Source organism: Pelmatolapia mariae, linkage group LG10_11 (assembly GCF_036321145.2).
Source record: "Pelmatolapia mariae isolate MD_Pm_ZW linkage group LG10_11, Pm_UMD_F_2, whole genome shotgun sequence".
NCBI classification, from domain to species: domain Eukaryota; kingdom Metazoa; phylum Chordata; class Actinopteri; order Cichliformes; family Cichlidae; genus Pelmatolapia; species Pelmatolapia mariae.
The window spans coordinates 38771469-38832416 of NC_086236.1; the positions used below are offsets into that span (position 1 = coordinate 38771469).

Here is a 60948-nt window from a genome sequence, read left to right on the forward strand (position 1 = left end):
ATCATGGGAATCCCCCAAAAGCATAGACCTAATGCAGAGTAAATAAGTGAGAATCACCTGATCCAACCCTAACTATAACTAACTGCTGTATCAAAAAGGAAAGATCTTAGCCTATATTCCAAAAACTGAGAAGATCTCTGAATCCAAACTGGAAGCTGGAAGCAAACAAACAAAAAGACAGTATGTGCACATTTCATAAACATTACAGGAACTTTAATCGTCTTCTTAAATACATGAAATGTAAGAAGGAATAATAATAAGTAGAAGACAGGGAACTAATTTATAAAAAACAATTAAATATTCTTGAGATTAAAGTCATGAGGAAGATTTATGAGGAAAAAGTCCACAATATAAGGCAACTGTCTTTATTTATTTATGTAATGAAATGTATGCAAATGTAGAATAGCCTTTTTTTAAACTCTCGTTAAAAACATCAGATATATCAAACATTTTCTTGCATTTGTTGTAACAAACTAACCCGTGTGATGAACTTTTGCTTTCAGACTATTTTCGTTGGGTATGGGCCTACATTTAAATTCAAGACTAAAGTTCCAGCCTTTGAAAACATCGAGCTTTATAACGTAATGTGTGGTGAGGATTCACTTTTTTTCCATCTGCATTTCTGTGTTTAGGTCGGTGTCTCGGTGTGTAGCTGCACATCAGCTTGAAATCTGATATTTTTCCACAATAAGAATGTGTTAGCTGATGTTTACGTGTGATGTCTTAAGTCTGATTTCAGTCACATTTGTCCCATTCTTAGATCTTCTAGGTTTGAAACCGGCCCCTAATAATGGAACTCACGGCAGTCTGAACCACCTGCTAAGAACCCCCCCGTACAGACCCACCATGCCAGAGGAGGTCTCCAGGCCAGCAGCGTCTGGTGTTGTACCTGCAGGAACAGACAGCTTGGGGTGCAGCTGCGACGAAAAGGTCAGCCACGATGACTCAGAGGCAGACCTGAGCCCAACTTCCTGTCAATCCCTAAAGGGAATTGTGTTCTTCTATTTTTTTAAACCTCTTCTCTTCTATTTTTTGTCTTTTTTTTTTAAATTTCTCAACTCAATCATATGTTCAGCAGATGCAGCAAAATTCTTGGCTGTACATCCATATTGTGACTCTCCTCTTCCATCGTATCCCAAAGCTGTTCTATCGGATTGAGATCTGGTGTTTGTCAAAGCCATTTGATCACAAAGGCAGCGTTGATTCATGTTATTTATGACCCTTCTGTCTGAATGTTGCAGCAGATATCACACTAGGCAAAATTCCTCCCATCTTCTGTTGCTTAATTTGGTGCTTGTATGAATTGCAGTCTCAGTTTCTGGAGTAGCACCCCACAGTCTGGGCATTCTCCTCTGTCATCAGCACACCATGTTCACTGAGAGAACTCATACTAACTGGATATTTTCTCTTTTTTTGGGCCAAACTCTAAAGATGGTTGTCCAGGAAAATCCCATGAGATCAGCAGTTTTTGAAGTGACCTCAGCGGTTACGCCTCTTTTTAAAACTCCCTCTTCTTTACTTTTGGCCTAAAAGAGTTGACTCTAAAATTGTTTCCATAGGCCAAATTAGACCCTTACAAAGTATGACTAACCTGCATGTATGACTGGCCAGATGCCAAACATTCGCTTGACTTTAAAATCCCACAAAAGGATCCATCTGGTCAGCTTATTTACTTTTATTTATAAGGTGCCATATGACAACAGCAGTCCCCTCAAGGTGCTTTATATTTTAAGCTAAAAACCCTACTATAATACAGAGAAACCCCACACAACCAGAAGACTCCCTATGAGCAAGCACTTTGGCCACAGTGAGAAGGAAAAACTCCCTTTTAACAGGAAGAAACCTCCAGCATAACCAGGCTCAGGGAGGGGCGGGGCCATCTGCTGCATCTGCTGGTGGGGGTGAGAGGAGGGAGACAACACAAAAGATACACCATGAAAGAGAGATCAACATTAACCATGATTAAATGTGTGCTGTATAAACACACAGAGAGAGAAAAGAACAGCAAACATCCAGTGCAACTCATAAATGAAAATTTGTAGCTAGAACAAGGTGCTGTGAGAGATTACAGAGAGCCTGAAAGGGCCCTGACATCACGGAAGTGAGCCTGGGATGTCACGAGACACCAGACTGAATCCAGAGAAGAACAAGTTCTTTAGGATTCTGAACCATCTTCAGGTACCCTGAAAAACTAGACTTTATTTACCATGCTAATAACAGGATCATCACTTGAATCAAAATGCAGCCAGCATTTGGAGTGGGATGACAAACATAAATTCTGTGTTCACACAGACACTGTCCACACTGCAATATATCCACAGGAACATAACAAAGACCCTGAGGGGTCGACCTGAGCCGGAACAAACCGGACCCACTGAGGCCACGAGCCGCAGGAGGCAAAGAGTAGCTCTTTGACTGCCCAAGGTCAATCAGGAAATATCAGGACACCAGAGTTCAGGCATATTTAGTATTATGGCTTTGTTCTGGTACCTCTCTCTCCATGTACATACATGAAATCTAGAGGAAGGAAGAGCAGCAACAAGAGCTGCTCACAGAAGAAAGCAGGCATCGGTGCCCAGAGATACGAAGCTCACGAAATCTAATAAAGTGTGAAAGGAGGTGCAGGGATGCAGAGAGGCTGCAAGAACATGGTAACTGTAGGCTGAAGCTTTCAGCGTGTCTTTGTGGTCCGACTGAACTAATGAAGGATTTTGTTCAAAACTGAGTCAAAAAAGTGAAAGTCTGATTTTTTATGAGTTCTTTAAGGAATGCAAGAAAGTCAGCTCCCGGGCCTGGCAGATCCTCATGGACTAAAATAGAAATGAAGAAGTTAAAGAATTAAAAGGGGAGGGAGGGTGGGGCACATAAACGAGAGCGAACAGCTTGTGGAACTGGGGGAACATATACAGATGAGGACCAGAAGGAGGCGTGTTTGGAGGCGTGGTCCCGCTGCTGAAATTCAGATACTTTATCTTCAGTTAATCCCTGAGATTTGGTAACACACACCCACTGTAAAAACAAACCAAAAAGAAATTGTATGGTAATTACTTTTGTAAATAGTGAAAACATTTTATTGTTTATCTGTTGGTTTCTGGCCCTCGGACCTTATTTTTAACACCCTTAAAGTTCCCTAGCTACTCCACCCTGACCCAAGCTTGTTTTTTGACAACAAAATAAGAAATTAATTTTTGTGTTGGTTTCTTTTTGATCCCGATTGTAACAAAATCACACATTTGGACATTATACGATCAGTGGTTTGGGTTGGGGTACTTAGTGTTGATGACTTCCTCAGATTAAAACTCCTCAGTCATTGTGCAAACGGAGAGTAAGAAATCAGCTGTGGCATAAACCTGGCATGAAAAATAAGACCCCAGATCCATGTTTCCCTGCCTGTTCCCAGCAGGATTTATTAACCATAACTGGGGTTAACTGCTCGTCTTGTTGTGCAGAGCAGTGTGTGTGATTGGTCAAATGTGCTATCAGCTGATCTATACCATAGCAGGTGACTGAAGGGCTTTTTGTTGCAGAAGTTTTGCTTTTTTGCAGTTTAACTTCATTTCACACAGTGTGAAAAGATTCATCTGCATGGGCCTGTCATTCAGGACGATTTGATTGTTTGTGCCTTTTTTACTTTTAAAAAAAAGTTTCTTAATGTGTGATTGCTGTTTTCTTTTAAGCCTAAATAACCTTGATGCTTCTTTGCTTTCTGCTGCAGAGCTGGGGTCGGCTCACCTCGTCAAAATCAATAGTTTATTGACAATTTTTGAGATTAACAGCTTTCTTAGTGCAGATATTGTGTGTGCAGTTGTTGTATTGAGGTGAGTTAGACCCAGCTCTGCCCTGCACTGTCTCACTTTATGCTGTGTTTGTGATTCCCATGTAGATCTCTGGCAAGAGATTGTTTCAATCTCCGATCTTTTTGCAGTTGCGTGTAAAAAGTAGGGGCCAGAGAAGTTTGAAAGTCACCCTTGTACGAGGCTATAACCTGGAGTCACTCTGGCTCTGTCTCTTACAGAACAAAGTGGAGGAGCTAAACCAGCGACTGAGGCAAGCTATGGATGGTCAGTCTTTAATGCTCCTACTGAAAATGTCATTAATAAGTGACTTTTCTTTTTAGTCCCACCAGATAAAACTAAGCTTAGTTGCAGTGAAAGTTTGGATTTGTAGCTCGTCTTATTTTATTTGAAATTTCTTCATCATTCTGTCATGAACGCTCAGTCGTGGTTTTCATGCATTGATCTGTAAATGGCTTTTGCTGCATTCCTGCTTGTCTGCACTCTTCCTCTCATAGACAGCAGGAACCTGCCGTTCGGTCGGCCTGCTGTCCTCTTCCGTACCAAATACTGCATCCTGCACCACAGCGACTACATCAGTGGCTACAGTGAAACTCTGTCCATGCCCGTCTGGACATCGTACACTGCCAGCAGACAGGTACTGCTCTCTCCGTCCTCTCTGTCTTTCAGTTGTTGGAAGTACAAGTGCTTAGTTAACTGTTTAGCAGATATTTGATGTTTCAGAATTTTTTCTATAAGTTCATCTCCTGCTTCCAGCACCATTGCTACTATTGGGGAAACCTCTTCTGAGTGCCTTCATGTCACTGATTTCACAACAGACTGTAGTTTGGGGAGGTTGTAGCTTAGGAGGTAGAGCTGCTCATCTACTGATCAGAATGTTGGTGGTTCAGTCCCTTGCTACTCCAGTCTTCATGCCAACACACTTACCCCAGGAAGCTCTCTGATGCGTCCGTCGACTGTGAACGTTAGATGGAAAGCACTGCTTGTGTGAATGGATGCAAGTTGTATAGAGCAGAGTAGAGCCAGACCATTTAACATTCAGACAGAGAAAACACCAACTCCTGTGTGAGATCTTAATCTCCGATTACCGTGCTGATGATTTGCTGGTTACTGGTCTCCAGCTACGATCCAGACACCAAACAGCAATTTTTATGCCTGAAAGGCTGTCTTCCGAAAAAAACAGCTTGTACTAACAGTATTTTGTCAAAAACTGGATGACATTCATTCTTGGTGACTTTCACTAATATTTCTCATGAGTCTGGTTGTGCACCTGGATCCAAAACATTTCTGGTTTCACTGTGAGCCAACGTTGTTGCAATAATGTGATAAAAGGCTGAAATAATAACGGCTGTCGTTCTTATTTTGTCAATTTCAAGGCTTCTTACTTGCCCTGAGTTTGTTTAAAGTTAGCTTCTTAGTTCAAAGAGATCTTAAAAATCCATCAAAAGATTTTGTTTTATTTCTATTCATTTCCATTTTCACTCATCTAACTACAACTGTTGTTCACTTGACAACTCTTTGACAGACAGGTGGGTCTCACACACAGCCACATTTTACAGGATACAGTCAATCCTTTGTTACACACCGGTTGTCCTCACATTCAGCCCCGAGCTCCATCACAACTCTAGGGATCATTTTCAGTTCACTGTTATTAAAGGTGAAATCTGGAAAAGTCCAAATTATTTTCTTCAAGTCAAATTTGTAATTTGTACTGTAAGTTGCTGTAGTTATATTAAGTATCTTTAAACAGCGAAGGACGCTATGAACCTCCTGTACAGCAGAAAACGTGCAGGTGCTGGACAGTGTCACCTGTCTCACCTGAATGCCTGCTGACTGTATCTCTTCTGTGCCATTTTTCTTTCTCTGGTCTTTGAAACAAATCCCCAATATGTTTACCAGAACTTTGTATTCTGGTGGTCTTCCAGGTAGAAGTGTCTCCTCTGCCTGAAGCTCTGTCCAACTGTGTGAGACCTGACTCCAGAGTCCCTCCAGCTTACAGCCAATCATGTACCAACTACAGAGCAGATAAACACATCACGTACGCCTTTCTGTACCCACCACGTAAGTGAGCCCCCGCAGCAGAGTAACACAGCATGTCTGGTGAAAGTTTTACTGGATTCTTATTCCTACAATAATAATACAATCATATTATTATTCTTTTTTCCCACACTTGATCGTATTCCATGACTTTATTTACCACATTAATCCTGTTTTTTTCCTTGCTGACAGAACTGTCGTCAAATCTAGAGAAAAAATCCGATGCTGTCCTCATCACTAACACTGTTCCCATGTATCCAGCATTCAAGAGTAAGTCTTTACCCCAGCTTTAGTGAACTCTCTGTGTTATGCTTTTAATCCACCACCATCATCTCTCTCCCTCTCTCAGAGATATGGGGTTATTTCCAGAGAGTGCTGGTGAAGAAATACGCCACTGAGAGAAATGGAGTGAATGTACTGACTGGACCCATATTTGACTACAACTATGACGGTGTCAGAGACTCAGCTGAGAAGATACGAGAGTAGGCACACTTAATATTTCGACGTTTCTGTTAAACCTCCTCACTCCAGGGTGAATTATATGCATGTATATTTTTAACTGTGGACAGTGCTAATGTTTGGAAAGTGTGTGGAACAGCTTCCTGACCTTGATCTTCTCTTGCAGGTATATAAGTGGTACAATCCCAATCCCCACTCACTACTTTGTGGTCCTGACCAGCTGCTTAGACTTCACACAAGCTACAGACTCGTGTAACGGACCGCTCAACAGCGCCGCCTTCATCCTGCCGCACAGACCCACCAACGATGAGAGCTGCAACGTACGGATGGTCACATGTTTACATTTTCCTTCTGCTCTTTTCCTTTTCCTCATCCACAGCAGACCAATCTTGCAAACATAACACGAAAAAATTTTCCCGCACCAAACAAATAAATTTTAAAAAACCACACAGCTGCGCTGCAGCCACACCGGGTTGCTCCTCAAGCTGCTTTTGCATAATCTTGTACCTAAAGAAACAGCACTGACAAATACATACTCAGCTTCAGTCCGACAGATGAATTGGAATGCTCTAATGCGTGGGAGTTCTTGCAAACACGACTTCCTGAACTTATATTATTATTTTTTACAGACAGTCTTTCAGGAAATCCGTCTGTCAGACCCCACAGAGGCTGTACAGTTAGGCCAACTCCTCCAGTATTGCACAGCAATAAGTGCTATTGCCAGAAGCTTTGCTGTGTCTCCAAGGACAGTGTCAAGAGCATGGAGGATATTTCAGGAGACAGAAAGTTACTCTGGGAGAGCTGAACAGAGCTGTAGAAGGTCCTTAACACATCTCCATATTTGGAGGGTTAGAGGGTGGAGTATCAGCCAGCAAGTTTAGGAAGAAGTATTCATGTTCAAACTAGTAAAATACTATAATTTTGCCTTTCAAAACTGGAGCACCTCCTGCCCTGTGGTAGCTGGGATAGGCAGATGGCATTGTGTCATTTTTTTAATATTCCAAAATGAAGGTAAAAGGTTCAAAACTACACAAAAGTGCACACCAACACTGCTGAGTGTGCAGCGATCTCGATGCAGTGACCACAAGCATGTGACTGTGAAGGATTGGTGGTTCGTTTGACGGTTGAAGACGGCTACATAAACAGATCACTAGTCATTCTGCCACGTGCAGGTTATTCTTCACTCCTGTGGCTGTTTCCTGGAGAAACACCTGAGCTGTTCAGTTTTAGCCCCAGTGGTGCCCACCAACGTCACAGCTGATTAACTCCACATCCATTTACATGTGAGGTTTAGAGCATTAGCTGGAGGGACAATAAATCAAAGACATTGTCCAAAAACTGAATGAAAAGCTGCACTGTTCACATGTCTTTGAAAGGAAATAATAACTCATAACAACTGTGACAAAAGCTCAGTTTTTGTCATGGGCCAAACTCAACAGTTACTGAGCTTTAACTCTTCTCCCGGGACCCCAAACTACGCTCACGTTCTTGTGAATAAGAAACTTTGTATGTGCAAAGTCTTAAGATCAGCTGAAGACAGCCTTTCAAAACATGAACCAAAGAAACATTTTCGATCTGATGTCCATTAATAAGAGGTGACTGCTGCTAACGCTGCTTGTCCTTACTGCCTCCACAGAGCTCAGAGGAGGAGTCTCATTGGGTGGAGAGCCTGATGAAGATGCACACAGCTCGGGTCAGAGATGTGGAGCTCCTGACAGGCCTGGACCTGTACCGCAGGACCAGCCGCAGCTACGCTGAAATCCTCTCGCTCAAGACCTACATGCACACCTACGAGAGCGAGATCTGAGTCCTGCTAATGTTCCTGACGTTATCTTCTGCTGTGGTGGCTCGATGTGGTACCAGGAGGAGCTGCAGTCATCTCACCCCACCAGCTGCTCTGCAGCACCTATGTTGTGGCCTCTTCACTGACTCCTTCATGTGCTTTCATCTCAGTAACTGTTATTTTGCATACATTTTGAACACCACTCAGCTAAGAGGCCACTCGAGTTAAATATTTAGCTTTTCAAGAGATCGATATCCATTCGCAGAAATGCTGCTGCACAATTTCATCCATCCAGCCATGACTGTACCCATCTATGTGTCAGAGGGCTGGCTGTGACTGGAAATGAGCTCCACTGATAATCACAGCATCACTAAATATGTCTCGAGATATTCAAGTAGAGTTACACCATAACAAACAGATCAGTGTAGAGACATGGTGTCAGATTCTGACCAATCAGATAAAAGCTTTTATTTGTCTTTAAATATAAGTAAGATGTTCTCCTATGTGTGTGTGGCTGTATCACATGCCAAGAGAAACGCAAACTTTCTCACTTCCCTTCATCTTTAAGCAACCACTATTTTTGGATACGCTCAATGAAATCAGTTTTCAAAAGTCAAAAAAAAGGCCATTGTGGATTTTGTTACATTGGTTATGTCCTCACGTTTGTGTATTGTCAGGTACACAATGATCTACATGTTGCACCAGCGCACAATCAGATCAGTTGTTTAAGTGGTTCACCAGCCTGGAGGCTGTTAGGAGGCTAAATTCTGCTATAAAGAAATGATGTTTTTCCACGTGGAGGTGCACATGTTTGTACAGCCTGCCTGAAACAGCACGGTGTAAAGAATCCAAGATGAGATTCGTTTTCATTCCATATTCTGGACATTGTAACTTCAACATGGCTGACATTCATCAATAAGACCTGTTGTCACATCATTAAGAAACCTGCTGTGAGTCAGGTTCTCAGAGCACTGCGTTTCTCTTGACATCATGACATTTTTCATGGTAGTGAAGAAACAAAGGAGGTTTGTATTTTCACTGTTCCCACATAGACTGTTTCCTCTCTTCCTCATTGGTCTCCTTGGTCAGAGTGCGGGCAGTTTTCCTGTGAATGCACAAGCATTAGAGCAAGAAAGTTTATCTGCTGTGGTATTTCACCTTCTGTCTAATTCAGTCAACTTTCCAAATCAAGTGAAAATGAATTCAAATTATGGAAAGCAAAGTGAACGTGAGGCTGTGGGATTACACTAGGTCCATCCATAAACTCTTTTACAAATCTGGGACTGCAGATGTAGAGAGCTAGAATCCACGTTACAAAGAAGCGATGTTTGAATGATGTATAGGGAAAGTGCCTTGCACCACAGAGCTCTGACAGAATCCCAGACAGAGTCCCAGAGAAATCAGCAGTAAGGATTGTAAAAGCAAAGCTGTCTTCTGTACGATGTAAGCCACGCCATCATTACAACGTGTCTGCATTCAGCTCTTCCTCAACATGAAGAGTGCTTTAAAAATGCCTTTAGTGTGTGACAGGGAGTGACACTGGTGTTTGTGTGTGATTGTGAAGGTAACTTCCAGATTTTTCTTTGTATTTTTGATTGTCAAATATGTGGGTTTCATTGTGAATTGTGTCCAATAACAGTGTTGATGATGATTTATTGTTTTTGAAAAAAAAAAAAAACACGTACCACCTGTGAGACTGACTTATTTAAACTTTATGGAGATTTCTCAATAAACAAGTGTTTTTACTAAAAGAGTTGTGCTGTTTGCTGAGGTTCTGTCAACAAGAGGAAATCCCTGTTGTGTGTCTGCGACTCAGTGTTTTGTCTTTTTGGTTCAAGTTTTATTCAGTGAGTTATGGTTTCCTGTTTATGTTACATTTATGGTTCCTGGGTTTTGAGGTTCCTGTTCTGTTTCTGTGCCTCTGTGTTCTTGGGAAGGGTCATTGTGTTTAGCTTACGTGTCTTGAGTTCAGCCTGTGTGTTTCCTGTTTTACCTTGATAGTCCTGGTCCTTTGTCAGTATAGTCTGCTTTACTTCCTGCGTCCTGCAATGTCACATTTATCCCAGCTGTGTCTCCCTCCTGTTGTGCATTCCCACTCGTTGCCTGGTGTGTATTTATTGCTTGCGTTGTCCTATGCTCTTTGTCGGTCTGTCTGCGTGTCGTCCCTTGTGTAACCTCTGCTCTCCGTTCCCTCGCGTTTCCAGATGTTTCTAGTTTCAGGTATGTGTTTGTTTGTTTTTTTTAGTTTTTGGCTCATTTTCTGTGTTCCACCTGTTGGTTTTGTTCTGCCGTCAATAAAGGCTGACTTTCTGTTAGTGATGGCCAGTGTTGGGGAGTAACGGAATACATGTACCGCTGTTATGTATTTAGAATACAAAATATGAGTAACTGTATTCCGTTACAGTTCCCGTTTAAAAAGGTGGTATTTAGAATACAGTTACTTTGTTGAAATAAATGTATTACACGGCGGTACTTTCCTGTTTCATATTGTCGCGGGTCAGGACTGTTTGGGTTTTGTTTGACAGCTATGTCCTGTTGTTCTGTTGTTCCAGGTGGCAGCGTTACGGTTGCCATGGTTACAGGGTGACGCGCTCTCTCTGTGTGTTTCCTGGGTGAGAGAGCGCCTTTTTGTTGTTGTTGTTGTGCTAAGCTAATAGGCAGAATGCTACAGACATCACTCTAAAGAATGTAGCCTCATGGGCAGTGTAGTCCGTGCTGCAGCGAGAATGGACTACCATACACGTTATGTGTCTGTGAGCGCGAGGAGGGAGAAAAAGGAGAGTGGAAAAGTACGAGCTGTCACCGAGCAGAAACGGGAGCTGGAAGCATGTAAATATAATAATAACCACTGCAGCCAAAAAGAGTGCCTGACGAGCCCAGTTGTAAGTAAGCTATTAAGACTCAACTGTACACCGTGTTCGTGTTTTCCTCCGGAAACAATAAGTTCCGTTGGAGAAGCCTTTCAACACCTCTCTCTGTCTCTCGCTAGCAAAGTTGACCCAGACAACAAAGTAAAGCTAGTTTTCAGCTACGAGCCCGACACGAACCCGACGTATTAGCCAGAGGTCCCTTTACTACGGTTCGGAGCCGCGGACCTTCAGTAATAGTAATAAATCACACAGCAATAGTACTTTCACGTAGTTGTAAAAAGCATGATAATATATTAAGTAATCCAAAGGATTCAGAATACGTTTGTGAAGAGAAAATCCCAAGTGGAGAGCTGCCAAGTAAACAGAGACGCAATGAGATAATTCAGTTAATCACATGTACATGGGTGAACATCTCGTAAGAGTCACACCGCACAGTTCTTTATTGTGGGTTATATAGGCATGTAGGTTACACGACGGGGCGGAGGCAGTCTCCGCCTGTTGCTTAGAATATAAAGTTTCTTAGAATATAAAGTTGTAATACAAAGAAATGCATATCTTGCTGGAACATTCTGTTCAGGGTGAGCTCTGTGAACTCTCAGTTCCTCCTTACACAGGAGCTTATCTTCTTTCGACACACTAACAAAAGGAAAAGGGTGAAGCATTCTGTTTATCAGGCTTTTTCTCTAAAGCTGGGTCAGCATTCAGCATTCTTAAAAGTACAAGTAGAAACATGTAATAGAATAAAATCTTCTTACAACGTTACTCTCATTGAGTAACGTAACGGAATACGTTACACATTTTAAAAGCATCCTTCCCAACACTGGTGATGGCCAAACAAAGCTTTCTAAAGCATTGAAGCTTGTGTTGAAAAACGGTTCATTACTCAAAGCTTTTCAACACAGCCCTCTCTGGTGACATCTTATATGTTTGGCCATCTCTGGCCAAACATATGACGAGCAGCTTAAATCTACAAAATAAAATCAACTGCTTCATTATGATTGCCCACTCTACAGAGTGGAGTTCAGTTCTGTCTGATGTTTGGCTGCCGTTGTGCTGCTTTTGGGGGGATGAAAAAATTGCCATGTCTATTTGTTTAATAAATAATTTTGATCAATAAACATTCCTTGTTTAAACATTTGCCATGGTGTGGTCTTTCTTTGCTCGTGACTCCTTGACGTTTGTAAATGCAATAGATTAAAAATACATATAATAACGTACAAAACATTATGGAGTATGCTTCTGCTGTGACGTCCTGACTCCATGTACTTATGCAATCAATCACTGGACAGCTGAACAGGTATGTTTATAAATAATATTAAATTAGGCCAATTTTCTTATACGTATTTTTGACCTGGGAGTAGAACTGATCATGAACTGGAAAGGAAAAATGCTTATGAACCTGTAAAGTAAAAATATGATCCATTTAAAGTCATCTTGTTTGGTTTTTATTTAAGAAGAGAATTTGTTCCACTGTGCGATGGTAGAGTCTGTTTCTTTTCTTGGAGATAATTTCTCCTGCCTTAGAGAACATCCTCTCACATGGAACAGAAGACGCTGGAGTGCACAGACTATCAGCTGGGTGAGTCCTCCTGAAAACCCACCTCTTTAGCCTGGCTTTGACACCACGAGAGATGTTGTTTTTTTTTTTTGTTTTGTTTTTTTTTAGTTGTTTTTTAGTTGATTCTATGCAGTTTTATCTCGTTTTAATATAGGGCTGTTTTAATTTTGATGTGTTTTATTTAGTTAGTTTTTCTGTTATTCTATTGTTTTTAACTTATTTTCTGTACAGAGCTTTGGTCCTGTGCTGGGTATTTTAAAGTGCTTTATAAATAAAATTGGATTGGATTGGACAGTGCTTCTGAAGCAGTGTGTTATTTTTGACACGCACCGGAGCGTCAGCTTCAAGCGGGCCATCACTTCTTTGATGTTATTGAAGTGTTGAATGTGCTGAAAAATGAAATGAGTGTAAGCTGATGAGTTAGAAGTGGGTGGTTATGAAGTGGAGGAGGAAGACAGGAAAACAGCAGAACCTGGTTTCACGACTTCCAAGAAAGTGAAAACATATCAAAAGAGGAAATTTGAAGTTAAGCTAAAAAAAGCGCACACAAGATCTGTTTTTCTTGGTTAAAGGACAGTTGTTGAAGACTTTTTGTAGGGCTGTCAACCTTAACGCGTTAATGCTTCATCACGATTAACCCTTGTGTTGTCCTTTGGACATTTTTGTCCTCTAAAGAAATCTTTTGCTATCAAAATGTGTTTTTTATTCATCAAATGGTCTGAAAATAACAGAAGTTATTCAGTACTATGCTATGTATGATTGGAGTTTTAAGTAATTAGATTTATTTATGGGGTTTTTATTGGATTTTATGACATCTCTTGTCCTCGGGGACAAAAACGTCCACAAAGTACTTGCAAAGGGCCATATTTTCACACCATACTGCTTTCAAACATCTTTGATCTTGGATCGCTGATGTGTGGGGTCAAGCAAAGGTCATAACAACAACAACAACAACAGGCAGCTGCTCTACATTCAATTCAATTTCATTTATATAGCACGAAATCACTACAACAGTCGCATCAAGGTGCTTCATGTTGTAAGGTCGACCCTACAGTAATACATACACAGAAAGTTCCCCTCCAGTGCACTAGAGGCTTGTGAGCTAATTTTTTTTACCATGTTGTGCAAAGGAAAGACCGGTAGAACAATGCATATATTGTCCTCTGGTGTAATGAGGAGGAAGAGTTAATGTTCAGGAAGATCCAGGGTTAGAAGATAAAGAAAATATTGCAAATATTTAGATCACATGCTACCCTTTCTCTGAAAAAGCACATCACCCACCTGCAGAAGTGGAAGAAGGCTATGAAGTGAAGCAAAGTGATGAAGAATCTCCCATCCCAGCCTTGCCGTAATGGTCCATTTGATTCACCTTTTATTGTTTATTTTATTTTCACTTGCTGAATACGGGACAGACTTTACTGGGGAAAAGAAAAGTGAGAAAGAAAGAGGGAAAGAAAAACAGCGGGGAAGAGGGACGGGGATAAAGGGCAAAAAACAAAAACCAACAAAATAAGCAGACAAAAAATACATATATCGATCACCTGGATCACCTGTTGAGAAAGAAAAAAGAGAAAAAAGCAGAAAAAAAGAGCAACATAATAAACAACATCACGATGATATATGGGAATATAACAGTAAATACTAAATATTAAACATTATTGTGCAGCACGTGAGATCGACAGCGCACAGTGTGCTTTGAGGTAGGAGCCAAAAAGGGTGTAGTTTGTGTGTGTGATCACCTGTGTGTACACCTGTGAGCATGAACGCGTTTGTTTTTAAAAGGTTCCTTCATGTAATGATCTGCTAGAGGGTGTGGGGGGGCCACTGCCCCGTCCTCCAGGGCATGAAGCAGGTGTGGAGGAGATCAAAACTCCAGACATCCAGAGGCCCCCAGAACACAAGAGACCAAGGAAGACCAACAGAGGGGCAGCTGCGCCACTATCCCAGAAAGAGCTGAGGAGAGTCCCAGATGAGGGGTCACTCAGCAGCCGCGGAGCAGAAGCCAGGGGGGGTTGCAGTGACGTGCCCGTGAGCTCTGCCGGCAGCCAGCTGTGCCAGAGTGACCGAGCCCCAGGCCGAGAGGCTGAGGGCACTCCACCCCCGAAGGGGCACGAGTGAGCTCCAGGCTCCAGGCCCCGACAAGCAGCCACCAGGAGTGAGCCGGTGTGTACCTGGACGCCCATCCCCGGACACAAAGAACCACCAACGCACCGATGTCTGAGGGCGTCTGCCACTTGCAGGGGGAGTGCTGGGGGGAGATAGGCCTCCATACCTTGGAGGGCCTGAGATGTCCCCAGAGAGGTGGCGTCTGATACCCAACCTGACATATAGACACAGACATACAGGCACACACAGATACAAACATCCATTCCCACCCTCATGCTCTCATATGCAACTACTCAGCACTCACCCAACGTGGAGACAGACATAAAGAGACACTGAACACTGTCACACTCCCCAAGCGTACTCTAAGCCCCAGGTCTAGGTACCCTTGCCCCCGGAGGGGGAAACTGCACCCAGACCCAGGTAGTGTTACCCTCTTCCCTGGGGTGGGGAGAAGCAGACCGCCCCGACTCGGCAGCAGCAGGGAGGCCCCACATTCCAGACCCCAATCAGACGGCCAACTCCTCCTCCCAGCCCCCCCGCTCCAACAGGCTGCAGAGAACGGGGGTGTGTGAAGACTCCAAACCTCCCTCCGCCCGCAGCGCAATAATTTTTTTTGCATATGAAACCGGAGGAGTTGTACTTACATCTTATGCCATCAGCTTGTCCTAGGTCACAGTGTTCTTCCACATACAGCTTTGCAAAAATTGCATGAAAAGCACTTGCAGCAACAAAAACATAATATTCCAGAAACACGCTTTGCTGATCCGATCAGCTGTCCATAACACTTCCTACGTTGGAATAGACATCAGCGCGAACTATCGCATGTCCGCCACTACCTGCCCGAAACCGGAAGTGACGTCATGTTCGCGGAAATGTAATTTTTTACCTTTAGGGCCTTATAAGCCTATACTGGTGTTTTTAAAAGTAATGTTTGACTTTATGATTTCTGAATAGTTTCTGGGATGCTTAGAACTCAAACTGCACTGCTGGAGTTAGTTTATTTTGATGCATATGCTGTTTGTTTTTGTTTTTTTTGCAAATTTGCATTATAATATTTATTTTCGTTTTTCCTGCAGTTTATAAAAATTGGTGTATTTTGAAAATAAAACTATGAACACACTCAAAATTAATTTCCTGTTGTTGGAAACTATTTTGTGCAACTTATATGTATTTACAGTTTTGAGGGATAAACCTCTTAAATTTCTCTAACTAGAAATATATGTAAAAAAACAAAACAAAAACGATTTTCAATTTTTTGTAGTTTATTGCACTTCTTTTTTGCAATTTATGTAATTACTATGTACTTAATGCATACATATTATTAAAATTTGGGCTATAATGGTTGTATTGATGTATAGCAACTTGAAATGCTCCCAAAAATGGCACTAGAGCATGTACAAATATAATATAATATATTATATTATATTATATATTAGACCTACCACAGAACCAAGTTCTGTGGTAGGTCTAATATATAATATAATATAATATATTATATTATATTATATATTCTTAAAGGGTTAATTACAACAAAACTGCAGTAAAAGGACAAATTCAGCAAGTGTGTTTATGAAAGAGAGAGAACGTACAGGTGATTGGGAAAATATTCTTTTAGGTTTAATAATGTCAAGGACCCTGGGTCTGAGGGACAAGATAAAGATAAGATAAGATAAGCTTTATTAGTCCCACCCGTAGGGATGGGTATTGATAAGATTTTCACGATTCCGATTCCATTTTCGATTCTGTTTAACGATTCGATTCTTTATCGATTCTCTTATCGATTCTTTTTAAAAAAGGAGAACACTAAGGTCGATTAGCTTAGAACTTTGTTTTATATCTTCTCTTTGAACAAGATAGAAATTTAGGAGTAACATGGCCTTACAAACCCAACAGTGAGATCTTAAGAGATCCACAGCCTACGGCTCTTCAATGGGGTGTCACAGGGTCCCCGGGAAAAAAATTGTAAATGTAAAACAATAAAATAAATATTCTTCTGTAGCAATAACAAAGTATAACATAAATTATTCTGTAGCAATTACACAAGAATATCCAGTAATGTCCCTGCCTACAATTAAACACATTCACTTACCGAAAATTGGGGGCATCTGCTGTGGCAAATGGGTGCAAGCCTTTGACCACAAACTCAGTCACTGCTCGGTGACATTCGTCTATCCTGGCCTGAAAGGAGACGCTACCGGTAGACTGCAGCGAGAACTGCCAGCATCTGAGCCAGCCAGACTCTGTCTGTCTCTCTCATCATGGTCACCTAAATGCACAGTAATGGCAGGTTTTGTAATAAGGCAGATCGCGCTAACATAATATGCACAAGGAGGTGTTGGCTGTCCGATCGAGGAGGTGTTGGCTGTCCAATCGGCCTCCCTGCTGCCGCGGAGCCTGGGGCGGTCTGCTTGCCTCCACCCCGGGGGAAAGGGTCATATCTCTTGGGTCTGGGTGCCGTTTCCCCCTCTGGGGGTGAGGGTACCTGGACCCAGGGTATAGAGTATGTTTGGGGAGTGTGATTGTGTGTACATGTCCATGTATGTCTGTCCCTACGTTGGGTGAGTGCTGAGTGTTTGTATATGTGTGCATGAGGGTGGAAATGCATGTTTGTGTCTGTGTGTGCCTGTTTGTCTGTGTTTATATGTCAGGTCGGGTCTTAGACTCCACCTCTCTGGGAACACCCAGGCCCTCCAAAGTGTGGAGGCCTATCTCCCCTCACCACACTCCCTGCCAGTGACTGATGCCCTCAGGGATTGGTGCATTGGTGGTTCTTGGTGTCCGGGGCTGGGCGCTCAGGTATGCACCAGCTCACTCCCGGTGGCTACTTGGCGGGGCCTGGTGCCTGTCGCTCGGTCAGGCCTCTTCCGGGGCAAAGGGGGCCCTCGGGCCTCCGGCCCCGGGGCCTGCGGCTCGGTTCACTCTGGCACAGCTGGCTGCCGGCAGAGCCGGCGGGCACGCCAGTGCAGCCCCCTCTGGCTTCTGCTCCGTGGCTACTGGGTGACCCCTCGTCTGGGGATCTCCTCAGCCCTTCCCAGGAGGGTGGCACGGATGCCCCTCCGGTGGTACTCCTTGGGCTCTCGCACTCTGGGGCCTCTGGATGTCTGAAGCCTGGATCTCCTCCATGCCTGCTTCATGCCCTGGGGGACGGGGCTATGGCCCTCCACACCCTCTAGCAGACCGTTACATGGGGAAACCTTTTGTATACAAGCGCGCTGATCCACACAGGTGTGCACACGGGTGTTCACTGTTCGTAGACATAAACTACACCTTTCTTAGCTGCTACTTCAAAGCACATTGTGCGCTGTCGGTCCTGCGTGCTACACAATAACATTCAATATTTAGTATTTACTGCTGTTCACACTTAGCTAGATTAATGTGATGGTGTTGTGTTTAGTATGTTGCTTTGTTTTTTTTTGTTGCTTGTTTTCTCTTCTTTTTCTCTCAACAGGTGATCCAGGAGATTTTTTTTTCTTTGTCTTTGTAAGTGCCCTTTCTCACTGTCCCTCTTCCCTTCTGTTTTTCTTTTCCTTCCTCTCTTTCTTTCTCCCTTTCCTATCCCCCAGTCATGTCTGTCCCATCTGTAACAACTGAAAATAAAATAAATAATAACAACAAAGGTTGATCAAATGGACCAATACGGCAATGCCATGATGATCCATTTGGCAAAATAAATCCATTTGGTATCCTTGTTGGTCTTCAGACAGCAATTCTGACGGCTAAAGAACCAAATGGGACAGACCAAAAAAAAAACAAAAAAACCCCATAATATGCACTGTTAGTTGATTATTTACCTGCTGCATTAACGGGAGAAGACGTGCAAACGTTACCGCTGCTGCTGGGTTGAGCTGCACGAGTCCGGAGCGGAATTAAAAACACGACATTCATTTAAGGTCATCGTGTGTTTTGTGAGCAAATGCTTTTGCATATTCGTAGTGTTTCCTCCCTTAAATGAAATATCTACTTTGCAAGTATTGCAAGTTGCCCTGTTGTCATCCATTCTCGTAAAGTATAACCAAACTTTTGAGCGTTTGAGCCGCCATGTTTCCTACCAGGTAAATGACGCTCCGCTACGTGGTGATGTCATTCGGGGCGACTGGAATCGATAAGGGAATCGTTTGTAAAAATGCCAAACAATTCCAAGGAATTGAAACAGTGGGAACCGGTTCTCAACAAGAACCGGTTTTCGATACCCATCCCTACCCACCCATGGGAAATTTGTTTTGTTACAGCAGTGGACAGTGCAAAGTTACATAGAAAAATTAGAGAAAAAAACCCGAAAAACACTGGAATAAGATATCAATAAGATACTGTACACAACTGTACACAATAGAATAGGATAAAATAAAATACTATAGACAATCAAATAAAATAGAATAAAATAGAACACAAATGCTATATACAATTGAGTATACCCAGGGTTCATGAGCAGATTATGGACTTGTTTATGTTCGATGGGGTGTGTGTGTATGGTGCTGCTGTCTGTTTCCCAGTGTACTTGTGTGTGTGTGTGTGTGTTGCCCTGGTTTTCCTGGCACACGAGACCTAGAAGGTTTTTCCCAATGGGACGCTGGCCCCACCCAAGGAGGAGGATCACACACACCTGCAGAAAATCAGGATTATTGGGGGAGCTACATAGCGGTGTGGCTGAGGCTGTGTCCCAATCCAGCGACTGCACGCTTCGGAGTATGCATTTTGAGACCTATTACGTCACAGCGTTGCGACGACAGTTGTCCCAATCCGAAGTGTACTCCAAATGCGGTCTCCAAATGCGCCGTCGATTTCCCCAAATTTGAAGTGTGGTCTGTCACTATCCGATCTGTACCGCAAACCCGATCGGTACCACGCATGTGCAAAAGGCCACTGCTTCCGCTCGAAGCATTTTACAATAGTTACGGGTCAGAGTATCTGTTAAGATGTTAAGAATAATAAGTATCTCTTAAAATGTTTTCAATAATGAAACATTTCAATATAATGTAGACAAAAACGAAAAATAAAAAGATAGTTACGGATCAGGACTCCCCGATCCTTACTGCGCATGTGCAAAGTCGGACCGTACAAATCGGGTCTACCCGATCCGTACCACACGTGTGCAGGGGTTTTCTTCTTCTTCTGTTCATTTAATGGCAGTTTACTCCCCAGTGTACGAGGATACTGCCACCTGCTGACCGAGCGAATGAACCCTATTGTAAACTGAATTAGCGTCATTACAAACGTGTGTTAAATTTGATTTAGTGATAGTCGAGTGTGTTTATGCTTGTCTGTGAGGAGAGCATTGATTGGAATAGTGATGATGATGTCCACTATCACTGTCAATTGTCAGTAAACACTTAATCTGGCTGATGAATCTTCACGTGACATATTACAGAGTCTGTATTATTAACTCTGTAATTAGGCGCCATTCTTCTTATTTTACGGCGCTGTTGTTCAATCGGGGAACGCTCTCTGTTGAGGAGAAAAGCATGAATTTGTTTGTATACGGATTATCCATTGTTTAAATGTCCCGGTAGTCAAAACGGAGGCAGAGCTGTTGAGAAATGCTAGGAGCTAACTGGGCGCCAACCGTATCATTCAAATATACTGAATGTCGCAATGTTAGCAAAGAGAGGGAGTGACGTAAGATTTGCGCATGCGGGGTACCGATCGGGTTTCCGGTACGGATCGGCAAGCGACAGTCCGGTGTAGACTTCGTGGTCCCATATATCCCACAATTCATAGCGCGGCGGTGGGTGTGCATAATTTTGCCCAAAAAGCAGCGGATGTCTGAAGCGGGGCGGCCGAAGAGTAAACTTTCAAAAGTAAGTACTGAATATGATGTCACTTATTTGTGTACGAATGTTTAATAATGAAGAACATTAAAACATTACTGTTGGCCACATGTCGGGAAAGTTATGTGACATTAGTGATGTTTGTACTTTCAGTGTTTACTTTGTTTTAAAGCCTTTACTTTAACCTTAATCCTACAGAGAATGTGATGATTTTATGGATAATTAAAGTCAGTCATATATCCACAAACACAACAAGCTGAAAGTCAGTGATGCTGCTCGGTTTGCAGTCCTGAATATCACGGCATAAGCAGGATTCACTGCACTGTTAATGTTAGCTATGTTATATTGCTGCCTCTGTTCGGTGGTGTCGAGCCAAACGGACTTTAACCTGTGTTTGAACGAGCTGACGGTTCACTCGTTAAGCTGAAAGAAAGATGCTTTAATCACAGGAGTCACACATGTGTCCACTGGACCATCTGGGAACTCTTCTTGTTTAGCACTCGTAATAACACAAACACTAAATCCTCCTTCTCTTGTGCTGTTTTGTAGCAGTGTATACACCTGAGACTGTCACCTGTCTGTCTGTCCTGCACTCTCTCTCTGTTTCTTTCTCTCTGATTGTGGAATAAAAGTGTGAACATGTATTTATAAGTTACACTTGTGTTTGAATCCTGCAGCTTATCACACATTTGATTTCCATGTGTGACAACTGCAAGTGTCCAGAGTGAGGACAGACTGAGGGACCCACTGCTGCACATCATCTGTGAGGCTTTGCACCCCTGATGATCCACCAGGACAAACTCAGCAGTGTGTGAGGAAGAGGAGGAGGAAGAGCCAGCAGCAGCTGACAGATGGAGAGAATAGACAGACTGTTCCCTGTTTGTGAAGGACTGCTAGGAAAGTTTAAAATAACTAATTGTCTGTCCTGAATCAGTCTTATTAGGTAATGTTCAAATAATGTTATCATTCCAGTGTTTTCAGTGTGGGAGAAAGTACTCAGGGCCTTCAAGTTACACACTATGAAAGGCAGCAACAAGTTTAATATTCAGAAACCTAAAGTATGTATCAGCAGCAGAATGGAGCTAAAAATAAATGTTTGTTTCAGTTCTATGAAGCTTTGAGTATTTTGGATTAGTAGTACTGCTGTGTTTGTTGCATCATATTGCTGTAATTGTTTATATGCTTTATATATTCTGAGGTAAGTTGATCTATAGTGTTACATCATATTCTATAAGGATGTTATGTAGATGTTATAAGATTTAAGGTGATAGGAAATATAAATAACTTCAACTTGAATCTTTACTGAAACTTAGTATTTGACACAGAGTTCAAGTTCACTGCTGTAATAGCTAATAATTATTAATATGGTAAATAACTTTGATATTGGCCATATTATATTTACATTACCACAGTGAGATGATTTTAGTCTCATGAACAACATTAGCTAATTGTTATTTACTACACTGTAATCAGTGTGTGATCAGTGTGGCTGATAGGGCAAGATGGCGCCTGTGTTTGGCTGTGCCGCTGCCTCCGTCCGTGTGTTTGTTTACTTTATATGTTATGCAAGTGTTCTTGCTACAGTTTTGTCCGGTGTCATCTCCCTTCGGATTTATGATCGCCATGCGTTACTGGCGATCAAATCAGCCATGGATAACTTTCAGAGTCAACGATACGACGTTGTTTTCCCACCACCGCTTGAGCGCGACGCAGCACCCGGTTTACCTCCACTCTTGCCGGTCAGCTCAATTTTGCTTCAGAGGCCTCGTCGGAGGAAGCGGGGGAAGAGAGCCGGCTTTCTTGTCCTGCTCCGTCGTCTTCGGAAAGAGGCAGATCTTCGTGGGCTTTATTCCTGGGCTGCTAGCGATAAGATCCGCCTGAGACTTGTCGGAGCTGGATTAATCCCCACAACCCACTGTGTTTACCACCCAGGCTTCCACCTAAAAGCATGGAAAGCAATGCCTCATCGCGGCAGGAACCCTGTTTTGCTGCGCAGCTTACCGCATAGTACGAACTCTGTTACTGGAAACTCTACCCCTGTCCCGGTGAGTCGCAGCGTTAAATGGATGTTAATTAATGCCCGCTCAATTGCCAACAAGTCTTATATCTTAAATGACTTGTTCTGTACGGAGAAGCTTGATTTTATGTTTATCTCTGAGACGTGGCAGCGTGAGAATGATTTCTCTGTGCACCTCGGATATCTCGACGAGGAGGTGGAACAGCGGTAATTTTCAAAAAGACATTCTTATGCCAGATGATCTCCTCTAGCTGTTACGACTCTTTTGAGATGATTATGATAAAAATTGGATGAGAACAGCCCATATATGGCATTTTAATTTATCGTCCACCTGGATCTGCTACATCTTTTCTGTCAGACCTACAAGAATTTTTAACTTCCACGATTAAACTGGGCAAGGTTATCATTGTTGGTGACTTCAACATTCATGCAGAGGACTCATCAAATAGTACCACCAAGGAGTTCCTGAGCATTATGGACTCTTTCAATTTTGTTCAACATGTATCAGGTCCTACTCACACAGCTGGGCACACTCTGGACTTGGTCTTCACCTGTGGTGTTTCCCTTGACCACATGAACTTAAATGATGTTTCTTTTAGCGACCATAAGTCAGTCTTTTTTAATGTATTGTTCAATTCAGAGTCTCTTTCCCAAAGCTTTATTAGGCGCAGGCGCTTCATTGATGACTCTGTCATTTTAAAGTTTTCTTCACTTTTTAATTTTAAACCTTCTTCTGACGAGGTTGACATCCTTATTAATTCTTTTAATGAACACTGTCTTGCCATTCTTAATCAGGTTGCTCCTTTCAAAACTAGTCATTGCACTGTTAGTTCCTGCACACCATGGTTAAATAATCAAACCCGTGGTCTTCGACGCTCCTGTCGAAAAGCAGAGCGTCTCTGGAAGTCCACTGGGCTGGTTGTCCATCGGGAACACTTCAAAGAACTTCTTCACTTATTTAATGAGTCAGTTAAAGAGGCCAGAGCCTCTTACTTCAATAATCTCATAAATCGTCATAAAAATAACCCAAGAATTCTATTTGATACTATCAATAGTATTGTTTCTCCTCCAACTCAGCATGCTGTGTTACTTTCTGATGAAGACTGTAACACTTTCCTCAATTACTTTGTAAATACGGTGATGGACTTGAGATCCAAAATCTCCTCAAGTGCCTCCCCTTATGAAGATGCCCCTTGTTGTCCCGGGTCACTTACTTCTTTTTCTCCAATCACACTCAATGACTTAATTGCAGTAATAGGTAAAATGAAATCCTCATCATGCTCCTTAGATATATTACCTCCCTCTGTCCTGTCTGGGACTCTCACCAGCATTGGTCCCACACTACTATCCATCATCAACAATTCACTGAGGCAAGGCTGTGTTCCGTCCTATTTTAAACACGCTGAGGTAACCCCTCTGTTAAAAAAACAGAATCTAGATCCTACCTCCCCTAGTAGTTATCGTCCTATTTCAAGATTGCCATTTATAAGTAAATTACTAGAAAAAATTGTAGAAAATCAGTTCAGGTCCTTACTGTGCCGATTGCAGATTTTTGACCCTTTTCACTCTGGCTTTCAAAAGCAGCACTCTACGGAGACCGCTCTCTTAAGGGTCCATAATGATCTACTAATGGCATCTGATGCAGGAAATTGTTCCGTGATCATTTTGCTAGATCTTAGCGCAGCCTTCGATACCATCGACCACAAAATCCTACTCAACAGGCTCAAGGTTTTGGCTGGTATATCTGGCACCGCCTTAGACTGGTTTTCTTCCTACTTATCAGACAGGACCTTTTCTGTTAGGACTGATAGGTTCTCCTCTAACACTGCTGCCCTAACCTGCGGGGTTCCACAGGGTTCAGTTTTGGGTCCATTATTATTTTCTTTTTATATGCTTCCTTTAGCTGGCATTATTCAGTCTTTTAGTGACCTTTCTTATCATTTCTATGCCGATGACATTCAGCTGTATATGTCCTTTAAGCCTCATCAGCTGGATAGGCTGTCCACCCTAGTCCAGGCTTTAACTCAAATCTCTGATTGGCTTTCTAACAATTACCTTGTTTTAAACATGAACAAGACAGAGACCATGATCATAGCTCCTCCTGATCTATATTCTAAAATCAGTCAGGTTCTTGCCCCTTTCTGTTCTTCCGCTAAGCCAAATATTCGAAATCTTGGAGTAATATTTGACTCTTCTTTGGGCCTTGACTCACACGTAAAATCTCTGTCTCGTTCCTGTTTCTTTCATTTAAGGAATATTTCTAAACTGCGAAATATGGTTTCCTCAGCTGAACTGGAAAAAATTGTCCATGCATTTGTGTCATCGCGTTTAGATTATTGTAATTCCCTGTTTACCAGCTTGGATAAATCATCTCTTTCTCGCCTCCAAGCTATACAAAACACAGCAGCCAGACTACTAACTCGCTCTAGCAAGCGAGCTCACATCACTCCTATTTTATGTTCTTTACATTGGCTCCCAATAGATTTTAGAATTCGTTTTAAAATTATTGTTTTAACATACAGAGCACTAAATTGCCAAGCCCCAGATTATTTATCCAAGCTTCTCACAAAATACACTACTGCTCGCCGTCTCCGCTCACAGACTCAGAGTTTGTTGGTTGCTCCCAGAACACGTCTGAAGACGAAAGGGGACAGAGCCTTTCAGGCTGTGGCACCAAGGCTGTGGAACAGTCTACCTCTACAACTACGTTTGGTTGACTCTGTGGAATCCTTTAAAAAACAGTTAAAAACTTTACTGTTTAAACAAGCTTTCTGTTGACCAATGCCTTTTATATTTTTATATTTTTTAATTTACATTTAAATTCTATATTGTGTATATTGTGCATTTTGCTATTTATTGTTCTGTTTATTTTAATCTCTGTGTGAAGCGCTTTGTGACTACATGTCTATGAAAAGCGCTTAATAAATAAACTTTACTTACTTACTTACTTACTGTAAAACCCAATAAGTTAATTTAACTCAAAACCTTTGGTGAAACTGATTACCGTACTTTCTGGACAATAGAGCGCACCTGTAAATAAGCCGCATCGGCTCTATTTTTAAATTTTTTTTAAAAAAAAGATATACAAGTCGCACCCGGCTATAAGCCGCAGATATCTATGATGAAAAATTAGATATTTACTGCATGTACAGAACGATTTTGTACTGTAAATGTACATGTATGTACTTGAACAGATTCTTTCCGAACAATGCATTTTAACACGGCAGCAACTTTGCTGATTAAAACGGAACAGAACCAAGAGAAAATAACCGCTATTTATTTACCTTAATTTTTCCTGTATTTGAAACCACAAGTCATTTTAATCATCTTCGCTGAAACCCATGAAGTCGTCTTCTTCAGTGTCGGAGTTGAACAGGCTCAGAAGCACTTCATCACATCTGTCTCCATCAGTCTCGCTCTCCGTGGCACTGTCATCCTCCGGTGAAGTTGGCTCTGAAGGTGCGCCGCTCTCTTCCCGCTGCCGCCTCCAACGTCTCACCATAGACTCATTGACGCTAAGCTTGCGGGCAGCAGCGCGGTTTCCCTCCTGGTTAGCAAGATCGATGGCCTTCAACTTAAAACTTGCATCATACGAACTTCTTCGTGTGGTTTCCATGATGAAGGGGAGAGGATTTGAAAATAATTACCAGTTGGTAATTTGTTGTGCGTGTTCTATCTGCTAAAGAAAAAGTAGCGTATTCTTCTTTGCATTGATTTTTCATCTATCTTGTTTTTTATTCTAATTCTGGTTAGAGGGCCCCTAGTGGTGGAAGAAAAATCCACAGAATAGCCGCACCTTTGTATAAGCCTCATGGCTCAAAACCTAGGAAAAAAGTAGCGGCTTATGGTCCAGAAAATACGGTACATAAAATATTTTAAGTAACTAAAACTTAAAAATAAAAGTTAAATAAACACACTTTATTTATTAGCTTTAGATAAATATTTTTAAGTACCATTGATAAATGTTTTTATGTTATATCCACAATTTTGGTTTAGTACTCTCTACTTCATATTTTGAGTTTCAAGTACAAATCTAGCTCAAGTAACTTTTAGGAATTAATATTTCGTTTCAAAATGTTAACCATTTTAAGCTAATACAACTCAAAAATGTAAAATACAAACTCTTGTAATATCCAAATCTACGGTGTTTTGAATTTTTTATATATATATATATATATATATATATATATATATATATATATATATATATATATATATATATATATATATATATATGAAAAAAAAATGTGCCCAAAATAATTACACTTGTAAAAACATAAGAAAGAAAATATAAATTCAAGTTACAAATTTATTGAGTTACTTTAACACATAGCTTTTCTGACAAAAAGCCCAAAGACATAAATGCATCAGACATGTCCAGTTTTGGCACAAGGTTACAATATTAGAAATAAAGAATTTCACAACATGTTTTAAGAGTATTCAGATTTGATTAACACATGAGTGTGGCCTTTTTATTAAAAAAACAAAAGGAAAAGAAAATCCTGCATTATTAGGTGGGAAAACTGAATGAAAGTAAATTACTGTATAGTGCAGCTAATACACTGAAATATAATTGGTAACCTTTTTAATATGCCAATACTGTTGTTATGCAAAATGCACATTTGTAGAGTGCAATCACAGTCTCAACAACAGAGCAATAAAACTTTAAATAGAAAAATACTTCTTTAGAAACATAAAACAAAGTGTTATAAACCTCCTTAGCGCCTTATGTCAGTTATGAGTAGTTCAGGAGGAACGTTCCTTAAGTGACATTCAAGATCCCACCTAGAAGCCAGAAATGTAGTGAGATTGTCCTTCATTTTCTGTATGGATTTACAGTTATCTGACTAAAAACACAATCAAAATCAACTAAAACACAAGTGATGATGGGGAAATAAACAAAAAGAAAAAAAAATCAGGCCTTTTACTTCTCTCTCTCTCTCTTTTTTTTTTAAACTTATCCTGACTTGGAAACATGATAAACTGAATTACTTGCTTTAACAAGCACTTGAGAGCTGTGTAGGAATCCTGGACATTATTCTGCTGCCAAAAGATCATTTTTAAGACTCAGCACTTTGGGCTTCAACTTCCCACCCTCCAGACCCATCAAAACTTTCTGAATAAAGTCAAAAATGGTGGCCAAACATTTTGGGTAGCTTAGGTGCAGGGCGTAGGTCAGTCCAAATATTACTAGAAATGCATCAGCCAGGGTGGTGAAATCAATGATCATGTTACCCTCGACCAAAACTGCAGTCTTCTCAGGGCAGAAGAATGTTGCATCACTGGAATTGGCTCTGATCAGGAGGAGTCCAAGTGGCACTTCACTAATATCTGGTCTATCAGTATGCATCATCTACAGAAAACAAAATTACTACATGTTAGTGCATTCCTATTTCTCTTAGTTTCATCTGTACAAGTCACATTTCTGGATTATTACTAGCTCAGAAATCAATTGTTTGAACAACAAAAAAGCCACAACACACCAAAGATTTGAGAAAAATAAACTGACAAAAATAGTACTTTTAGTAAAGCAAAGTCATACCTCTTCGTAGCAATAACAACAGAAAGTCAATAGGAGTTATATATTTTTTTCATTTGTACAGTGATGTATGGTTGGGCTAGGAACATTATAGAAGGTCTACACACGTTAAAAACATGTAGTGTTTCCCATTATGTGACATGGACACTGTTGTAGACAGATCCAAGCATGGAGATACTTCTCACACTGTCAAAGTGTCACAATGTTTTGTGAAATCTAAACAAGGATGTTACTAAGATATTGTTCACAACTTTGTCCAAAACTTACATCCCACGTTTTGATGAAGGTAGAGGCGTCTTCGTACAAATAGGCAGGGAGGGCATGAAGCACACCAGCACGTTGGGCATGGATATCAGCTTGTTCCTACATCACAAGAAAATCTTTAAATTATTGGCTTACCTAGTCAAGAATGGTAGTTAAAATTGAAAAATGTATCAAATTAAATAAAGCTCAAAAAACAAGACAAAACCCCACTAACCTGGAGATTCTAGCTTCTGAAGAACTGAGACAGGACATCAGACACGTTCCCTGTGCAAACAGCTTTCTTTCTGAATAAGCTCTGGAGCCGGGGAGCATTTTGGTCCAACACAGCATAAAAGTGGTTCTTCAGGTCGAGGTTTGTAATCCTGTGGAATTCTGCACAGATCTGAACACACAGGATATATTTATGTTTACAAGTTTCAATTAGTCTATAAATCTTTGCAAAATACATCACAATCCTTACACTCCAAAGGCATAATTTGTTCAGACAGGCCAGATAACAGAAGTTGATATAAAATGCATCTTGTTAGATACATCTATATACATTCTTACCTGGGACTGGGATTTCAGAGTAGGCCAGCGATTCAGGATCTGACCTACTGGTAGGTGATCATTGATGATCTCTTTGCATCGCAAGGCCAAAGTTGTGTGCATCAGCTTTGTAATGAGGACAGGATTCTTTTCACTTTTCTCGACTTCATCTACAATGTGATGGTCAAGGTGAACAGCATCTTCACCCCTGAAAATTTACTTCTGCCCCTGCACGGACATAACAGTAAAACACAGAAGACAAGACAGACTACACAGAGAACAGAAAAGACACATAACCAAGGAGACACAGATGAAACATCTAGCCCAGAACTCAACTAAACCTTAACTAATAGTAACAACAATACAAGAACTTCACCTCATTTCAATAAAGTCTTTCACTAATGAACACTGGGCATCAGAATAAAATAAAATGAAAAAATAACTGTTTGGTAAATATATTATTGATGGATTCACCCTTAAGTTAACCTAAAATAGACCAGGCACAACAATTTTACAGCTCAGAAGCTTCTACATTTATTTGCAACGTAAACCAAGTTCTACCGCCTAATTATGTAATGATTAATTACTGCTTTTGTAAGTGTGTCCCGTGCCTACAATTTTGCTGCCAGTTTTAATATGTACAACTCCAGAGAACTAAACGTAAGTTTCAAGTTCCACCAGTTAGCAAATGGGTTAGCCAAAGTCAATATCCATGTATGCGCTAAGTGTGAAGCAGCGCAGCAGTGCATATTGATTCAACAATTTAACCACAAGGCAGTTTATAATCTGCAAATCCAGAAACGCCTTCTAAAGAGTTCTTTTAAAATAGTAGGAGATTAGAAAAGTATGAGCAGTGCCTCTGCTGGGACTAATTATGTATTATACTAAATGTGAGCTTATTAGCATAATTCATGCAAAACACTTTGGGGCCAAGGCGACATGGATAAAACGACTCATGCATGTAATTCTTAAATGCCTGCTACAGTTGTACATTTATGACGATAAAAACCCATATTACAAAGGAGAACTATAGTTTCAGAAAAAATAAAACTTACCACAAAAGCGCTCCTGAAGACAAAATTGCTGCAAAGGCGGTATGCAGCTAGCCAAGTGCAGAGCGTTAGCTGTTCCAGTTCAAAAGTCCGTAACATACCACAGCACGTCCTCCTTTATCCAGCGTCAAAGACAATGCAGCAAAAAAAACCTTCACAAATGTTTTTATTTCTGTTCGGATATTAATGTTCCACAAGTTTCTTTCGGAGTAACGAGCGGGCATTCGCACTCAAAGCGAGGAATCCAAGATGGTTGCCAGCACTTCATAAAGAAACAGGTGGCGCACGTACGTACGTACGTACGTAGGCACGTAAGTGACGTCAGTGTTAAAACTCAAATTACTTGAGGGCAATGTCAGAAACTAATCAATATATTCAAGTACTGATAACTTGAAAAAACAAACTTGTTCAAACTACTCAAAAAAAATAAAGGTGTATTAACTTATAACAGGTTTTTAAGTAGTTGGAACTCATTTCATTTATCAAACTATTACTATTCGGTCTTACAGTGTAGCTAATCTGTAATAGAGTGAATTGTTGCCCCCCAGCGGTAAAAAAGTGCCTGTTACAGGGCTTGGTTGACCAACGTATAACAAAAAAGGGTAGTTTGTGCACCGCTAAGAAAAACAACAAGTTAGTGTGTGATGTCCTGCTGCTCAATAAAAGCACGTATCCAAGTCTTCTGTCCTGATCTTTTCAAAGAGCCTAATCCAGAATATCACAAATCTTAAAATGACTGTTCAGTACAGAAATGAAGCCCAACTATCATGTTTTACAGTCCCGTGGCCTCAGCCTCAGATACTCAACTAATCAAAGTGATGTCATGACAAAAATGAATGACCAACAAAACATTTTTTCTCCTTCATTTCTGTCACACAATGCTGTATGTAACGTTTCTCGCTGTTAGATCCATGGTTGCTAGGCAACCTGAGCAGCGCGACGAAGGCTAGGCCGTCCCGTTTCACAAGCCTCGCACTTCCACACTTCTCGTACTTCCTGCGCGTACTCCGAAATGCGGTCGCTGGATTGGGACACAGCCTGACAGCTCCTCGATCCCGGATTATTGCGTGAGACTTCCCGTCAGTTCTCCAGCTTGCCACAGTGAAGTTAAGTGTACTAACGGCTGCCTCTGTTATTTCCCGGCAGGAGTACGGAAGAAGACACGGCACGGGAGTCAGGGGCGCGCACGGGGATTTATTGTGTAATATTTACATCACTGTAAATAAACGCAACTGCATTCATCACACACAGTCCTGCGTTTTGGGTCCTATTTTCCCCACATCGCCAACCGTGACAGATAACTTCAAAGTCCTGCAGATGTAAAACTTTAAAAAGAAAAAAGATCACAGCAGCTGAGGACATGTCGCTGTTGTATCGGGATTGTTTATTTGTTTTTTTTACCACTTTTATTGCTAAAACATTTAGCATTATTTAAAAGTAGGAATTTCAAAAATATCAACAAAGGGAAATTTCACGCAGAAACAGGGTAAAAAAAAAGAAGAAGAAGAAAGAAATCAACAACTTTGAAATAACCATGGTGGCTTTTGGAGTACACATTGCTGAGTTTACAAGGTGCGCCTAAAGGTATCAAGATTTTCCTACCGTCGTCCGCACTTTCAAACGTACACAGCCATGTAGAGGGGGCAATTCTTATCAAAAGGTACCGCTGTCCACGTCGGACACCTCCAGAAATGAGAGCGTGTCTGATCCCACTCCGACAGGCTGTCCACTCCAGATGTTGACTGCCAGTCAAGCAGTTTATCTTCCCAACCTATGTTTCTCTCCAGAGACCTTTGCATTCTAAGCTCTTAACCGCTGCTCAGGATCAAAGCATTATGCTCTGTGGCGTCACTCGGTTACGTCACAGTGAGTGAACGCTGCCTTTGATCCAAAAGGCTTAAATACCCCTGATACACCTGCCTACCGACAGAACCTGCCAGCTTCATATTGCGGTCAGAAACACTTTTTTTGCCCTGATGTAAAACTTTAGATATAGTTTGAAAAAATGATTTCGGTTTCGGATTCGTCTTCGTCGTCTTATGACAGTGATGAGGGTTTACGAGCGAACGCCCTCATTCAAAGTAAAACATGTAAATACATGGTATATAAGTTCCTCGGAGAAGGATCTTTTGGGAAAGTGGTGGAATGTGTAAAATTAGACACTTTTGAAACGGTAGCAGTCAAGGCAGCTAGAAGGCCATACAACAAGTCTGTTTGGAAAGAGGCCGCTGCTGTGAAAGAACTGAGTGTTCTGGATAAGGATCGGTGCAATTTGGTAAAGTACTACGAAATTTTCAAGTACAAACATCGCACCTTCATTTCAATGGAAATGCTAGACATTAGTCTGCATGATTACTTGAATCAAAGGTCTTGCAGTCCACTGGATCTCTATGAGATTCGGGTCATTTTAAAGCAGATGTTTGTGGCTCTTACGGCTCTGAAGAGCAGAGGTATGATGCATGCAGACATCAAACCCGATAATATCATGCTTGTAAATCAGTCTCAACAGCCGTTTAAAGTTAAACTTATTGATTTTGGTTTTGCCACTCGTCCTGCAAAAATTCCACGGGGCACTATTATTCAGGCCCTCAGTTACAGGGCCCCTGAGGTCATGTTGGGCATACCTGTGACTGAATCGACAGACATGTGGGCTCTTGGTTCTGTCGCAGCTTTTCTATACTTGGGCTCCCACCTGTTTTCCAGCATGTGTGAATATGAAATTATGCGAAGTTTTGTTCACATGCTTGGTCAGCCTAATAAAAGCATGTTACAGGAAGGGAAGCACAGTAAGAAATATTTCTGGAAGAGGAAAGGGATCATGAAACACACATGGGTACTGAAGACACCAGCTCAGTATTCAGTATCTACAGGCACTTTGATCAAACAAAGTAAAACAATCACAGACAAATTCGCATGCGTGGATGATTTAGCCAAACACCACCCACAGCCAAACACAGAATCCGAAGTGGAAGACACAGCGGCATTTTTAAGCCTGCTCAAATGGATGCTGTGTATGGATCCTGTAAAAAGAATCACACCTGTTGAGGGTCTGGGACATCGTTTTATTACAATGAAACATCTTCCTGAGGACCCTGCAGTAGATTGCTACACGGAGTCATCCCGCACGAGCATGGAAGTGTGCCCACCCCTCAGTCTAGAAAATGAAATAGAAAACTTTGTTACCTCAAGTGAAATCATAAGCAACAGCAAACACAGCAGTGGGGGATCTAGACTGTCTTCCACTTTTAACAACTGTGTGACTGCAGCTGAAATCCAAAGAAACCGACAGAAAAGAGCAGCTGCACGCAAAAAGAATCAGCCTGCATTTCGCAGGTTTGCATGGCATGCAGAAGATGACATGTCTTGTCGGCTGGGTGTCAAACAAAAGCCTGGGATGACCCAAAAACACTCTAAATCCAGTGATTTAGATTCTAGCAGAGAAAGAACAAGTCCAGACAGCGGAGAAAGAACAGTCAACACAAAGCCTCCTAAAGGTCGGATTTCATTAGGGAAAAGGATCAAAAACTTTTTCTTAAGACTGTTTTGCTTTTCTTCAAATATTGAAGAAACTTAAGATCAACCCTCCCCAACCGGTCATGGCAGATGGCCGCCCCTCCCTGAGCCTGGTTCTGTCACAGGTTTCTTCATGTTAAAAGGGAGTTTTTCCTGCCCACCGTTGCCAAAGTGCTTGCTCAGAGGGGATCATCAGATTGTTGGGGTTTCTTTCTTATATTGTAGGGTCTTTACTCTACAGTATAAAATGCCTTGAGGCAACTGTTTTTTGTTAAAAAATTGTTTTTTTTTTTTAAATGTACAAAATAAAATGTAATCAGCTTTAATCAACTCTTACTCTCAAGTGTTTTTTTGTTTTGTCGCTGGTGTCACTGCCTCACTTTTTGATAAGTGTTAACCTGATCTGCTTCAGATTGAATTGATCGGGACCCTGGTAGCTCCACAGTTGAATTGAAGGTGACTGGATAAGGGCTGGTCTCAGCACTGTGGTTATTTGTTGTGTTCTGTGAAAATAAATGGACAGCTCTTGTTCCCACTGATGCAAATTACGATTTCATGCAGTGAAGTCATAACAACAACCGGTTTAAACTGGTTTGTTGTCAGGATTTTGGACAATAATCTGCTTTTCTTGTCACATAATAGAAAGGCATATAATCCTGTATTTACACAAAGTTAGACAGTTCAAATGAAGGTGTAATACACTGATTACAAATCATTTAGCTGTACCTCATTAATGACTGTAGCTTTTGTATGTTCCCTATCTCCTCAGACAAGTGGATATGGTATATATGTTTATATGTAGTTTATATGCTTTTGGTTTTATATATGTATTTTTAGAAAACAAATTATTTCACTTACAGGCTGCCACGGCTTACGCTGCAGTGCATTCTGGGGAGCTAGTTCAAATGGGTTGCATCAGAATCCTGAACTGAAGAATTCAGAAGAAACTTCTAGCATCAGTTTTGGTCAACTTCACAGCACTGATGACAGATCCACAATGTGTGAACTCATGTCCAGAGCTCTTACATTCAGTCAATTGGCTACAGCTGCCGTCTACAGCTTTAAGTTACATTCTGGTTTCTACAAGTCCTGCTGAAAAACCAGTGTCCTTTTCTAGCTACAGCTTCCAATGATAGTGTTCATTGATTCCACACTTTCAGTCTGATGACACTCTCTGCCAAAATGAGAAGCTTTCCAAGCAGACGCAAGAGGGGATTTGCTGACACCTGCTGACGTGCTGCCAAAATGACATTTGTACATAATGGCCTGCATCAGACGGTATCTGGATTTTGGTCTTTCAGGAAATCCGTCTGTCAGACCCTACAGAGGCTGTACAGTTAGTCCAACTCCTCCAGTATTGCACAGCAATAAGTGCTATTGCCAGAAGCTTTGCTGTGTCTCCCAGCACAGTGTCAAGAGCATGGAGGATATTTGAGGAGACAGAAAGTTACTCTAAGAGAACTGAACAGGGCTGTCGAAGGTCCTTAACACATCAGCAGAACCGGTATCTTCTCCTTTGTGCATGGAGGAAGACGAGCTCTGCCAGAGCTACAAAATGACCTCCAGCAGCCCACTGGTATGAATGGTATGAATGTGTCTGATCAAACAAACAGAAACAGACTTGCGCTCAGAATAGAGGCACGAAAATAACGCCATACGTTTCCTATGTTAGTGCTTTCTTTCACACATTCATACTCAGATGGATGCATCGGAGGGCAACTTGGGGTTAGTATGTTGCCCAAGGATATTTGGCATGCAGACTGGAGCAGATGGGAAGGAACCATAAACCTGCCGATTAGTAGGTAGGTGATCAGCTCTACCTCCTGGGCCACAGCCACCTTGCATTTCTAGTATAGACCTAGGGGTCAAGGCTTTTTCCTTGGGTTATGAGAACATTTAGGTTATGATAAATTGGGGTAAATCCAGTTATTATTTTTATTTTTTGTCACTTTTTTGTGTTGTCATCACCCCGGTGGGCAGCCTGATGGCCGGTGTGGGTACTCTTCCTGAACATTTTTTTTGAAATTGAACATGACAATTGCAAACGAGGAACTGAAAGCTTTTTAAACTCATACCATAAGTGTAGCTACTAAAAATATTGAAAAGAAGAAAAAAAAATGCTTGGACACTGCTAGCATCATGGACAGGTTTCTGATGAGGCTCCCACACAAACGCAAAGCAGGAGATGAAGCATCGCCAAGTATGTTTCCAAACCAACTTCCTTCTAAGCCAAAGACTAGAAAATATGATGAAGCATATCTGCCCTTTGGCTTCACCTGCACAAGTGACAAGGTAGGTCTCCCCTGCAGAATTGGTTTTCCCTGCGTCGGAAGCACTCGCTGGGCTCTCCAAATCACGGACAAACAGTATCCCACATTCTTGATTTTTAGTTCACAAACACTTGTTGTAATGACTAACTACTCCTGACATTTTGGAGACGTTAGCTCTTTATACAGTAAAGTTACAGTGGGATACAAATAATATCAGGCTGATCCTGCCACGATTTGTTCCCCGGTTCAAATCACGGACAAACAGTATCCCACAGTTGTTTATATTTTTGAACCCATTTTGCACAGAGAGACATTTTTTGAAAAATGTATTGATAGCAATGTTGAATATTATTACACAGGAAAAAAACAACTACACGTAAAATAATTACACCGTGACGCCTCTGCCTTTCTAAATGGAGGGACAGTAACTGTGTGTGTATATGTAAGCGTGTAAAACTGCAGATAGTCAGATTAACAGTAACAGTATTTTGTCTCTATCTGCCATTCTGCAATTCATCTCATAACGTGGCGCACAGCGTGACGTGAAAAAAGGCACATACCTTTGACGTTGCGTGACAAACTCTGTATTCCTCGTCCACACGTAAACGCAAAAAACTGACTATCCAGAGTTGGGACCAGGAAGCAGAGTTGCAGTCTTACACGCCTCTCTGCAGCTTCTCTCCTCCTGCTACCCCCCCCCCAAAACCCCATCTCCATAGAGACTGTGTCAGCTCCCAAACAGACAAAAAACAAACTAAAAACCAGCAACAAACAACTTAAACATAAAAAATCACAAAGAAAGAACAATACAGTATCCACATCTGAACCAAAGAGTAAAACAGTGAAATGTGGATTATTAAATATTAGGTCTCTCTCCTCCAAGTCTCTGTTAGTACATGACTTAATAATTGATCAACAAATCGATTTACTCTGCCTTACAGAAACCTGGTTGCAGCAGGATGTACCACAGGCCTTCAAGCTGGCTGTAGTTAAACCCTTACTTAAAAAGCATCTCTAGACCCAGCTGTCTTAGCTAATTATAGGCCAATCTCCAACCTTCCTTTCATATCAAACATCCTTGAAAGAGTAGTTGTCAAACAGCTAACAGATCATCTGCAGAGGAATGGCTTATTTGAAGAGTTTCAGTCAGGTTTCAGAGCTCATCACAGCACAGAAACAGCTTTAGTGAAGGTTACAAATGATCTTCTTATGGCCTCTGACAGTGGACTCATCTCTGTGCTTGTCCTGCTAGACCTTAGTGCAGCGTTCCATACTGTCGACCATAATATCCTATTAGAGCGATTAGAACACGCTGTAGGTATTACAGGTACTGCACTGCAGTGGTTTGTATCATATCTATCTAATAGACTACAATTTGTGCATGTAAATGGAGAGTCCTCTTCACACACTAAGGTCAATTATGGAGTTCCACAGGGTTCAGTGCTAGGACCAATTCTGTTTATATTATACATGCTTCCCTTAGGCAGCATCATTAGAAGACATAGCATAAATTTTCACTGCTATGCTGATGACACCCAACTCTATCTGTCCATGAAGCCAGGTAACACACACCAATTAGTTAAACTGCAGGAATGTCTTAAAGACATAAAGACCTGGATGGCCGCTAACTTTCTGCTTCTTCATTCAGATCAAACTGAGGTTATTGTACTCGGCCCTGAAAATCTTAGAAATATGGTATCTAACCAGATTCTTACTCTGGATGGCATTACCTTGGCCTCCAGTAATGCTGTGAGGAACCTTGGAGTCATTTTTGACCAGGACATGTCCTTCAATGCACATATTAAACAAGTATGTAAGACTGCTTTCTTCCATTTGTGCAACATCTCTAAAGTTAGAAATATCCTGTCTCAGAGTGATGCTGAAAAACTAGTTCATGCATTTATTACTTCCAGGCTGGACTACTGTAATTCATTATTATCAGGAAGTCCTAAAAACTCGCTGAAAAGCCTTCAGTTAATCCAAAATGCTGCAGCAAGAGTCCTGACAGGGACTAGAAAGAGAGAACAGATTTCTCCTGTTTTGGCTTCCCTTCATTGGCTTCCTGTTAAATCCAGAATTGAAAATCCTGCTCCTCACAGACAAGGTCTTAAATAATCAGGCCCCATCTTATCTTAATGACCTTGTAGTACCATATCACCCTATTAGAGCACTTCGCTCTCGCTCTGCAGGCCTACTTGTTGTTCCTAGAGTATTTAAAAGTAGAATGGGAGGCAGAGCCTTCAGTTTTCAGGCCCCTCTTCTGTGGAACCAGCTTCCAGTTTGGATTCGGGAGACAGACACTATCTCTACTTTCAAGATTAGGCTTAAAACTTTCCTTTTTGCTAAAGCATATAGTTAGGGCTGGACCAGGTGACCCTGAATCCTCCCTTAGTGATGCTGCAATAGACCTAGGCTGCCGGGGATTCCCATGATGCATTGAGTTTTTCCTTTCCAGTCACCTTTCTCACTCACTATGTGTTAATAGACCTCTCTGCATTGAATCTTATCTGTTATTAATCTCTGGCTCTCTTCCACAGCATGTCTTTCATCCTGTTTTCCTTCTCTCACCCCAAGCTTGCAATGACCGAGGTTTCAGTCTCTTAGCACCTACAACAGATCACTTTAGATCAGATATTACAGTGAGAATGCCTAATAAGGGTTTAGTCTCTACACACAAGACGGAAATATCACAGGAATGCTGGTCAAGATAGTTTGAGAGAGAAAATTCATAAAAGCCACGTTCCCTCAATCGCTGCAGAGGGTTTCACATTAAACCTAGTGAGGAGCGTAAGACCGTACTGAAGGACAACGGTATCTGTTTTAGATGCTGTTCTTCCAACAGTCACATCGCCAAGAACTGTAACACAACAATCAAGTGAAGTGAAAGCAGGAATCATATCTCTGCCCTTCATCCAGGACCACCCCTTGCAACTCTCTTTGGTCATGGGGGGAGGGCACAGAAGAGACAACTCAGCCTGCTGTAACATCCACTTGTACTGAAGTGTGCAGAGAGGCTAAGAGAGAAGCATCCTGTCCTAAGATCTGCTTGGTGAAAGTTTTCCTGAAAGTGCAGCAAGAGCAAGTGACAAAGGCTTATGTTGTGCTTGATGATCAAAGTAATCGGTCCCTTGCCAGGACAAGTTTTTGATGTTCATGACATAAAGGGATCAGAGTCTCCATTCACACTCTGTACATGTTCTGGAACAACAGAAATGATGGGTGGAAGAGCCACAGGTTTTGTAGTGGAGTCACTGGATGGAGCCACATCAGTCGCGCTGCCGAGAATAATTTAATGTAATAACATTCCGAGTAACAGAGCTGAGATACCTACCCCTGAGGTGGCAGCAGAACATTCTCATCTCATCTCAAAGGCCCACCTTATCCCACCACTCGATAACAAAGCTGAGATCCTCCTTTTACTGGCACGTGACCTACTTAGTCTCCATAAGGTGAGGCAGCATAGAAATGGTCCTCACAGTGCCCCATATGCACAGACCTGTGGACCTGTGATGGGTTACCATTAGTGATGTCTGTTTAGGTGATGCTCACAAGCCTGCAACTGTGGATGCCTATCACACTAATTTGCTTGAAAACAATCGCCCATCCTATTTCAGCCCATGTCCAAGGCCATGGTTCATATCAAAGCAAATTATGGGTGTAAGGCTGAGCATAAAGTCTTTCCTACCACTGAAATACTTAGAGTTAATGCATGCACTCTTGGAAGCAGTCTCTTTGATACATCTGAGGACGATAACAAAATCAAACTTTCTGTTGAAGACAAACTTTTCCTAGAGGTCATGAAGAGAGAGATGTTCATTGATGACAGCAACAGTTGGGTGGCACCACTTCCATTTAAGCAGCTGCCCAACAGTCACGACCGAGTGGTCAAATGCTAATCCTCTCTTTATCGTACCCTTGAAAAAAGACCTGAAATGAAGAGGAATTTCTTTGCCTTCATGCAGAATATATTTGATTGTGACCATGCTGAACAGGCTCCTCCACTTGAAGTGGACAACGAGTGTTGGTTTTTACCTACCTTTGGGGTTTACCATCCTCAGAAGCCGGGTCAGAACAGAGTTGGTTTTGACTCAAGTGCAAAGTGTCATGGTGTCTCTCTTAAAGATGTCCTCCTCTCTGGACCTGACCTCAATAATAGCTTGTTGGAAATATTGTTGAGATTCAGATGTGAAACTGTTGCAGTAACCACAGACATAGACAGATGTTTCACAGTTTCATTGTTAGAGAGGACCATTGAAACTATTTGCACTTCCTCTGACTTGAAGACAACAATCCTGCCAATGACTGTTTGTCAACAGTCCCTCCCCGTCTGCACTGCCTTCGACGTGCAGCAGCTCATGGTGAAGATGAATTTGGATCAGATGCACAGCGCTTAATTAAGAGGATGTTCTATGTTGATGATGCGCTTATGTCAAGGCCCACAGCCAGTGAAGCTATTGATCTACTGAAGAGAGCACAGAAAATGCTTGCTACACCTAACCTTCATCTGCATAAAATAGCATCAAACAGCTCTGAGGTTCTTGATGCATTTTCCCTTGATGACCATGAAAAGGTGCTCAAGGAGCTAAATGTGGAGGCTGATGTGACACCTACACAGCAAAGTCTTTGTCTGATATGGGACCTAAAGAAAGACACCTCTACCTTTCAAGTAGCAGAGACAGTGAAGCCCTTTAGAAAGAGAGGTGTCTTAGCTACAATCAATGGTCTTTTCAACAAATTAGGATTTGCTTCAAAATCCAAGATGCTGCTCAGAGAACTTTCAGATGAGGTCCTAGACTGGGACACTTCACTGCCTGGAGAAGGGAAGCCGAGTGGAATACATGGAAAGAATCTCTTGCCGATCTCAAGAATGTACATATTCCGAGAACCTACGCTTCTGCTGCGATGTCAACAGCAATCAGAAAAGAGTTACACATCTTGTCAGATGCCTCCACTAAAGCTATTGCAACAGTTGACTTCCTAAAAACCACTTGTGAAGATGAAAACCGTTATGTGGGCTTTGTTCTGGGGAAAGCAACATTAGTCCCAAACAATCTGCTCATACAATTCCAAGATTGGAATTGGGAGCTGCTGTGTTAGCTGCAGAGCTTGTCGAAGTCATCACAGCGAACTGGACCTAAATCTTGACCCAGTGGAATTCTACACAGACAGCTGTGTGTATATAAGTAACCAGATGAAGCGGTTCTATGTATATCTTACTAACAGGGTGCATCGAATCAGGAGGATTTCAGAACCAAAACAATGGCACTATGTTTTTACGAGCTCTAACACTGCTGACGTAGGCACACGCTCTGCGACTGTTGCCATGCTTGGTGACAGTGCCTGGCTTAAGGGACCTGCTTTCTTGTTACAAGCCAGTGTTACAACAGAAACTGAAACCTATGACTTTGTGGACCCTGAGTTGGATGATGAATTACGTATCAGATTATCCATAACTGTATCACCTGCAACAGACTCAAGAAGAGAGCAACTGAGCAAAGAATGGCAGACCAATCTTTAACAAGAAATTGAGAAAATTATTCTGGAGTTTGTGGATTTTGCGCTCTCTATGTAAGGGTAGGAATTTTAAAACAAATTCCAAAATCAATTGGGAGCCAATTTAAAGAAAGTAAAATAGAGGTAATGTGAGCTCACTTGCTAGAGTGTGTTAAAAGTCTGGCTGCAATACTTTGCATTTGCTTGCTTGGTGTAACAGGGATGATTTGTCTAAGCTTATAAAAAGGCAGTGGAGTAATATAAGCACTCCACTTTCTCTAGTTCAGAGGAGATTATAGCTTGCAATTTATAAATGTTCCTTAAATAAAAGAAGCAGCAACATGAAATAGAGTTTGTATGCGACTCAAAGTTCACAGGCTGGTCAGGCATATGAGCAACAAGAAAAAAATCACATGACTGGTTCTTTTTTTTTTCCCCAGATATTTTTTATAGAATTTTATGCATCAATTTTACAGAAGACAAATTAAATAATATGCTGTTTACTTTTTGAAGAATGTAAAAACAATATGAGACATACATTCCCACCTGATAATTACAACAGTGCCAGTACATGTAAAAAAGAAGATCCAAGCTAATAATACAAATAATAAACAATAATAAACTCACAGTGCTATTTAAGTTCAGCTCTTTATTAGTAAGTTATTTAAATTAAAAGAGTGTTTTTCAGGAAATGTCAGAGGCATTCTGCCAGGACACCAAGGAGAGCAGTGTGTTTCTAGTGAAATCGTAAAACGAACAATCAACTTTCACCTCAATCTGCTCCATAAAGCTACTTGCCTGTTTGGCTTAACTCCTTGAGATTACAGCCATCTTGTGGTTGCAGTTAGCTATTGTTGCTTATACCTCTGGTCTCCATGGATCCCACTGGAAACTGCACAATGTCTCCATTTCCGATGTGCATCCATGTCCTGTTAACAATGGCTTGAGCTAATGAAGATGACAAGCCAGCAGCTTTTTCCTGGTTGTTTGTGCGTGCACATTATGAAAAAAACCTGTGGACTGATATTAAACTGATGGGAGACCAGCTGGCTCTACTTTCACTGAGATCATTTTATCCTAAAGGGGTGGAAAAAAACATTTTTATGTTGAAGAAATAAAAATGATCCAAGGTTTCTGATCACTGCAAAGGTTAATTCATTGAAGTGAATTTGAAGTGCATCAGATTCATGTCAATTTGTACAATTCAGCCTGTTTATGCCACTCTATACAAGACAAGCTAAAACTCTGTGGCGCATGTTGTCTTGCTGTCTATTTTGGATCCACATACGTTGTAGCTCTTAAGTTTTGTTGCTATTGGATTTAGACCAGGAAACATTTTCTACGTGGCATCTGGGATGAAAGTTCAAAATAAGAATTAATGACCTGCACACAAGCAACTGTTAAATGAGCTGCACCATACTGGCAGCCATGCAGGGGGCCTCATTCCTCGGGAAAGGTCATTGAGATTCACAAGATTTGACATACATATTTCTGTCCTTGCTGGCTGTCGATGGTTTAGGAGCTGACCAACGGTTAATCTCATCCTCGTCTTAAAACTGATTTTCAGACTCTGTCTAATCAAAGCGCTGCTTTAATTCACCGGGTTGAGCAGGTGACTCTTGTATTGAAGGATAGACCCATTACTAGAGGTGCCTGGTCTAACTCTACTGTCAATCCAATAAAGGCAAATAGCCTCATGTTGTGAATCTTCCAAATCTTCGTTTCTTCGAGCCTCACTGAGTTTCTCTTTGCAGAAAGAATATATCTAGCAAAGCTTATCAATCAAGATTACGGTCCCTGATTTCCTGATTTGCAGCTGAGAAAATACAGATAACAGATAAGCAGTGCAGGAATGTACGAGCAGACTTAAAATGCAACACTGGAACCTTTGATAGAAAAAACTGAAAGAACAAGAACATGTGCATAGAAATACAGACAGCTCGTATAGCAGCAGTTCATACTATCGAGTGTTCTGATCTGTTCCTCTCTGGGGCTTTTCCACCGATGTTTCCCCCCAAGGCAGTGCAGACTGTCCCTTGTCTGTCCCTTGGCCCAAGCAAGTGCACCTTTTTCAGAACATTTTGGTTGTCACCCACATATTGCTGGAATCAATTATTCTAAACAATAACATGCAAGAGAGGAAATTAACGTGCAACCACATCATCCTCAAATGTAATTCATTAAAAAAACAAACAAACATTACAATATGAAAACCATCCATTAGACATTTGTCTAAGTCAGTAGTAAGTCAGGAGAATTTATCATCATCAGCTTGCCGGGTTTCAAAACTGACAAAAGATCATAAATTTCACATAAACATGCAAAACACTGCTATGACATAGACAGATTGATATTTTTATAACAGGTGATAAATACTTATGATTGTGAAACACTTTGCATACAGCGCCCTAATGTTAAAGGCTCAGTTAGGTCATCAAATTTTTAAACAAACCAACAATGATTTTGGTTCGAATACATTTCTGACCTGCCTACATGTGGTTAGTAGAATCAATTCATATTTTCAAAAGCTTTACATTTTGAAAAAACAAAGAAAATATATCTTTAAAAAAGCATTGTAGACTAACATTTGGAAGATCTTTGAGAACCAGAAAAAGCTCTAAGCCCTGCTAAATCAATGCAGTAGCAACAGTTCCAACATTCAGGCCTTTCCAAGGGCATAGGTGCCAGTGCGCAGGTCTCCTGAACTATCACTATCATCAGAGCCTCTGAGTGTACCAACATCATGGAGACCAACCAGTGCCATATCTGGATGAATATCCTCTTCGTCTGACTGCACCAGAAGCTCATCACTCTCCTGACTGGCCAGTTCCTCCTCTGGCTGCCAGAATACATCCTTGTTGGACAGCTGGTCGTTTGGGGGAGAGGTTTGGTTCGAAGATTCAGAAGAGCAACGTGTAAGGTCTGGACCTATTAGAGAAGACGAGTCTTATTTCACAGAGTACCCAACAAGCTTAATTTTCAGTCGTTATCTGACCCCAATATTTAATTCTTTCATCATTTATAGCTCCTCTGTAGAGACGAGTTGTGAGTTAAAATGACAAAGTTATTGCAGTTACTGCAGAGCCTAGGGCAGGGGCAGTGTTGCCAACTCCTCAGTAAGGAAAATCGCTATTGGCTGTCCAAAAAGTTGCTAGAAGTCGCTAAATTCAATTCAATTCAATTCAATTTTATTTATATAGCGCCAAATCACAACAAAAGTCGCCTCAAGGCGCTTTATATTGTACAGTAGATAGCACAATAATAAATACAGAGAAAAACCCAACAATCATATCATATGACCCCCTATGAGCAAGCACTTTGGCGACAGTGGGAAGGAAAAACTCCCTTTTAACAGGAAGAAACCTCCGGCAGAACCAGGCTCAGGGAGGGGCGGGGCCATCTGCTGCGACCGGTTGGGGTGAAAGAAGGAAAACAGGATGAAAGACATGCTGTGGAAGAGAGACAGAGATTAATAACAGATATGATTCGATGCAGAGAGGTCTATTAACACATAGTGAGTGAGAAGGTGACTGGAAAGGAAAAACTCAATGCATCATGGGAATCCCCGGCAGCCTACGTCTATTGCAGCATAACTAAGGGAGGATTCAGGGTCACCTGGTCCAGCCCTAACTATATGCTTTAGCAAAAAGGAAAGTTTTAAGCCTAATCTTGAAAGTAGAGATAGTGTCTGTCTCCTGAATCCAAACTGGAAGCTGGTTCCACAGAAGAGGGGCCTGAAAACTGAAGGCTCTCCCTCCCATTCTACTTTTAAATACTCTAGGAACAACAAGTAAGCCTGCAGAGCGAGAGCGAAGTGCTCTAATAGGGTGATATGGTACTACAACGTCATTAAGATAAGATGGGGCCTGATTATTTAAGACCTTGTATGTGAGGAGCAGGATTTTGAATTCAATTCTGGATTTAACAGGAAGCCAATGAAGGGAAGCCAAAACAGGAGAAATATGCTCTCTCTTTCTAGTCCCTGTCAGTACTCTTGCTGCAGCATTTTGGATTAACTGAAGACTTTTCAGGGAGTTTTTAGGACATCCTGATAATAATGAGTTACAGTAGTCCAGCCTGGAAGTAATGAAGGCATGAACTAGTTTTTCAGCATCACTCTGAGACAGGATATTTCTAATTTTAGAGATGTTGCGCAAATGGAAGAAAGCAGTCTTACATATTTGTTTAATATGTGCCTTGAAGGACATGTCCTGGTCAAAAATGACTCCAAGGTTCCTCACAGCATTACTGGAGGCCAAGGTAATGCCATCCAGAGTAAGGATCTGCTTAGATACCATATTTCTAAGATTTTCAGGGCAGAGTACAATAACCTCAGTTTTATCTGAATTAAGAAGCAGGAAGTTAGCGGCCATCCAGGTCTTTATGTCTTTAAGACATTCCTGCAGTTTAACTAATTGGTGTGTGTTACCTGGCTTCATGGATAGATAGAGCTGCGTATCATCTGCATAGCAGTGAAAATTTATGCTATGTCTTCTAATGATGCTACCTAGGGGAAGCATGTATAATGTAAATAGAATTGGTCCTAGCACTGAACCCTGTGGAACTCCATAATTAACCTCAGCATGTGAAGAAGACTCTCCATTTACTTGAACAAATTGGAGTCTATTAGATAGATATGATACAAACCACTGCAGTGCAGTACCTGTAATACCTACAGCATGTTCTAATCGCTCTAATAGGATATTATGGTCGACAGTATCAAACGCTGCACTGAGGTCTAGCAGGACAAGCACAGAGATGAGTCCACTGTCAGAGGCCATAAGAAGATCATTTGTAACCTTCACTAAAGCTGTTTCTGTGCTGTGATGAGCTCTGAAACCTGACTGAAACTCTTCAAATAAGCCATTCCTCTGCAGATGATCTGTTAGCTGTTTGACAACTACTCTTTCAAGGATGTTTGATATGAAAGGAAGGTTGGAGATTGGCCTATAATTAGCTAAGACAGCTGGGTCTAGAGATGGCTTTTTAAGTAAGGGTTTAACTACAGCCACCTTGAAGGCCTGTGGTACATAGCCAATTATTAGAGATAGATTGATCATATTTAAGATTGAAGAATTAATTAATGGCAGGACTTCTTTGAGCAGTTTTGTAGGAATGGGGTCTAAAAGACACGTTGATGGTTTGGAGGAAGTAATTATTGAAGTTAACTCAGAAAGATCGATTGGAGAAAAAGAGTCTAACTTAACATCAATGGTACTAAAAGTAGCTGTAGACGATATTACATCTGTGGGATGATTATTGGTAATTTTTTCTCTAATGATAAAAATTTTATTTCTGAAGAAGTTCATGAAGTCATTACTAGTTAACGTTAAAGGGATTGTTGGCTCAGTAGAGCTCTGACTGTTTGTCAGCCTGGCTACAGTGCTGAAGAGAAACCTGGGGTTGTTCTTATTTTCTTCAATCAGTGACGAATAGTAAGATGTTCTGGCTTTGCGGAGGGCTTTCTTATAAAGCAGCAAACTATTTCTCCAGGCTAAATGATGATCCTCTAAATTTGTGACACGCCATTTCCTCTCCAGCTTACGAGTTATCTGCTTTAGGCTACGTGTTTGAGAATTATACCACGGAGTCAGGGACTTCTGATTTGAGACCTTAGTTTTCACTGGAGCTACAGTATCCAGAGTCGTACGTAGTGAGGAGGTAAAATTATTAACAAGATAATCGACCTCTGTTGGAGTAGCGTTCAGATAGCTGCCCTGCTCTATGTTGGTACAGGGCATTGAAGATGATAACAGTGGGTGGATTATATTCTTAAACTTAGTTACAGCACTATCAGAAAGACATCTAGTTTGATAAAGTCTACTCTCCACTGCTGTGTAATCAATTATTGTAAATGTAAATGTTATCAGGAAATGATCAGACAGCAGAGGGTTTTCAGGAAACACTGTTAAATGTTCAGTTTCTATGCCATATGTTAAAACAAGATCTAGAGTGTGATTAAAGTGGTGGGTGGGTTCTTTTACAGTTTGAGAGAAGCCAATTGAGTCTAATAACAGATTAAATGCCATGTTGAGGCTGTCATTTTTAGCATCTACATGGATGTTAAAATCACCCACAATAATTATTTTATCTGAGTTGAGCACTAAATCAGATAAAAAGTCTGAGAAATCAGAGAGAAACTCTGTGTAAGGCCCAGGTGGACGATAGATGATAACAAGTAAGACTGGTTTCTGAGTTTTACAGCTGGGTTGGACAAGGCTAAGCATCAGGCTTTCAAATGAATTAAAAGTCTGTCTTGGTCTTTCGTTAATTAATAGACTGGTGTGAAAAATTGCTGCCACACCGCCCCCTCGGCCTGTGCTTCGAGGTTTCTGGTAGTTAGAATGATTCGGGGGTGTTGATTCATTTAAACTAACATAATCATCCTGCTGCAACCAGGTTTCTGTAAGGCAGAGTAAATCGATTTGTTGGTCAATTATTAAGTCATGTACTAACAGAGACTTGGAGGAGAGAGACCTAATATTTAATAATCCACATTTCACTGTTTTACTCTTTGGTTCAGATGTGGATTCTGTATTGTTCTTTCTTTTTGATTTTTTATGTTTAAGTTTTTTATTGCTGGTTTTTGGTTTGTTTTTTGTCTGTTTGGGAGCTGACACAGTCTCAATGGAGATGGTTTTTTGGGGGGGTAGCGGGAGGAGAGAAGCTGCAGAGAGGCGTGTAAGACTGCAACTCTGCTTCCTGGTCCCAACTCTGGATAGTCAGATTTTGGGGGGTTTAATAAATTTGTCCATATTTCTAGAAATGAGAGCTGCTCCATCCAAAGTGGGATGGATGCCGTCTCTCCTAACAAGACCAGGTTTCCTCCAGAAGGTTTGCCAATTATCTATGAAGCCCACATCGTTTCTGGGACACCACTCAGACAGCCAGCAATTAAAGGAGAACATGCGGCTAAACATGTCACTCCTGGTCTGATTGGGGAGGGGACCAGAGAAAACTACAGAGTCCGACATTGTTTTGGCAAAGTTACACACCGATTCAATATTGATTTTAGTGACCTCCGATTGGCGTAACCGGGTGTCATTACTGCCGACGTGAATTATGATCTTACTGTATTTACGTTTACCCTTAGCCAGCAGTTTTAAATTTCCTTCAATGTCGCCTGCTCTGGCCCCTGGAAGGCAATTGACTATGGTTGCCGGTGTCTCTAGCTTCACATGTCTGAGAACAGAATCACCAATTACCAGAGTTTGACCCCCGGCGGGTGTGTCGCCGAGTGGGGAAAAACGGTTAGACACATGAACAGGTTGGTGGTGTACCTGGGGCTTCTGTTTAAGACTATGCTTCCTCCTCACCGTCACCCAACCGCCCTCGTTCCCCAGCTGCTTGGGGTCTGCCGGGGAACAGCTAGCGGGGCCTACGCTATCTTCAGCTGCACCAGCTACAGGGGCCTGACTAGCTACGGGTGAATGAAGGGTGCGAAGCCGAGTCTCCAATTCAGTAATCCTGGCCTCCAGAGCTGCAAATATGCTACATTTGTTACAGGTATCATTACTGCTAAAGGAGGCCGAGGAGTAACTAAACATCTGACACAATGAGCAGGAAAGTGCAACAGGGACAGGTGAAGTAGCCATGGTGCTAACGAGTCAGCTACGAGCTAAGCTAAGCTAGCGAAACAGTAAAGAGACAGTGAGTGAATACTTTGGCTATAAATTAGGTAGTGAGCACACAGAAAGGGTGATTCAGATGAAGCACGTTAAGATTATACTATGAAAAAGGGATGTATCAAAAGATTTCAATTAAATTGCTAAGCAGAAAAGCTACTCAGAAACACCACTGTGTTTGAGCAGGAACAGGAAGTGATACTCTACCGCAGAGCGAGCGAAACACCAAGTGACAGCGCCACCCAAAAAGGTGTCAAATGGTGTCATCGCCTAATTTGCACAATTGGTCATGCTTATGTAATTGTATCCTACGTTGTAGGACAGAGAAATAACGTTGTGGAAGAGACATAAAGTGAGTAAAACACCTTAATGCATTTAGAATATATTTAGAACTACAAATTAATTTCTTTTAGCAATTATTGGTTTTTTTTGTTGTTGTTTTTTTTTTTTTTTTTTTTTTTAAATGTCACAATTCCAACCCTCCTCCTTTATCCGGGCTTGGTACCAGCAAAAGTGACCCGAAATAGGCACTCTGGCGGAGTCTCACACACACACACACACACACACACACACACACACACACACACACACACACACACACACACACACACACACACACTCTATCGTTTTTAAGTAGTTTTAAACTTTGTGATCCACAGAAAGTAAAAGAAGAACTGACTGCGTTACAGTCAAGGCGGGTGCAGCGGCTTCGTCATGTGCGATTCATTTGCAGTTTGGATGCGTAGGGGTCAGCATCTCCTGCTCTGACAGCAGCTGGGGGTGACTGCTGCGTGGGGACGATCTGCCACCTGTGAGCGCTTTGGCATGGGTCAGGTGGCCACAGCAGCACCCGGTGCTTGTTGAGAGTAAGAGCGATACGTGCTCTCATGCCAAAAAGTGGTCATAAGTCTTCCTAATAACACCAGCAAAAGTCGCCAGATTTGTCGCTAGTCACTTTTTAGAAAAAAACGACGCTAAGGGGGTCTGAAAACTCGCTAAATATAACGACAAAGTCGCTAAGTTGGCAACACTGGGCAGGGGTCAACATCAAAAAGCACTCTTAGATCGTTTTCTGTTTTAGGGTGGAATGATTGTACAGCATACATCTTAAATGGCTTGAAAGAATGAAAAGTTTTTAATTATTTTTGTAAACCTCAGAGGATCACATTTATACACATTAGTAAATATCCATACAGCTGCACTAATACACCTTCACTATTTGGTTAAATGTCCTTTAGCAAGTTATACTTAATGTTGCTATTAACAAGCTTCTGGCATAATTTTAGCAGGATATTTGACCACTCTTCTCAACAGAATTGGTAATATTCATTTAAATTGGCTGGTTTACTATCACAGACACAGCTTTTATGCATTTTCTAAATGTTTAAGGTCATTCCAGATGCTTTATATTCACCTTCTTTTAGTCATTATAAAACCATTTAGATGTATGTTTGGGATCAATTTCCTGGGTTGTTCTTATGCACTTACTGATTTACCCTGTATGGACATCCCCCCATTGGAAAAGAACAGTTCAAAGAAATCATGAAAAGTCCAAAATGACCATGACACCCATGTCCATGATGACTACATGTGCACATCTGACCACAAGTGTGAAATATTTTATTGGAACATTAAACAAATGCATGCTGATGTCTTGACATGTTTATATAAGTTTACCAAGCGGATTTTGTTTTGTCAGGATAAATAATTCTGCTTTGTACTCTATGACAACATGTCTTGAGTTTTATATACAATAAGTGAGTTGAGATTACCTGATGTCAATGATGACTCAGTATTGACTTCATCTCCACTGGAGTTGAGGAAGTCATCCAAAGCCTCTTGGTCTGATATGTTAGTTAGTGTCACCTGATCCAGAGAGCAAACATCAGCACCTGCTGGCTCTGCAAAAGTAAACGTACATTCCAATTATGCAATTTACTAAACTTAATATACGACGAACTCTTCAGTTACCGATACATACTACATGTGGCAAACAGTGCATCATTTCAATCAACAGGGTGCATATTTTACACACACACACACACACACATACACAGCAGATGAACTGTTAATAGTCATACAGTATGTTATTCTTTTTATCTTATCGTATTCCAGTGTTTTTCTTAATTTTTGCTGCTGTAACTTTGCACTGTCCACTTTCTGCTGTGACACAACAAATTTTCCACGGGAAATTTGTTTCCCGTGGAAGCGGTCAAAAGTCTGGCTGTACTTCTCGCAAAAGATGCAAACTCAGCAGCCTGCAAAACGTTCTTTAAGCTGATACTGTGATACTGTGCAAAGGAGGCAACACCTCGAATCTGATGAAACACCTGGCGACGCATAGCGTTTTTTTAAAAGCTGAGAAATGCACCGTATTTGATAGCTTGCTGCGAGACCTCACACCGTGCACATCTACTGCGGGTGTGGTGCCTGTTATCGGACCCGGAGTTAGCAACATCCCCCAAAAACCCGAAGAGTAGAGTCCTGGCCCCTAGCCCTGCCAGTGTAGCAGAAATGATGAGGATGATGATGGCAGCAGCAGCTGTTCTTCTCTGCGTGAGTAGCTTAATGTTGTTCGTGTGTCATTTATGTTGAGTAGTCTAACCACGTTATTAAATTAATGTATGTAAGGTGAACTAGCAAACACCGTCGTAGTTACATGCGGCTGTCTTCTTGTTTGATAAGAGTGATACCATATATGCCCTATAGCTGCAGAAAAGGCTAACATTGTTATCTTTTTACAAAAAACAGCTAAACATGAGAAGTTTTAGGACAAAGTTTGTGTTCTCCATTCTTTAAGCACCGGTTTGAGCACTGTTTAAGCACCGGCACCGTTTCAAAAGTACCGGTTTGGCACCGGTATCGGATAAAACCTAAACGATACCCATCCCTAGATATAACACTACAAATCTTTTACAATTTTATAGAACATGGAGGTTTTGCTATTGTTTTCATATGTATAAACCTCTGTCTTTTTTATTTTTTCAATGTTAGCACCCTTAGGGGTTACAACGTTTGGCCACACGTGTTGGTTGATTGCTACCCAGGGGTAGTATTTAACCCTGGCCGACTATGTATTTGTCAGACAGTGATGAAGGCTGACTTTTTTTAATATTCATTTGTAATCTTGTCCATTCTGGCCACTCCCAGTTAAAGTCATAACATCTTGAGACCTCAGAGCTCAGCCTCCTATCTGTTTGTCAGTGTCAAACACCTCCAACCACTCCACCTTGCCTGCATTCTCCTCCTCACCTTTCCTGTGCACTGTCTGTTGCTTTGGATGGTTGAGCCCAGGAATTTAAACTCATCTAACATCACTACCTCTGCTCCTTGCATGTTCCCCTTTGCACCCTTCTCCGTCACATTCACACACACGTGTTCTGTCTTTACACCGACTTTCACTCCTCATTTCTCCAGAACATGCATCCACCTCTCCAGACTCACTACAGATCACAATGTTGTCTGCAAAAACACAATATGAATGCCCGTGCAACCTCTCAATCACCACTGCAAACAAGGGACTGATCCCCTCACCTAGCCCTTATTCTAATTCTCTGTTTTCTCAGACTTTTTTTTAGTACTCAGTTCAGGTAAAATAATTAGACTGGGTGATTTAACATCCATGTAGTTGCTGAAAATGACAGCCTTTGCATTTAATCTATTATTAGACTCTAATGACTTCTAAAAATGTAAAAGAGGCTGTATGTGGCCTCTTTTAATGGGCTACATACCCCAGGCCTTCAAATTAGCAGTAAATAACCATTGCTTGAAGACACTTGACTCAGCTGTCTTAGGATAAGCTCCAACCTTCCTTTTATCTCTGTAAACCAGCTAACAGATCATCTGCAGAGGAATGGCTTATTTGAAGAGTTTCAGTCAGGTTTCAGAGCTCATCACAGCACAGAAACAGCTTTAGTGAAGGTTACAAATGATCTTCTTATGGCCTCTGACAGTGGACTCATCTCTGTGCTTATCCTGCTAGACCTCAGTGCAGCTGCAGGTATTAAAGGTACTGTGGTACAGTGGTCTTCCTCTCCTCACCCCCAACTAGGCATGGCTGATACAGTTCAATTCACTTTAATTTATTTTGCACCAAATTACAACAGCAGTCACCTCATGGCACTTTATATTGAACGGTAAAAACAACCTCTAGCAGAACTGTTTGGGCTGATGGCAGGAAGAGAGGACAAAGACACCGTGGAAGAGAGAATAACAATAATGACTAAATGCTGAGTGGTGTATAAATACCCAGTGGGTGAAGAAGCAACACCCAGTGCATCATGGGAATCCCCCAGCAGCCTACACCTATTGCAGCATCACTAATGGAGGATTCAGGGTCACCTGGTCCAGCCCTAACTATATGCTTTAGCAAAAAGGAAAGTTTGAAGCCTAATCTTGAAAGTAGAGATAGTGTCTGTCTCCTAAATCCAAACTGGAAGCTGGTTCCACAGAAGAGGGGCCTGAAAACTGAAGGCTCTGCCTCCCATTCTACTTTTAAATACTCTAGGAACAACAAGTAAGCCTGCAGTGTGAGAGCGAAGTGCTCTAATAGGGTGATATGGTACTACAAGGTCATTAAGATAAGCTGTGCTCCATCTTATATATGAAGAGACTGAGCCGATGAAAAAAAGCCAATTTGGAGCAAGATATGGATTATTTTTTATTATCCTGAAGTTATTCACCATTAGAGTCATTTTCTTAACAGATGTCTTTGTTTGGGTGTTAAAGGCTATTTTTTATTTAATTATTTATACATTTTCATATAGTTAGACAAAGTAGTGTTAACAATCTTTCATTTGACTTACCTCTGTTCTGCAGGTATCCAGTGGACAGGTATTTTTCCACATCTTGGTTAAAGGCTTCTTCATAAACTTTCTGTCGCTCTCTCAGTTTTTGCTGCATGACCAGCTCCAGCTCTGCTACTTTCTGAGCATGCTCAGAACCCAACTCCTCTACAAAACAGGAAGAAACGCAGCTTAAACAACATCTGCTGTATTTTACCTGATCACCAGGTTTACCATTGTTGAGAATAACATGTAAGAAACTGGAGGATGAACACACAGAAACTCACCTTCCAGTAATTCCAACTCCCTCCTATTTACAGAAAGGAAGATTTTCATTAATCACCCAAACATTTGCCATAAGGTCATTCTATTTCTCTGACAGTTTAAATAATGTTGTGACACTCCTGCTTTTTCATTTTGAATGTAATCAGTTTAATCAAACTGACAGGAGTCATAAAGATACTCAAAAATGACAACCATGAATCTAAGACAATACATTTCACTGATGCCTGCCTATTTATATGTAAATTGTCTGTTTTTGATTGTTTATAATTACATAAAGATCATTTTATCACTTTTTAAATCAGTTTGATTTTAATATCTCACATATAAAAGTTTTTCATTAAGAAGGAAAAATAAACTGTCATACCTTTTTTTTTTCTTGTAGTTTTCTGATTGGTTGATATGTTGCTGTTTGGCTGTCTGCTGCTCACACTGTAAACACAGTGCCTCCAGGTAAACCAGTCTGCTCTCCATTTCCTCAAAGTCGCCTTCCAAATGAGCTAGAAATCGCACATAAACACCACAAACATCTGCATCTTTGTTCCATTTCGTCAAAAAATACTGCCTATGTGTAAATACTGAAGAAGTCAAATTCTGTTATCTTTGTTGGCCAGATTGTTTCGGTCACTTTAATATGAGCAGTGCAGGAAGAGCTGCTGGAAAATGTGAAGGCATAAACTGCATGCCCTTGGAATTACTGATATTCTAAGGTGCTCACAATACAGGTTGCTTTTTAATACAATCTCTGTTAATAAGACTACAATATGCATTTAACATATCGTCATCATCCCTTTACTAAGTTTCTCTCATTGCTTAAGTTAGGTTAACAATGTAACAAATTTCCCACGCGTGGACTAATAAAGGTTTATCTTATTATTTTGTATTAACACTTAACTAAGCTTTGTAACATAGATGTCAGACCTTAGTGTAAAGCATTACTCAACATGGAAACTTGAGGTTTTGTGTTCAATCCTTAAAGTAGAAGCTCTGAACGCTGAGGTGGCTGACATCATATTATCATCTGACCACAGAAATGAACACGAACAGATACCTATGTTAGCAGTGATGGCATCAAGATCGCTGATAAAGGCTGGCAAGCTTTGCAGTTGTTCATGCAGTTGTGTTAGTGACGTCATTTTTCTCTCCCAGTGTGCAGAGAGCATCACTATGTCACCATCCAGTGCCTAAAACAAACAGAGGTGTGAACGTGAGTAGATCAGAGACAGTAGGAACTGTTAGGTCATCTGTGATCACCGCCAGCACAAAACCACAGGCTAGCTAACTGTTTGACCAACTGAATAGAAATAGAGCTGATTCAGAGTTATTGTCAGGTTGAAGTCACTATGTGTTGTCCTGCAGCCACTTCCTTAGTTGTAATCTATGAATTGCTAGAAATCACTGTATCTGTAAAGTGCTGAGCTTAAAAAAAATTATAAAGAAATACAAATACATAAACATTTATACATAAACATTTATTTATGCCGTTCTACTTTTAAAGAGCCTATGAACTGATTCTGGATTTAACAGGAAGCCAATGAAGGGAAGCCAATACAGGAGAAATCTGCTCTCTCTTTCTAGTCCCTGTCAGTACTCTTGCTGCAGCATTTTGCATTAGCTGAAGGCTTTTCAGCGAGTTTTTAGGACTTCCTGATAATAATGAATTACAGTAGTCCAGCCTGGAAGTAATAAATGCATGAACTAGTTTCGACTTTCACCAGTGTTACTGTACAATAACAATAAAGAGCTAAAACTATAAGTCTGATTAATATGATGAATGAGAAATGTAATGAAAGATGAAAATGATAAGAAGAACAGAAGCCTGGTTTAAGAGTTCAGAGTTGGAAATTTCAACAGACTAGAGACCAAAGAAAAGCCATCTGGTGTCCGTATTTGGTTTGGCATGTTTCTCAGATTTTTAGGGCCAAGTAACCTCAATCACATGTGAATTTAGAAGCAAGAAATTAGAGCAAATCCAGGTCTCTACATCTCTAAGACATTCCTGCAGTTTAACTAATTCATGTGCATCATCTGGCTTCATGGATAGTTACAGTGGCTTGCAAAAGTATTCGGCCCCCTTGAACTTTCCCACATTTTGTCACATTACAGCCACAAACAGGAATCAGTTTTATTGGAATTCCACGTGAAGAATGGGCAAGGATTTCAGTCTGTAGATGTGCAAAGCTGGTAGAGACATACCCTAAAAGACTGGCAGCTGGAATTGCAGCAAAAGGTGGTTCTACAAAGTATTGACTCAGGGGGCTGAATAATTACACACACCCCACTTTGCAGTTATTTATTTGTAAAAAATGTTTGGAATCATGTCTGATTTTCGTTCCACTTCTCACGTGTACACCACTTTGTATTGGTCTTTCACGTGGAATTCCAATAAAATTGATTCATGTTTGTGGCTGTAATGTGACAAAATGTGGAAAAGTTCAAGGGGGCCCAATACTTTTGCAAGCCACTGTAAGATTGGGTGTCGTCTGCACACCAATTAAATTGTAATGCAACGCCTTTGAATAATACCGCCTGAGGGAAGCATGTATAATGTAGGCCAACTGGTCCTAGCACTGAACTCCACATTACGCTTTGTGTGTGAAGAGGACTCTCCATTTACATGCACAAACTGGAGTCTATTAGATAGATATGATACAAACCACTGCAGTGCAGTACCTGTAATACCTACAGCATGTTCCAATCGCTCTAATAGGATATTATGGTCGACAGTATGGAACGCTGCACTGAGGTCTAGCAGGACAAGCACAGAGATGAGTCCACTGTCAGAGGCCATAAGAAGATCATTTGTAACCTTCACTAAAGCTGTTTCTGTGCTGTGATGAGCTCTGAAACCTGACTGAAACTCTTCAAATAAGCCATTCCTCTGCAGATGATCTGTCAGCTGGTTTACAGAGATAAAAAGAAGGTTGGAGCTTATCTTAAGACAGCTGAGTCAAGTGATGGCTTTTCAAGCAATGGTTATTTACTGCTAATTTGAAGGCCTGGGGTATGTAGCCCATTAAAAGAGGCCACATACAGCCTCTTTTACATTTTTAGAAGTCATTAGAGTCTAATAATAGATTAAATGCAAAGGCTGTCATTTTCAGCAACTACATGGATGTTAAATCACCCAGTCTAATTATTTTACCTGAACTGAGCACTAAAAAAAGTCTGAGAAAACAGAGAATTAAAATAAGGGCTAGGTGAGGGGATCAGTCCCTTGTTTGCAGTGGTGATTGAGAGGTTGCACGGGCATTCATATTGTGTTTTTGCAGACAACATTGTGATCTGTAGTGAGTCTGGAGAGGTGGATGCATGTTCTGGAGAAACGAGGAGTGAAAGTCGGTGTAAAGACAGAACACGTGTGTGTGAATGTGACGGAGAAGGGTGCAAAGGGGAACATGCAAGGAGCAGAGGTAGTGATGTTAGATGACCTCTGCAGATGATCTGTTAGCTGTTTGACAACTACTCTTTCATGGATGTTTGATATGAAAGGAAGGTTGGAGATTGGCCTATAATTAGCTAAGACTGCTGGGTGGGTGACGATGAGGAGGAAGCAACTTTGTGTAGGAAACCTGGCCTTGTTAGGAGAGACAGCATCCATCCCACTTTGGATGGCACAGCTCTCATTTCTAGAAATCTGGCCACATTTATTAAACGCCCCAAAAAGTGACTATCCAGAGTTGGGACCAGGAAGCAGAGCTGCAGTCTTACGTACCTAACAGATCATCTGCAGACCACCTAACACACACCAATTAGTTAAACTGCAGGAATGTCTTAAAGACATAAAGACCTGGATGGCCGCTAACTTTCTGCTTCTTAATTCAGATCAAACTGAGGTTATTGTACTCGGCCCTGAAAATCTTAGAAATATGGTATCTAACCAGATTCTTACTCTGGATGGCATTACCTTGGCCTCCAGTAATGCTGTGAGGAACCTTGGAGTCATTTTTGACCAGGACATGTCCTTCAACGCACATATTAAACAAATATGTAAGACTGCTTTCTTCCATTTGTGCAACATCTCTAAAGTTAGAAATATCCTGTCTCAGAGTGACGCTGAAAAACTAGTTCATGCATTTATTACTTCCAGGCTGGACTACTGTAATTCATTATTATCAGGAAGTCCTAAAAACTCGCTGAAAAGTCTTCAGTTAATCCAAAATGCTGCAGCAAGAGTACTGACAGGGACTAGAAAGAGAGAGCAGATTTCTCCTGTACTGGCTCCAGTTTGGATTCAGGAGACAGACACTATCTCTACTTTTAAGAGACATAACTCTTAAAAGTAGAGATAACTTTTCTTCAGTCACTAATGAATATTAAAATGACCTAGCTTTGCATTAATGTCACAGTCGCAAACTCTATACAACTGATATTCAAGCAACCCCAGAGTTGTGCACAGACATGCGCGCACACAAACGAGAAGAGCTATCATACCCTCATTCAGTCCTACTGTTTTACTTACACAATAATAATTTTAAAAGAGATTTTTTAGTTTTTCTAGCTCTTAAATTTAGGTAAACGAACGATGCCGCAAGACGTGAAAGTAGATTTCTAACAAGGCAAAAACAGAGAAATACCTCGTACCTCTGCAGCCTGAGCACAGTCCTTCGTTCTTTTATGCAGCAGAAACCAACTCTCCTCATACCTACAAATAATCATTTTAACAGCATAAACACAACTTTTATATCAAACTTCCTAATACACTCAAAGTGTGTGTGTGTGTGTGTGTGTGTGTGTGTGTGTGTGTGTGTGAGATAGAGACAGAGAGAGAGAGGACACCTGTTCAGGACTTCCAGGCCAGCACTGAAATGAGGAACATGCTCTTCAAACCTGGACAACAGACAGACGGATCACACAATGTTTGTATGTCACAAATGAAGCTGCTTACTTACACTATCAGCTTATTATGGCTAGCCAGTTCTGCTAATCCTTATACTAGAATGAAAGAACACTGCATTTATTGCAGATACTAAGTTGAGTTTCCTGAGGAATCTTAAGCCTTTTTCAGGCATAGGATAAGCAGCACAGTGATGAAGTGGTTAGTACTGTTACCCGACGGGAAAACGGGTTTCTGAATCAAACCTGCTGGTTGGCTTGGGATTTAGTAGTGAAACTCAGCCTTCCACAAGAAGGTGGCTGGTCACCGTTACTTAATGATTTAACAAGAGGCAGCAAATACTTTCTCACACAGGGCCAGCAGTTTTGAACAGTTTTATTTGTGTTGTTTTTTTGAAGAATGAAGTTTTATAAAAACACTGGCACCTGCCACGACTACCTCTCAGCCTCCCAGTAGACACACCTGTGGTATCAACTTCAAGATTTCAGGGAAGTTGTTTTCTGGCCTTTACCTTGAGGTCGAGATCACTGAGATTTGATCTCCTCCAAGATTTTTAGTAAATCCATGTATGCTATCAATTCTCAGTATCACATTCACAAGATTTTCAGAAAACTTGACCTCTGACCTTTAGGCCACTGAGATTCAAACTATGGATGTTCCTGGTGACTAATTTCTTGACTAAATGAGGAAAAAACCATAGACTAACCCACTAGACTAAAACTAAGAAACACTCAGATATTAATTTCAGTTTGAGAACCGTTTAATGGAAAATGTCGAACTAATTAACTAAATGATGAATCATGCCGCGTTATCAACATTACACGTTATACTCCACACAACAAATAAGAAAAACACTTAAAACAATGTTAAGTATGATATAAAAACATGTTACTATAAAACATTTTCAAATATTACTAAATGATGACAAATTGATATGCAAAAAACTAATAAGTTGCGGCTGAAAAGTGTGGCGCATTGTGCCGTGGATCATGAATGGTTGATCACTGTTCGACCACCACAACCACTTTAATAAAAGTTCAAATATATATATATATATATATTTATTTTTAACTTTTTTTAGACCCAGCTCTCACCTGGGTCTCCTCTTCATTTTGGTATTTCTTGATTTGTCTCCAAGTGTCTTGAAGCTGTGGGGAGACAAGAAAAGGAAAAAGTCAGCTCAGCCATTACAGAGCCGACATCCTCTTAGAGCGGATCAGATTTTTGGGTCAACCCACTGAGACTGATTTAGGTGATTTTTAGAGCAAAATATGTCGAGGCTCAGTCTCTAACTTTCTATACATTTCAAAATGTTGAATATTCATCCATTAAAGTTAACATGAACTGTAGTCAGAACACACACTGTCTGCAGGCTGCATTATATTCTGTTTAGTGTGAGACTAAGTTATTTCAGCCTCATATTCACTCAAATATTGACACCATCTCCATGATCACACTGTGTTCTTGACTTAAATGCATTTTTGTAACAAAGTAGCAAACTAACGTCTGTTACCTTGGTAACTGACTCAGAGTTAACGTAAACTCTATTTGATGAACACAAACAGAGTTTCCCTCATCTCAGAGATAACAAACGTGCTATTAGCTGAACCTGCTTCTTAGAATAGAGCCCGATTACACACGCGAACTGAGATGCTCTCCAAAAGTTTGTTTGTGGGAGGGGGTCATCACATGACTATCAGCTGACAGCAATAACGTAAACAGCTGGGATCGCACCAATTGGCACGCTAACAAATCGAAATTAGTGCTGGGTATGCTGACGCATTCAGGAGTCCATAAAGCCAGCACAAAAGCAGAATACGATTTGTACTTTGGTTCAGTAACCGCTGCTCTCTCTGTAGCACACACTGCAATCGTTTTTTCATTAGCTATCGTTAAGTGTAGCTGCTATGCTACACGCTGGCAAGACCTAATACATGAACTCAGCTAACGTTACCCAAAGTTCACTAGTGCAGAAAACAGCAGACCAACCCCGTTGTGAAATCCTGCTGGACGATGTGAAGCTTTTCTCTGAAGTTTTCAAACATGATTCCTCTGATACACGCGCGATATTGGTCCCGACAGCTAGCTGTAGCCACCGCTCGCTCTCGTCCTTGTTGATGTTTATTAGCGGCTGGCAGACAGCGGAATGGTGCATTACTGCCACCAACTGTTATGGAGTGTGGACAAAATGTCGCTCAAAATAAATAAATGAATAGAAAACCCACAAATCATATCAAACAAACGACTGAACACGGTCTCACGATTTTCACTTCTTGAGGTAGTGATGGTAAATTCGATTCTTTTTACTGAATCGATTTTTAATGATTCACTCACCAAAGTGAATCGGGTTTCTTGAGTCATTTGAGTCACTG

General features: G+C 41.1%; 2 protein-coding genes and 1 long non-coding RNA gene across 7 annotated transcripts in view; 1 reads left to right on the top strand and 2 right to left on the bottom strand.

Moving 5' to 3' along the window:
* enpp2 (ectonucleotide pyrophosphatase/phosphodiesterase 2) overlaps positions 1-8487 on the top strand; it is a 55727-nt gene extending 47240 nt beyond the window's left edge. Inside the window, exons 17-25 of the mRNA XM_063486354.1 lie at positions 504-591; positions 761-930; positions 4016-4061; positions 4292-4431; positions 5720-5855; positions 6024-6101; positions 6181-6313; positions 6457-6610; positions 7927-8487. Coding sequence (XP_063342424.1) covers positions 504-591; positions 761-930; positions 4016-4061; positions 4292-4431; positions 5720-5855; positions 6024-6101; positions 6181-6313; positions 6457-6610; positions 7927-8097 — 1116 coding nt within the window. The 3' untranslated portion in view covers positions 8098-8487. The remainder of the gene's footprint in view (positions 1-503; positions 592-760; positions 931-4015; positions 4062-4291; positions 4432-5719; positions 5856-6023; positions 6102-6180; positions 6314-6456; positions 6611-7926) is intronic.
* An 18193-nt stretch (positions 8488-26680) lies between these two features.
* LOC134637784 (uncharacterized) lies at positions 26681-30052 on the bottom strand. 2 transcript variants are annotated; one of them, XR_010095173.1, is made up of 5 exons: positions 29776-30052; positions 28742-28948; positions 28407-28574; positions 28196-28291; positions 26681-27742 (listed from the first exon to the last, which is right to left on the bottom strand). It is a non-coding gene; the product is annotated as an uncharacterized LOC134637784 (long non-coding RNA). The 2 variants fall into 2 exon arrangements; XR_010095172.1 differs by having other exon boundaries at positions 28742-28988.
* Positions 30053-43208: 13156 nt separating this feature from the next.
* Positions 43209-60729, bottom strand: LOC134636017 (dysbindin-A). Of its 4 annotated transcripts, none has more exons than XM_063485756.1 (10): positions 60566-60724; positions 59671-59724; positions 58519-58569; positions 58324-58384; positions 54791-54923; positions 54107-54239; positions 53745-53767; positions 53479-53625; positions 50446-50574; positions 43209-43976 (listed from the first exon to the last, which is right to left on the bottom strand). In XM_063485756.1, the coding sequence occupies exons 1-10, from the start codon at positions 60619-60621 to the stop codon at positions 43708-43710; spliced, it is 1056 nt and encodes a 351-aa protein (XP_063341826.1). In that variant the 5' UTR covers positions 60622-60724; the 3' UTR covers positions 43209-43707. The 4 variants fall into 4 exon arrangements, with proteins under 4 accessions (XP_063341826.1, XP_063341827.1, XP_063341828.1 ...); XM_063485757.2 differs by lacking the exon at positions 60566-60724 and adding an exon at positions 60090-60162; XM_063485759.1 differs by having other exon boundaries at positions 43869-44497; positions 60566-60729.
* Positions 60730-60948: the final 219 nt, after the last annotated feature.

Excerpts from the sequence above, each read along its gene's own strand:
- LOC134636017 (XM_063485756.1), bottom strand. The coding sequence starts at position 60,621 with ATGTTTGAAAACTTCAGAGAAAAGCTTCACATCGTCCAGCAGGATTTC. Across the intron at positions 58,385-58,518 it reads GGCCTGGAAGTCCTGAACAG|GTATGAGGAGAGTTGGTTTC; the intron begins GTGTCCTCTCTC and ends GATTATTTGTAG. Across the intron at positions 50,575-53,478 it reads TGGATACCTGCAGAACAGAG|AGCCAGCAGGTGCTGATGTT; the intron begins GTAAGTCAAATG and ends TTACTTTTGCAG.